The sequence below is a fragment of the Parasteatoda tepidariorum genome, chromosome X1 (genome assembly GCF_043381705.1).
Source record: "Parasteatoda tepidariorum isolate YZ-2023 chromosome X1, CAS_Ptep_4.0, whole genome shotgun sequence".
Taxonomy (NCBI): domain Eukaryota; kingdom Metazoa; phylum Arthropoda; class Arachnida; order Araneae; family Theridiidae; genus Parasteatoda; species Parasteatoda tepidariorum.
Genome location: NC_092214.1, coordinates 42748272 through 42809242, shown reverse-complemented (window position 1 = coordinate 42809242; position 60971 = coordinate 42748272). Strand labels below are relative to the sequence as shown.

The 60971-nt window shown below is 27.1% G+C and overlaps 1 protein-coding gene across 4 annotated transcripts; it reads right to left on the bottom strand.

The window, feature by feature from the left end:
• Nucleotides 1–5669: 5669 nt before the first annotated feature.
• On the bottom strand, nucleotides 5670–54028 carry LOC107445720 (MAGUK p55 subfamily member vari). Of its 4 annotated transcripts, none has more exons than XM_043051875.2 (15): nucleotides 53902–54028; nucleotides 49770–49837; nucleotides 22216–22337; nucleotides 20089–20241; nucleotides 18490–18648; nucleotides 18145–18220; nucleotides 17740–17888; nucleotides 16630–16761; nucleotides 16418–16526; nucleotides 14926–14991; nucleotides 12399–12560; nucleotides 10801–11003; nucleotides 10067–10195; nucleotides 6833–6904; nucleotides 5670–6389 (listed from the first exon to the last, which is right to left on the bottom strand). In XM_043051875.2, exons 2-15 carry the CDS (start codon nucleotides 49807–49809, stop codon nucleotides 6213–6215), a joined length of 1749 nt encoding a protein of 582 aa, XP_042907809.1. In that variant the 5' UTR covers nucleotides 49810–49837; nucleotides 53902–54028; the 3' UTR covers nucleotides 5670–6212. The 4 variants fall into 4 exon arrangements, with proteins under 4 accessions (XP_042907809.1, XP_042907805.1, XP_042907813.1 ...); XM_043051871.2 differs by having other exon boundaries at nucleotides 53776–53931; XM_043051879.2 differs by having other exon boundaries at nucleotides 53804–53921.
• Between the last annotated feature and the right edge of the window lie 6943 nt (nucleotides 54029–60971).

The window sequence follows — 60971 nt, the reverse complement described above, 5'->3', positions numbered from 1 at the left end:
TTCCTCTTAACACTTTATTAAATATTTTTTTTTACAAAACTATGCATTAAAAATATATGATTCACATGTTACATAACATGCATAGCTTTACAAAATTATATACAGTTTTACAACTTTTGAAAATCTGTTTAAGGATGTTTTTAATATTTGATCCAACTCCAAATATGTAATATGAAAATGTAAAATGTCAAAATAATAAAAACAAACTTATCAAATCCAGATCAAAGCGACCTTGAAAAAATACATTAAAATACATTTTGCAAAGAAATACTTATAAACACTTTTTTATACTATTAAGTACAATAAAACAATAATGAATTCTGATAAACACTTAATAGCTTTAAATAGTAAAATCTTACTTTGAATAACAATAAACTGTAATTCAAAGTATTAATATACATTCATATCAAAATAAAAGTATAAACAAGATCATAAAAAAGTCATACTCATTACCAGTCAAGTTTGGAATGTTTGAGTTTGTAAATTGGAATGCGACTGTTATAACAAGATTTAATAAATCTGATTTAACACCACAAAAGTTATAGAAAACAAGCTTTTCTGATATATACTAATTTACCTATTTTTATCATTTTTCAGGCAAATTATATTTTTTAAACATATATATCACTTCTTTAAATATAATGTTGCAACCTCATAGGAACAGTTCTGTGTGTCAAGTTCTTTTGCTAGTTAGTTGATGTTTAAAATAATAAAAAAATAATAAGTGGCGCTTTTATGTATACATATAAAGGGTGGTCATAATTAAATTAGAGGTGTTTAAAGCCTGATACAGCAAAAGGAAAGCTGAGGGTCTACAATAATAGATCGCAATAAAACAATTTAATTAGGAACACATATTCAAAATTTAAAACAATAAAAAATATTTTTCCACTTTTAATTGTAGTATGTGGCAACTCGTTAGCTGGAAAAAAAGGATGTCATTGTTTTTCAAGACAAATTGATCAGGAGAACTATAGGAGAATTTATTGTACAATTTAGAAATTAATAGCAGCAAAAATCAAAAAGATATCTTTCACTTACACAATATTATAAAAGATTGGGAGAAAGTTTTTAATTGGTTTCCATCTTCATATCTGGAGTAAAGGGGCTTCAGAGAGATTGTCAATTTCCTGACAGAAACAAGAAACAGACAGAAAACCAAGGAATGAGAAGAATAGAGATTATATCTGATTTAAATTTACACAAAATGTTCATTCCTCCTACTAAAAGCAATAATATTTTGCTTAGTTATTTTATGTAAGAGGTAGTAAATTTTAATTTGGTTTGTTTTAATTACACTTCAATTAGAAAAATATATAAAACGTAAAATTAGTTTTTTTTTTTTACTTTTGTGTTTGCACTGTCAGAAATCTTTCAAACTTAATACCACTTTTCCAGTTGTTAAAAACAGGTTTTAAGAGGATGAATTTGAAAAAATTCAATATTGGACAGGCAAGCAGTCAACCAAGAGCCTAAAAATATAGCAAGCAGTGCTAAAGACAAGAAAATTTGGGGACCTCTGAGTAGGACCATGGAAATTTTATTTTAAAAAATAAAGTATTTTGTTTGCCACCTGGCAACGAAATGGTAAAATACGACCCATTTTAGCGGTAAATTATAGCAAGTAAAAAAAATTAACCTAGGTACACAGTGGCAAAAATATTGAACTGATTTTTTCTTATAAAATTCAAATTGACTAAATAGCATCTACTGCAAAATAAGTTCAGTTTTGTTCAACAGTCTACTCTTTATTTAACTTCAAACATCTCTATTTTAATTATTGTCACCCTGAATAGATATATATTATACATACATATGTAAGTACACATATATAAATACACATATAGTGCTGAAATAGACAACATAGATATTTTACAAATAACCTTAAATGGAAATAAAAATTTTAATTCCATGCAAGTAGAACATTAGATTAATTTTTTGCATTTATTATTATTACTTAACTTAACACAGAGAGAACAATACAAAAACAATAAATAGCAACCAGCATGAAAATTATATATTTTAAGCTACACAAGTTTTTCTATGGAAAAATAAAGTATTAAAGCAATTTTTTTTATTTATAAAATACAAGTGTTTTTTTTTTTGAAGAAAGAATACCACATTCTCAAATTTTGAAACTTAATAAAGACTTAAAATGTTTCTAATATAAACAAAGAAAAATTAAGTTGCTTCGATAAAGAGGAAAAGAATAAACATAACTCTTTTCATAACATTTTTAATTGATTTAAACTTTGAATGTGTATAAATTACAAAATTTCTAATCTGTCAAAATGTTCTACTGGACTATACTCATTTACTTTTTAACTACAGTCAGAACAATTACAAGCACTAAACATAGAATTTTTTTTAACCATTTTAGCACCTTGTCTAATAGGAATTATAAATAATTTTCTTTTTCACTACAAAAATACAATAGAAAAAATCTGAGAGTAATGCTTGTACAACTGGAGGATATGTCCATGTCTTAAAAGTTTATCTTATTTTATTTTTAATGTTTTAATTTACGTAAAAAAAGATGCTCTTTTAAATCTTAAGCAAACTAGATCAATAAAGCTAAAAAATTTTAAAAAAAGGTAATATAGCCTTAAAAATGCAATCAAAATAGTATCAAAGATTTATTTGAATAAGAAAGTTAGCATTCAGAAACTCTTCATATGACTATTATATTAGATCAAAACAAAAATGTTCTTCACAACCAATAATTTATATAAATAAAATAAAACATACATTAAATAAATATTATTCTAAGCAAACATCAAATAAACTACATCAATGGAAAAGTAAAACTAGTAAACAAATAAAATAAGGTTCATTATATATTAAACTAAAAATATAATGAATACTCTGAAAACTTAAATTATTCCACTGGGATTAGCTCAGTTTTTATTTTGACATTATGACTAGTGCAGTTTAAAAAGAAATTCCTTTAAAATTTAAGAAGTTTAAATTATGCATAATATAATGCCACAAAAAGATAATGTATTTTTTACAGGTATATGTAAGCATATAATTAGCACTTAAGTTTTTATTTTATTAAAGCTTGAAAAATGAATACATCAATGCATGACTTATAAAAGAGGTAAACATGAACTATCACCAAATGCATAAAATAGTAAAAAAAAGTATTAATTACATAAAAAATTACATTCAAAAATAAACATTTAAATAAAATAACTTTACTAAAGCAGATTAAAACAGAGGCATCATTCAATTTGTCATAAAACATGTGTGCATATGATTTCTAAGATAAGTGGAAAATGTTTGATCAGAGGTTCGACGTTTAAGAAACATTGTTACAATAAAAATTCCCATTTTTTTTAAAAATTAAGATAAATATATAACAGGCTAAATCAAGTTTTGATGACTAATAATTAAATTTTTATGGGAGATTTAATGAGGAACATATGAACATATTTTACAAAAAGAGCTTGAATCAAGAATTAATCTTTCTATAAATGAAGTCCACACATTACACACTTTATTTTCTGAATAAAAAATTTAACCTATTTGATTAAAAACATTCCATGCATGGAAAATTTATTTTTACTGTAAGTCTGACATAAAATTATTCGTTCAACTAATTCAAAAACACCAACCTTAACATAAAAAATATATACTTTCAAACGAAGCACCAGAAAAACTATTATTTTAGGACAAGAGAAATTCTTTGTCTCAATCTCCCCTCTCCTAAATAAAAAACAGACTCACATTATTTTGGGCTAAATTAAAGCAGCATGAAATCTAGCCCATGAAAAACCAAATACAGAATTTATTGAAGTTAAATTGCAGACTAGGTAGGATGTAAAGTTTTATGTCTAATACTTAGCAGAAAAATAATTGCATGCTATAATTAATAGTTTTCTTTCCAAAATTAGCATTGCACTTCTTACGCAGTCAGCGTAATAACTTTTAAATATATATTATACATCAATAGTATATTTAAAAAAAAAAAAAAAAGACTTCTGCAATACAAAATTTTAGTCTTGTTCAAAATGCTATCAACTCTCATTATAAACACATTTCATACATAGCTGAAAAAACCTGAAATTCAATTATTTATACAAAATATTTGTTAGTGACACATGTGGCACAAGTTTTGAAACTATTTAATGATGGATACTAACTAATCTAAATGATACTTAGAAAGAAATACCATTTGATTGTCTTTAATTTTCCAACTGATTTGAAAATATGTATATATACTCTTTGAAAAAATTAGAGAATTTGTGTAGTTTCACAAAAGATACTAGGTTTAAAAGCTAGCCATATCATTAAAATATACAAGTGTGGTTTTATTAACTACACTAAATTCAAAAGAAAACTGATATTTAACTTCAACAGTTAAGCATTTAATGCTAAGCAATATTTTCTATGCATATTCAACCAATATCCCTGAGTATTCGAGATTGTTCTCAAACCAGAGGACATTCATTTTATCTGTCACTTGAAAATTGAGGATTCAGCTCTAACATGTCTCTGTGGGCAATTAAGGCAAAATTTAACTACGCATTCTAAATGTAAAAGTCGAACTGAATAAAAATAATTAGCAAAAATTATATTATGCTTCTTATATATTCAAATCTTAATATATCAATACTATTTAAAAAACACACTTACGGTTAAGTAAATGGTAAAAGTAATATAAAATATAATAGTTAAAATCTTATGCAAGGTTAGAAAAATAATAACTTAAATTTCAGTCATTGTGGAATGCGTAAAAGAAATAGATCTATATTATAGTAAAGAGGTTGCATGAGTATAAATATAAAAATTCTTAAAATTGAAGTTTAATAAACACTTTTTTGCATGCAACAAATTCTTGAAAGCAAATAAAAGTCAAATATTTATAGGGAGAGGGCACAACTTAGGAAAGTTACAAATTTATTTCTAAAACAAATTTCTTATGTTGTGTCCTGCCCTAGCTAGATTTTTGTGGATAAAATCTAAATTTCACATTTACATTTATAAGCATGTGAATTATATAAAATGGTGTCCTTTTTTAAATTAACCACAAATATAGTTTCATTGAAAAAGTGAAAATAAAGCTTTGCTATCATTTGTAAGCTAAAGCAATAATGAATAAACAACTTATAAATTAAATTATTTTTGCCTGATATATCTCTTTAAAAACTTACTGAAAGTTTCACACTTAATTCTTCCACTTTTCTTAAGTTAACTACGTAAGTAAGATACTTTATACAGGCCAAAACAATGTAGATAGCAAAACATGTTTAAACTTTATGGGAAAAATTCAATGTGAAATAAATAGGAGATTCAATAGTGAGAAATTTGGTTTTTCAAACTTTTATGTGGTTAATAAAAGTGAAGAAAACCACACTTTACTTTGAGAAAGAGATTCAAAAGTAAGGTATATAATATGAATTACCAGCATTTGCCATGGTTATTCTCAGTATTTCAACACTGTAATTTATGAAGCTTAATTTTTCACAGTAATATGTCAAATAAAATTATTATTTCTACTAATACTATTGACAAAATATATAAAAAAATTTCACATCGACCAAATGCCTATAATTTTTAAATATATATTAAAAAAACACAATAAACAAAAATAAATAACAAATACTGATTCAACTTAACAGAAGTAAATGCATATTCCCATAGCCCAAAGGAAAATAGTGAATAACAAAAAAATCCCAACAAAAAAAATATGCTAAGTCACATCAATTTAAAATAAGAATTAGAGCTACTGAAAGACATAATTTACTTTTAAGACAAATCAGTGAACCAAATGAGCAATCAGCTAACCCAAGAAAATGATCTTAATATTTTTTCATTTAACTCTAAAATTAAATTGTGAGTCACAGATGAACAATGTTTTAATGAATGAACATATTTTCTGTTTTAAAACATGCAAAAACGGCAGTTTGATTGATGACTAAGAATAAATGGTTTGTTTAACTAAGTGGAAGACAATATGAATGAATAAGCAAATCTTAATTTCCTTATTTAATCAATGAAAAAATTACTCAGAATGAAATGCAAATTATTTCCTTGTCGACTACTTGGAATGCTTATCACAGATTCCAAAGCCAGGTACAACACTTTTCAACATATATATTACACTTAAGTCTTAAAAATCAGATCTCTCAAGCTCAAATAAAAAATAAATGTATATATTAAAGCTTGTTTTAAAACAAATATAGCTTTAAAGCAATACAGTTCTTACATTAATAAACCCATGAAATTGGAACCCATTGTGGCTCACTTGATAATGCATCAATAGCATCTTTTAGCTGCTCATATGTTTTCTCAAAGTTTGTGTTCATTAGAACTAAATCAAAATATTTGTCAAAAGCCCTTTGCAATCTTGCACTTTCTTCAACTGTATTTCTTAAATCTTCCTCCTAGAAAAAATATATGCTGATAGAATGATACCAAATAAATATTTACATTTTAAGAACAAGATCAAGAATTTTAGCATATTTTTAAAGTAATTTTATTTTTTGATGAACAAAAAAACTAACAATATCTGTTATCTTGCTTTTAAAGGGAAAAAAAAATCAAAATATGGAGACTCAAAAAATTTTCAAGTATCTAAACCTGAGAATATTTTATTTTTCCCAGTTGAATAGCTATTTAACTATGGAAGATACTTTCTATAATCTTGGAATATCATTAAGAAAATTTCTTATTTAGCAAAGCAAGACTTAACTTTAAATAAGATATATATTACTTAGAAAAAAGAAAATTTCAGTGAACTAAATAAGCTGTACATTATTAACTTAAAATGGCAAAGCAAAGAAAAAATGTACTTAAAAATATTATTAAACAACTAAAAATATCTCACCTCATACAAAGATGCTAAACTTTCCATAGTTCGAGCACGCCTTGAACCATGCCTACCCATAGCCCGATCAAACTATAGGGGAAAAAAAAAAGAAAGTAAAAGACATGATAACTAGGTTCACAAATACATCTGTACATAAATTTGATATAGAGTTCGATTGCAAATGACCCTTGAAATGGAAACTTAATAATATGCATACAAAAGTGAGAAATACTTTAAAATATTTAATGAAGTATACTAATTGTTTGCTGACATATCGTAGAGATAAGTACTAATAAGAGCAGTAAGAAAATCAAAACTACATTAAAGTCTTACAAATGATAATATCCCAAGCAATTTAACACATTGATTCAACATTGCTTAAGAGTTTCTATTGAGGTATGTTCTTGAAATATAAATTAAAAAGAAACATTTAAAGATGTTGAAATTTGAATTAAAAAGAAACATGTTAATACCACATTTTAAAAAGGTTGAGAATGGTTATCAAAGAAAAGTGACTTATGCCTTTATTGTTGAATTTAGTCTAACTTAACTTTTGTTCTATTATAGTTTCTATTCTATTAGAAGACTTCCATAGGAATTACATTTGCTGAAGCTTTTGATTATAAATGCCTACTGTTTCAAAATTTTATAAATATCCAATTTATTTTAAGGAAAAATGCACAACATAATTTGAAGATAAAATAATTACAGAAAGACAATGTTTTTGTATACTTGAAACTAAAAAAAGCAAATTTTAAAACTGTAAGATTAATCTTACATAATTATTATTTCTCTGAAAGAAATTAGAGCAATTTCAAAAGAAGTTAGAAATGTGCTTAGTGCTTTCATCTAAAGATATCAACAGAAAGAAAATTCATAAATGACACGCTAATGAAGAGATGCCAACTTTCTCCGCTTTGTGAGAAAGTTTTTTTAGAGGTAAAAAAACTTAACGTTTAAGGAAATAATTTCTATTTTAAAGCTGTTTTTTTCACCACTACATGCAATTCAAGAGTTCAAATAAAACAATACTTAGTTTCAATTCTTTTGAGATGAGCCTTTTAAAATGAAACTAACCAAATTTGAGTTTTTAATTCTCTACAAGTTAAAATCTTGACACTTTGCAGTCCTTGGAATAACCCTTTTAACATTTATCTCTTTTAGCATTTATGTTGAGCAAAGATAAGGTTTAACATTTAGTTAAACATTTCTAACTTTAATGCTGTAAATGATTAGCTTAAGATAATTAGCAAAATATTAAAATATAGAAAAAAAAACTAGCAAACCTTTTGCATAGTTTCATATAGTTTCATGCGAGAAAAACAGCGAATTAAAATAAACAGATTTACTTGTAACTTTCTGTTGTCCTATCAGCTGTTATAAGTAGGAAAAAAACTTCTTGAAACACAGAGATAAGGCTTGTTTAGACAATCCAAGTTCATTGACATAGAGTGATTGAAATCGATGAAACGTTTCTTGCTTTGAGTTTGGATTGTGTAAACAATCATCAAAGTACTTGGTCCAAAACCTTGGATGACAGTAGAGCATGTTCTACTTTCCATCCACAAGTTTTTCCTCCCTTAACCAAACAGCGTTAGGTTCAACAGCGTAGGTTTTATGACGTCAACAAACAGGCATCAGATTATGTCAATTTGTAGTCTGTTTTCATATATTGATCTGTTACGGTCTATTTGTGTATTTTGATTTTATTTGCACAATGCACATGTGGTAGTTTTTCTTCCGACCAATCAGTGACATTCAAGAACTTGGATAGTGTCGACGAGTCATCCAATTTCTTGGAAAGAGAAATTCCCCCAATTTCTCAGATTCAAGAACTTGCACTGTGTAAACAAGCCTATACTCTCTATTAGCTTTTAATGTATGTTTTTTTTTACTAAACATGTCAAAAAGCGTTTTTATTCTTGGTTTCCCCTGCATTATTAAAAAAAAGAAAAACAGTATTCTAAAAAAAAAATTTAGTACAGATGTGCTTTAGCAACAAAATGCTCAAAGAGTTAGACAAGAGCTATATTGCAAGCAAAATCTGCAATATTTCAGTAAATTTCCTATTATTAATGTGGTTGAAAACTAAGCAGATCCCCCCTCCCAAATTATTTAGTTTTTAACAATATCTTTTCAGTTATAAACTTTATTAAAGTGCTACAATCAAAAGAAAATTTTTAAAATATTTCACATCTTTAATCAAATATATTATCTTAAATTATTATTTCCTTATTTGTCATATCTGCGAACATGATGGAAATTCATCATTTCACAGTTAATCACCAGTAGCCAAATGAAGAAAATTCATCATTTGTAGGGTGTTAATATGAAAATTTAAGAATATTTTGAATAACCAAATTCACACTGTACTTAATTATTGTTCTTTAAATAATTTTAAAGAACAAGGTACATTTGTTAATGCACTAGAAAATCTTGAAAAGCGAGGACATTTTATTACATTTTATAGAATTTTGGGTAATATAGGTCATTTTACATATTTTTAAACTAACTTACTAAACATGGCAGCCATATAAATCTGGAACAAATGCTTTAGAATAATTTTTAGATACAAATACTTAAAAACGCAAAAATATGCCATTGATTAATTATTTGCAGAAAAAAAAATCATTTTATTTTTTAGAGAATTAAAAATAATAACAAAAAAATTTATTTACGTTGGTTTTTGCTTCAGAAATTGTAACCTCTTAACAAATAATATAAAAAGTTAATTGTTTTTACTTCGTTACAAAAATTTCTATTATTTACATCTGTTAAATTTAATGCGGTTTACAGAGAATTGTGATTCTCAGAATTGCATTATATAGATCTTGTGCTACGATACAAAACAGATAAATGAAACAAACTTGAATAAAAACAGAAGCCTTGAAACAAAAATAAGACATTTCTGATAAATTAGTTTATTTTTTAATTTATGAAAGTATGAGCTTGTAAAACTAGTGAGAAGGAAATATTTGCTTTCGATTTTTTCCCTGACATTCCTATGTATTTAATATACATAAATGCTAAGCAATGAAACTTTTAAGCAAATCGAAAAATTAATTAAAAGATTATATATCATTTATTTACAACATGTAATACTTAAAGTTGACATGAAGTAAAAGTATACCCTAAGTTTTATATTTAAGGACAATTTATCAAAATATATAAAAGAACACTGAAATTAGAACTGTTGCAGAAATAAAATTAGAATTCAAGGTGTACATGATTTGTGTGCATTTTTGTACTCACAGTTAAATTTCTACTGCTGTAATTATGAGGTCTAGCGAATTCATGCATATTTTTTAATTGGTCCACAGCAGGAGCAGCAATAAAAACAACATATGGCATGAATTCTGATGTCTTGAGAATCTTCAGAGCCTGAAAGTAAACAAAATAATTTTTCCTTACCACATTCACAATATCATTAAAAAAATAGCACAACTATTAAAATTAATTGTATGACATTTACTTTCACATTACTTACAAAAAGTTAAGATTATGTAAAAGTTAAGATTTACTTACAAATAGAAATTTCAATCGTCCATTTTAAATATCAATACAAATTAACTAACAACAAAATCATTTGAGAATAGAATTATAAAGAAATATTTTAATAGATATTCATAAACATATTTTTTATTAAACAATAAGTATTATTTATATTTGAACAAACAAATGCTGAAAAGAGTTCATTTTCTTAACTAGTGATTACAAAAAAAAGCAAATAAATTTTACAACACAGCATAAAATAATGTAGAAATGAGGATACAGTATATTTGATCAAAATTAATCCTGAACATTACATGCAACATTGATTTTAATTAACCACTAGTATTATATTAGTGATAAATCTTTATGTAACAAATAAAAAAAATAATGTATTTAAAATGCTAAAAGAATTAGATAAAACAACCAGAAGTTAGTAAGAAAATAAGAATAAAATATATAATAAATTGTGTATTTTAAGCCATTATAATACTCACCTGTGGATTACAATCTAATATGCACATTTTTCCTGAACGAATAATAGCTCTCACTGATTCAAGCTTTGTTCCATATAAATGCCCATTGTGTTCGCCATACTCCAAATACTTATTTTCAGCTATATCAGCTTCCATAGCTTCACGTGTAACAAAGAAATAATTTTTACCATCTTGCTCTGTCTCTCTAATTGGTCGTGAAGTATCTGAAAACCAACAGTTAGCTGAAATATTTTTAGTGGTACTAGTATAATATATTTCTTTTAAATTGTGCTATTGGAAAGAAATATATGAATTTGAGATAATTAATAGTTTAAATTAAATTAATTAAAATAGTAAAGTGCCAGAGAGAGGAAAAACAGAGTAAATATTTTTTTCAGCAGTAAATCTGATTCTGAAATGTAAAATATTGTAGTTATACTTTTTTTTTCCTATTAAGATGCGTTCATTAAAGAAAAATGTTTTTTTTGCTCCATATAAGCAATTTCAAATATCATTAAAGAAACAATAACTGAATTCAACATTAAATTGTTCCATAATTGATATTCCAAGCTTTGTTTTAACTTTCAACTAAAAACCAACAAAGAGAAACTGACCACATTTAATAAGGAACATTTAGATTTTTAAAACTATGGTACAGACCTCAAAGCATTCAATTAACTTGAAAAAAAAGAAAAATAAAAGAACACTTTCCATGAATTATAATTAAAATAATGGAATGTAAAAAATTATTTCATATCTAACTCACAGAAAAACATTAACATGATACATAAAATTTCAGATTTCAGTTACAAATAAAAATATGACATTGGTCACAAAGTAGTTAAAGTGTGCTATGTTACATGATCAAATTTTAGATAATATTTGAAGTTTTAGATAGGTACAAAAAAAGTTTTGAAATTGTAGTAACATAATTTTGAAAGTATGATATGCAACATATTAAAATGTGAACAAAATTTCTTATAACGCTGTTGTTTATGTACCTAGAAAAACTGGTATAAAAAGCATTTAACTTTTAAACATCTAAATAGTTACGTGACATCTAAATAGCTTTTACTTTTTTCAACTAAAAACCGTCGACCACTTCTTACACTTTTGTAGACAAGAAACAGTTCTAAATATGTGCTATAAAAGTAAGGCCTTCTTGCAACAGCTCATTGAGAGCCAGGGGGATTATGGAGATTAAGGCTCCTTAATTTTGCGAACAATGCTATGACTGTGGCAATATGGTCAGCATTGCAGCCGTTATCGATCTATCTGAAGTTGGGTGGTCTTCAAGCTGCCATTGTGGATTGAACCCCAGTTCTTCACAGTGACAGTTCATTCTCTTACGCACTAAGCCATAGCGGCTCGAATATATGTGATAACTGTTACTAAATTTTGGTAGTTAGAGATATTTTACTCCTGAAAACAAAGTTGTTTTCTTCATATACACAACAGCCATTATGATTCAATTTTCAAAATTTCTAGAATCCTAATAACTTAAAATCATATTTTTTCCTGTTTTAATTTTAATAAATGCCTTCAAAACGAGGCAATTATTCACAAATCAAATTATTAATTTATAATTGTTTTTTTTTAAAAAAGCTATCATTACATACGGGCAACTGGAGAAGCAAATTTATCAGGATCTTCTTTTATTAATCTATTTTTCATTGTTCTTCGACCAACACTCTGAGCACCTAACAGAATTAGAGTCTTCCTTTCAAATGGTGGCATTCGAGCAACTTCTTCATACAGAAGTAATTCAGCCTTGTCAAATTCTAAGACAAAATAAATGTGTTAATGATTAATATTCAAATGACAGCACATTGATACTTAAAGAAATTTTTCATCTTAAATTTATTACTAACTGCAAAACATGAAATCCCAATATCATATATGCTATACTGCTAAAAATGCAGCTACATTTTTGACTTATTAAAAACATGCGAAACTCTATTTTTATTTTGCACTAAATTGGTTTTTAATTTGACATTTATAAGCAAAAATATAATGAAATTAATTTTTACTCTGTGAAACGCTGTAGAAAAAAAAAGGTAAGCGTTTTAAATAAAAAATACAGGTAAATTTATTTTTGGATATGGTTTTTCACCACAAATTATAACCAGGAAACTAATTAGCATTGTTAAGTAAGTAAGTCACTTAATTTGTAAACATATCATTATATTTAAGATGTGCATAAAATTTTTTGTAGCAAGTTGTTTAATATCAAACTTTATTGTTACGATTCAAGTGTTTATTAGTAAAGGATTACCATGGATACTTGAAGGGTTTTTGATTAAATGTCTATAGCTCCATTTTAAAGTTTGAAAATTTCAGAAATTGTCTTCTTCTCTATATTCATAAATAAAAGAACCTGGCATTTTTTTAAGAGAAATCAAAAAAAAAAATTTCCATCCATAACTTACTTTGATAGTGGCTATAAAAGAGCCCTGATTTTATTGAACCCATATGGGTAAATTAATGGGGAAATGAGATATATATAGTAAATAGTAATAGTGTTTGCAGTGAACAACTGAAACTATTTGAAATACGCAACTTCCAACATTAACACATTTTATTTCGAAATGCTAATAACTACCTTTGTTTCAAATATGCAAGATAAATTTTTATGCTTCACTATATGCATTAAGAATTTTACAGTATTATTATAAAAATACTTAATTTATCATTAAAAGAAGAGATTTTTTGACTTGCAACTTTTCAAACAATCATATAAAGTTTTAAAACTTTGCTACCTCACCATCATTAAAATTCAGAAAGGCTGAGTGGTTTTATTAAAAACCTTTAGAAGAGGCTAAATCTTTTCAAAGTATTTATCACAAAACTTTAGTCACATTTAATCAGAAAATAAAATTATGAATATAATTTGCAACTTACACATTTACAGACAATTTTATATATTTCAGTACAACTAATTAGATGTTTATGCCGAAAAACAGCTATTTCTGTGAAAAAAATGGTGACATGCAACTTTTTTAATTAAAAAAAATTGGACTACCAATAATTTTTTTTCTTCAAAAACGCAAAAAAAAAAAGAAAAAAATTCGAAACAGCTTTTGGCCATTTCAAAAAATAAATTTATTGCATATCTATTTATATAAAAACAATTCTTGATCTAGGATACAGTCATTGACATTTAAACGAAAACTGGTATTGTAAGGTGAGGTTTATACATGGAGAGTACAAGAAAGTAACATTAATTATTATTCACAACTATACAATACTGGAATAATTTTAACAAAACAATGCTACATTTAAAAAAGATATAAAGTAAAAGAATAAACTATAAAAATGCAACTTGTATTTTTGTGTTAATATAAACAAAAAAGTAAAATTCCAAATATTACATAACATATGAAGAAATACCCAGGTTCTGGGCAGTTATTTTCAATAAATAGCATAAGTGCAGGTGCAATCAAATAACTGCAAAGACTAAACAAAAACAAAATACAGCAAAATAGAAAGTGAATATCATGTTTTGACTCCAAATTATATCACTCAAGGAGACTAACATCTTGTAAAAGAAGGAAATAAAATTTCAAACACAGAAAGTATCATTAATAGACTTATTATACCCTTAATTTTGAATTTGTTTAATTGAAAAAGCATGCAAGCCCAATTTTCAGCATGACAATTGTATATATACTTTGATTTTTAATGTGGAGTTATCCATACCTTCTAAGCTTTTTTTTATCATAGATCTTGGCAACCTAAGAGTAGAATCGAGATTGCATCATTCTGCTTCCATTCAAAGAAAATTCAAGATGCTTTTAATATGATGTGTGATAACACCAAAAGTAAAAGAGGTTTAAATAATTTCTTTGAATCTTTTATTAAATCAAATGATTTACTGTTAATGGAAACATTTTGCTTTGAAAGCACAAAAATGCTTAATACTTATTTTTAAGTGATTTTCATGAGAATCAAAAAAAAAAATTAAACATTGGTCGCTATATTGTAGCGTAAGGTTCAATGTCAATGTTTTAACAGGACTTAGGGTACAGTGTAATATAATGAAAGAAAATGGGGGTCTTTCAAAATAGAGTGGCATGGCCATTTATTAGAGTGTATTTAAGTGAAATATGTTTTAAATTTTTAAAAAACAAACAAAATTATTTTTACCTGCATTTGCTCTACTTTGATATAAGACTTTTCTCTTTTTCTTCGTAATTTTAGTACCACACATAGCTGGAAATAAAAGAAATTTCAATGAATTTTAACATCAAATATTTAATTTTATTTTAAGAGTTAAGTATTCCCCACACTTAATGCTTTTGACAGAATATTAGGATGTATCAATATAATTAAGATGTATAAATTTGATGAAAAATAATCTGCTAAAAATTATTTTTTACATAATGTTATAATTAAAAGCAGTCCCTAACTTTGTATTTTCACACATTACTAAAATCCCTTAACTTCATATTACTATGACAGAGTTGCCACAGAAAAAAAATGAACAAAATAGTTGCTTTTAGAAGCCTAGAGCATGAAAATCGTTGCCAAAAACTATGAGAATAGTTGCCTAAATAAGAACCAAAATAAGACTAAAATTTTATTAAATGACATAATTGTCATACACCATGATCCATTTTGTCAAGTTGGTGGTAAATAAGATCAGTTTTTTATTAAACGTTAGNATGTTCTAGTACTAAATTTTTATATAAAAAAATTAGTATATTTGCAGAAAATTAAATATTTTTAATTACTAAAATTCATTCAAAAAATACTTTTTCATTAAAAAAGAACACATTTATTCGAAGAAATTTTCCCTTTTATCAATAATTAACTTAGCAAATATATATAGATAATATAAATTATTAATTAATTAAATTAATTAATTATAATTAATTATTTAATTATTAATTAAATATAAATTAATGCATTGTAATATCGTATTAAAAATTTTGTGTTTTAAAATCGTGCAGAATTTCGTTGCAAAAACTGTTGAAAAGGAGATCGAAAAACAAAATAGATTTACAAGAATCTGTGCAAATTGAAAGCATTAGAAAGTGATAACTCAAATTTGCAATCTAAAATATTTCATTTTTTGATGTTTAAATTATTTAATTTTTTTAAATTTTATTATTTTTATTTCACATTTTTTATTTTTTAAGAAAAGAAATTTAGGGCTGCAGGTTTTCAACCAAATTTATGCTAAAAAACATTGCTAAAGTACAGAAAAGTCTCCTAATAGTCTCCTTTTTCTGAAAATAGTTGCTTTTTTAGCCTTTTCAGGCAAAAAAAGTTGCCATAGTCGCCTCATGCTGAAAATAGTTGCATTTTAGTCGTCTGTGGCAACCCTGCTATGAGATTTTACTTCCCAGCTGCAGGGCAAGACTTCTTTCTCTTGAGACCTGGCTAAATAGTGAGAACCACTGCATCAATTAAATTTCCAGATAAAAAGAAGCTTAAAATATTTTTTAAATATATCAGTAAATGAATGAATGATAAAAAAGTTAATATTTGTAAAAAAATATTTAAGAATATTAACCTTTTTTTTAATTATCCCATTCTAGCAAAATTTTACCTTATCTAAATTCCTATATGGAACTATGTAAATTTACAATAGAATATAAGAGAAATATACTAAAAATCTAAACAAATTACTTACTGCTTTTAGTTGCATGATCATATTCTGGTCGGACAAAAGCATGCCGGCGTTCCTCAAGCTCTTGTGAAGGAATTAAGCCAGCAGGACCCATAGCATCTAATCTTCTAGCCTACATATAAAACAATTATTTTTAAAATTAAGGTTAAAATAATAAAAGTAGATTCAAAAGTGCACTCCAAAGTATGAATGGAATTTTTCAAATTAAAATTTACCTGCCACCAGTTAGGATCGTCTTGGCTTAAAACTTGCAAAACATCGCCTTGCTTGAATGATAATCCAATTTCTTTGCAAGGCAGAAGAGAATCTTTGGACGGATCATATGCATACAAAGCTTTCACAAATGTCTAAAAATAAATTAAACAATAAAGTCAAAACTGTTTATTGTTGTAATTTACGTGTTTCAAATCAGATTCAAAAAATAACATATAATCAAAACATTTACTTTGTTTTAATCTTATTTCAAAATAGACCACTAAATATTTCAATTGAATACTATATACTTTGATATAAATTCTATACAAAGCTACTGTCAGTACACTTCAACAATTTATAAAAACTAAAACTATCAGCAACTATTTTCTTTTGAATTATATGTTTGAAAAGATACCGTACAAAAAAAAAGCAATAATTTTCATAAAATCTGAAATTTTCTGGAACAAAGTCACTTATCCAGATTCCTGTTTACTGGAAAGGTCTTTTTTTGATCGATTTTAATTCAATTTCAGCAACAATATGAAAAAAAAATTGGGTATCACGAAAACAAAATTCGCCATTTAATTACAGTACCAAAAAAATTTTTACCCCTCAAGTCTCACAAGCAAGGATTATTACCGCCAAAAATCACAAAATTTCAGAGTGGTCAAAAATTTTCCATTCTAAATGATTATTCATAAGTGTGATTCCGAATTGTATTAATATTATATTAAAAATGCAACCGAGAAAATCGTGTGGACAATAAAATTTACAAAAATCATGTATGTGCATCGAAAAGTAATTCTACAATACTCTATTTGAAGTTAGCTGAACGAATGTATTAAAACATTGAGATTTTAAAGTAAAAAGATTTTAAACTAAGTAAAAATCCGTTTTAATAAATACCAAAAAATAATCCTCTCCTTAAAACCATGTGGATTAAGCATAAAAAAAGCATGTCTAACAATTGTAAATAAAATATTTTAAAGCACTAAACTTGTCTCTAAAGTGCAAGATTTAAATAAATTCAAGCTTAATCTTTTATCAACAGAGGGAACAAAAAACTTTATTTAAGTAAATTAGTTCATAATAAAATATAATGCAGATAATGGTTTTATTGTGAACGTTACCTGAGCTGGAGCAATGAGATCGGTATTGGATGGACGAATTTTAAATGTTACACTTCCAAGAGATTTTTGAAGTTGTTGTTGTAAATCCATAGGGGTGTGTACTTCAACAGAATTTACTTCTAGAATGGTATCTCCAACATTTAGCAAACCTGCTCATAAAAAATAATTAAGAAACTACCATTAGTTAATAATATTAGTTCATTATTTGTTAGAAATACTTAGTAAATCTATATGCTAAGATGAAGAAAAAAAAAGTTTAATTGAAGTTACAAAATCAAAGAAACTTTATTTGTAGCCCTTTATTCCCAACAATATTTACATCAATAAGTTCAAAAGTAAAAGCTACTGATTTTTAAAAAAATATATATTGTTATCCTATCGAAAACGTAAATAAATTTTTCTTACCTTGTCGATCAATTATTCCACCAGCAAGAATTCTAGCTATGACAAGATTATCTTCTTCCTTTCGAACAGTAATGCCCTAAAACAGTAAATAAAAGTTTAGTGAACAAAATTTATTGTTTAATCAATTACAACAACAATAAAAAAAATATTTTCTTTTTATGCATGTAAGACAAATTTTAAAAAACGCAAATTGAAATATGGGTAGAAAAAATTTTAAATCAATTTTTAAAAATCAAATATGGGTCTAATTAGTCAAACACTTTAATAAGGCATACAAGTTACAACTATGTTATTTTTTTTTAATCAGAAATTAAATTATACACTTTTAGAAGCATTAACACTTGCCAGTGGTTCTTCATCGGTTTTTCTTATTCCAACCATTCGAACAGCTTCAGTAGCCGGACCATTGTTCACTCGGAGAAGAGGTGAAGTGGATATAACAGGTGAAGATTCGGGAGAATCATACCTTTTACTTGCAACAATATCATGAGCTTCAATCATGGCCTAAAAGTAGGAAAACTCTAACCTTAAAAACTAAATATTTCTTAAGAGGTACAACTACAGAATCATAAGAAATTTAGAAAACATAGTATAAAATTTTTACCATTAAAATCAAGAAATTTTTTTTTTTTATTTTTCTTTAAAAAAATATAAATTTTGGATACATTAAATTTAAATGTTATTAAACAGTATAAAGTTTTAAGAAAAATAAATGTTTAATAAAATTAAGTATAATTAAACTTTGTAGAGCCATTTGTAAATTCAGATATGTTACAATTGTGATTTTTCACACTATGCATTTGCAATCTATTTGTAGAGGCTCAGAGAGCCAGTGAAAAACTTGATACAAAAAATATCTTGGAACAAAAAATAATAAACAGCAACTTCGCAAGTGCAACATGAATAGTGCTTAAAAAAAAAAAAAAAAAAAAAAAAAAAAAAAGAAAGCTATGATGGCTAACTTTTGTTTTATCAATGAAATTTTCATGTACTAAGTGCTTTATCTTAATAATTTCAAATGTTGAGCTTAAATATGGTAATTAGTTTATGTTGACAATTAATAAAGTTAAGGAATGAGTCACAAAAGCTAAGTTTTTCTGGATAAACATACTTTTGTTCTGACGATTAATCATGGGGGTAGCCACAATCTGAAAAATTTGACAATAGTTTCAGGAGGAGAGCAATTGAAAGTTTGAGACCCCTAATAATAATAATTTCCTATTTTGCATGTTACCAAATCTCGGAAACTTTCAAAGTGAATAGAAAAACTCTGTCACATTATAATTAAACTTCTTTACCCAAATATAGTTTCATGCTTATTGATAATACTGCTCTATTGTTAATAAATTACGGTTTAGCAATGGTGCAGCACATTCAAAATTGCATACTTCAAAAATGACCAATACGACATAACCTTTATAGTAATAATCAAAATTAAAAAATATTATTTGTTTCATATTTCTTATTATAGCTCAGAATTTCAAAAATTTGGTTACTCAAGTTATTTTATAAAAAAATTATGAATTATTTCCCAATTACTTGAAAATAAGAATGTCAAATTAAAAATGTTGGAATTAAAAATTTGGCTAGAAAACTTTTGAAATAAAAATAGAGTGCAAAATTTTTATCTTTATTCTCCATTATTTTTTAAATAACTGTACTAAACAATTTTTAAAAAAGGTTTGATTAAATTTTGTCAAGAAGTTAGCAATCTATAAAGTATTTGTTTAAAATTTTTAAAGATTTTTTAAATTATTTGAAATTTATATTAATTATACTAGACCTTATAACTGTAGTATAAATAACCAGACAAGAGCAATTTTGGAATAAGATCAAATATAATTAACAATATCATCTAAATTTAAAATACATATATATAACTATTTTTTCCACTTAAATTAGAAATCCATGAAAACAAATACAAATATGAGAGGATGAACTTACTTCAAAATGAGGATTATCTAATAATTTGATTAATTCTTGTGAATCTTTGCCTGTTAGATTACAACAAACTTTCTTAACGTCTTTTAACAATTTATAGTTTCCAACACTAACAGGTTGAACTGATTCACAGCTATCTTCTAACTGATCCTGAACCTTAAAAAAAGGTGAGAATTGAATAAAATGATTACAATAAATAAATTATAGCCTGCCAAGTTTTTTTTAAACATTTCTAATAACCATTTAACATAATTAAAAATCTGTATATGCCAGAAAATTTTTAGAAGTTAGGATCTCTGTTAACCTGAGCCAGACATGGATAAAAATAAATGATCTTTCCCACGCTTTCCGCAGATTTTAAATATGCTTATACATTACAACTTCATTAACATACAAACAAAAATTTAATGTCTAAATGTGGTAGTAATAAAATATATAAAACAAAAGCCACTCTCACTTGTTAGCACATACGAAAATTTAACTTCAACAATATACAATTAATAGTATCAGTATCAATATATTTCAATAAAAAAAAAACAAAAAAAAAAGTTTCTTTTTTGATTTATTGAATTAATGCAAATTTAAAAATAAAGGAACATGAAATGCACAATCTATAGTAAAGGTAAAACACTTCTTCAACTTAAATATTTTAAAATGCTGAGGATGATGAATAAATAACGAAAAGGAGTTAGTAAATCACAAACTGTCTGTTTAAATCTATACTTAAATAACAGTATGTTTTATCACAAAAGTATGTTTCAGCACTAATTATTTAAAAATAGGGAATTAAAATATATATTTGGCATTTACTTTAACATTATCTAGTATTTAATGAAATAAACATTGAAGATATTTCCAATGAATTTTAAATACTTTTGTGATAATATATTGTTATAAAATAAAAAATGCAATTAAAAATATTGCTGATAATATTAAAAAATAATGAATAAAAATGTACTATAGGTAATATACATAACAATATAAATCTGTTAACATTAGTGACTTTAAAGGTGTGAAAATTAAAATGAAAAATTTTCAAGCATTTATTTTTGCAAGAAATGAAACGATGTAAAATAGTTATTACTTAAATAAAATTTTAATATTTTTAATTCAAATATTTTTTAGAATCAGGGTGGGAAAAGCTGAAATTTACAATTAAAACATTTACTGTATCAAGGATAATGTATAATTAACAAAAATGAGAAGACTTCTGATTCTAAGAACTAAAGAATTTCACTAGTACAATATTTACAAAACTATTTGACTTAACCATAAATTTACTCATATTAATTTATTTCATCTATTTATTTTGGCGCATAATGTTTAAATGCATTAATGTTACTGTTAAGAATTATATTATTTATGTTGCATATATTATGTTTTCATGCATGTCAGGTATAGTAGTGGACCTAAGAAAAAAATCAGGACAATAATTTCCAAAAAAAAAAAAAAATCAGGAAATTTTTTAAAGCTTTATATATATATCAGACAAAAAAAGCGAACAGAAAAATAAAAAATGCGAATGAATAATTGCTACAAAAGTTTATCCTACAAGATGTTACTTCATGCTTAAAATAATAAATTATTGAATGACCCCTTAATTTATCCCCATAAAAGTTTGATTATATAAAACTATTGAGTGCCAATTTCATAGAATAACTGAATCGCCAAAAATGTTTGAAAAATCAATCCTGTGGGTAAGACGATATGCCTAGGCCTTGTATATAATTTGTAGACGGTCCCTTAATTAGAACTATCGAATTCTGCGACTTGTACTACTAGTATTATTAATTAGAATGAAAAGATTTTGGATCGAAAATCTAAGTTTTTCAAACCTACTTTTTACAAATAAGATGATCTGAACTCGTACTAAAATCAGGACAAAAAGCTAAAAATCAGAACAAATATGGATAAAATTTTTTTTTAAAGGAAAGTAACGAATACCAGGACAACTCTGAACCCTGTACTGTATTTCTTAATGAAAAACAAATTATGATTGCTCATGTAAATTGATATCAATATGTTACTTATTAACAATTTTATTTACTAACTCTCTCTTCATTTGAGTATTAATAACATAAATATAATAGATGGCTCCGGAACAAAAATAATTTAAATACGGTTATTTACCTTTACTAATGAACTGACAACAGGAGATTCCATTAATCCTTTCAAAAATATAATATCAGTATCCCTGGCCCCAACCCTTCCATTGAGATCTTCAATATTTTCTCTGACATGCTGGAAAGCAGCTAAAATAATAAAAGTAAAACAATTTGAATAAATCTAAAAAGAATTATATGCATTTTTAACGAGAAGGAAAAAAAAACAAATATTGCAATAACAAATCGAACAGTGCTAGGAAAACCATCCTGTAATAATGCTTTTCTGTAACAATGCTATTACTTTGTGATACTGAATTTGAAAATGAAATCACTTAATTGGCATTTCATATGTTTTTCTTCAAACATTCAAATACGCTTCTTTCAATATTATTGCATTAAAAAAAAATTTTAAAAAACTGAAGACTTAACACATGATTCTTATCTATATCAATTTCATTTTAGTTCACCACAAATGTAAACGTCATATTTTAAAACCTAAAAGTAACATTCTGGTCATCTATTAATATTGTGTAACCAAAGGTGTAGTGAGACATGTATGTGCCAGTATGACATTTTTGATAGCTGGGAACTTTAATTTTAGTATTATTCCAAGGAACAATATTAAGATAATTAGAATAATTAAGTATATATAAATATAATATTTTTCTTATTCAATTATAATTATAAAAAAAATTAAAATACATGTTTATAAAATAAAATAAAAAAATTTATGCTATTAATATCATATATTTTTATTTCAAACTGCAGTCATTTGCAGTAACAGATGTAGTTTATGTATGCATGTAGTTTATGATGATACCACTCAAGGTAACTAAACATTTGTCAAATATAGTTTGTATAAGCTAAGAATTTATCCCGCCGCAAAGTCTGAGGCTGTCTGGTGGTATGGAAACAAGAATGGCGCATTTTAGGGAGAGTAGCTTCTAGGATTTAACACAATAGACCGGAAAAAAGAGATTCCCTTTCTCTCGCCGAAACTACTCCAAAACAGCGACCTTGCACCCATGCTCATTATAGACTTCAGTCTTTTGATAGTTAGGATGTTACCATAACAACTTTAACATCTCATAGATGTTAAAGTTAAATTTTATCTCTTTTCTATATTTCAATGTAAATTAAAGAGTTTTTTTCCCTTAAACTATGCTAATTAGTTAAAGTATAAATGAGGTAAATTAAAAAAATAATAATAAACATAGTTTAAATTCCTACTAAACGAATCTGTAAGGCTACAGAGTAACACGGATGTTTGATTATTATTCAGATTTAGGGTTTGTTAAACAGCAATAATCTGAGCATTAATGAGAAGAACTTAATGAAAGAACATGTAAAAAAATATTTTAGTTTACTATTTGCAAAAATCAGCTTTAAAATGTTTAGAAACTTCATAAAACTATCAACTAATCATATTTTTCTGAAGAAAAATAATTTACAAGTTTAGTTGTGAGTGTGTTAAAATAGCAAGAATCTAATAACATGTAAATTTAGAGAATAGGAGAAAAAACAATGATTAGGGCTAATTTTCATAAATTCCCGATTCTAATTCCCTAATTTTATAAATTATCATGTTTCTCTTAAAGTCACAGGAGTTAGATCTTTCTAATCAATTATCTGCAACTGCCTAAGGGCAAAAAATTAATGATGGTCAGGGATTAGTAAAATCCAACTCGGACCACCGGGTATTAGCAATAAGTGGTCCTCCAGTTCAGCAACTGATAATCTTCAATTGAGTATAAAAGAATGAAAATGCTTGTTTGATTTTTGTTTTATATTTCTATTACAAAATAGCAGTCCTAACAATAACTGAGAACATAACACATTCTCTGTAATTATTCATCTAATTGTCACTTTTCTTTATTTTTAACAATTAATATTTGTTGTAGTTCATTTACGTTGCACTAGAGCTGCACAGTGGGCTATTGGCAATGGTCTTTAAAACATCCCTTAGGAAGATCTGAAGACACGCCATCACAATTTTGATCCTCTGCAGAGGGGATGGCACCAGTGCCGTTCCTGGGGTGGCGAACGCCTGCGTGCAAGAATAATTTTGTGCGCCCCTATATACTATGCTTAAATTTTGATGATAAGGCCAATTTTCATAATCATTTTTAGTTTGAGGTTTAAACTGAATAGTTTCCTTATAGACTAAAGTCACTTTAGTGTAAGTGTTTGATTATGAAAATGGGCGTAATAAAATAAAACAACGAAAAAATATGACAAAAAATTTATTTTCGACATCAAATAAAATAGACTATTAACGTACAATATAGGTCATAAATAAAACACGTCCATTCGGAAATTAACAAAAAATCTAATATAACTCAATTCACTCAACTGAGTGAATTGAGTTAAAACTCTCAAACGGCGCTCAACGGATTTTTGAAAGAATATTTTTAAACTGAGCATCACAGTTTTCCAATTACTTTAATGCGAAGAAAAAGAATAGTTAAATCCAAAACCTCTTAATTGCTGCGCCATAATTAAAACGTCTTCTTAAGCAAAAGATTTCAAAAGAAATTGTTCTTAGTTCTTAAAATATAACTTTTACGTTGAAAAGCAGTTTTATGATACCAATATTAATAACATACGTTTTCTTTCATCTTCTCTTACCTTAAGATTTAAAATCAGCAACACAACGGCAACACGTAATATTATATTCAAATGAAATTATTATTAATCGTCAAAATTCACCGACGAATACTCGATGACTGAACTGACTGACTGAAACAAGCCACATTTTCCTGTTTTATATCACCGCTAAAATCTGGTGGAAAAATCTGGATCCGAAAAAAAGTTTTTTTTGGAGAACTTTTCAGAAAATAATATTTTTTGCACCTTCGACTTCTCTGAGGCACACGCCGCGACCGATAAATGCATAAAAAACAATAACATGTATATTATTTGTCGAGCGAGTCGCCAAAGACGAGCGGCATCCTTTAAAGATACGCCGCCCGTAAGCCAAGTGCCGACAACAGATTTTTTGCATGTAAATTCCAGTGTAGAAGTTACTTCTTATATTAGTTTACTGTTTCTTCCTGTAATCAAAGTTTACAGCTTTGCTATTATTTGATTTTTAATAATTTGCTATAATTTGATTTTTTTCGAACAGTTGAATTTGGCGCCCCTTAAATTGGGCGCCTGCGTGCGGAGCATTCGCTGCATACCCGCCAGGAACGGCACTGGATGGCACCCCCGCTTTAGTAGCCTGACGACCTGCTCGCGAAGTCGAGCACTTTACGGTAGAACAGTTTAACAAGGTCCAATACCGCACACCCTGACCCTCGGTCCCGACATAGACTGACCCAAGCAGTCACCCACGCGCACACTCAATATATATGTTAATTTATTAATAAAAATTAGTAATTAATATGATTGCTTTGCTACTTTTAGTAAAGTAAAGAAAAAAATTCTTTTACAAATTGACAATGTTTTTTAATAGAACGTGTAAAGCCCATAGAAAGAAATTATTGCCTTTTTAGAATAATAATGCCCTTTTTTTTAAACTTTTGCACCCTGCCCTTTTTTCTGCCTAGAATGAGCTCTGATAATGATCTACTTATGGTAATTATATAAATTTGAATAATATAAAAAAATTTATTAAAAAAAAATTCTTAAAATACAATGATAAAATTTTGATATGTATGAAGCCTCAACAGTAATTTTTATTAGTTTACAACAATTTAAATATGATTAGTTAATTTCATATCATATATTTTTAGGTATTATTTATTTTTTAAAAAATTTAAGAAAAATATGCCAATGAACCTGTTAAAATATATATGGTTAGTGTAATCTTTTATTTACTGGTCCTTTAGACCAGTGACTGAATTTTCAAATTGACCAAAGCCCTTTTTCTAGAAGAAACCTTTTCTTTTAATGAACCAGAACCATTTTTAGAAACCAGAATTAAATTTTACCAGAATATAAAAAAAAATTTTACATTAACTCTTTTTTAAAAAAAAAAAAACTATTTTACCATAATTTATTTTAGTTTTATGTAGAATTTTATAATCTACAAATCATATTTAAGAGGCGTTTGAGTATTCATACTTTTCAGTATGCAAATAGAATATGTGTGATTTGTTAATTAAATAGTATTAATGAAATTTGATTATAATACTATAACGATTTTTATAATTATATATTAAGTTTTTACTGATCTCATTTACATAAAATATTTAAGAAGTGCAAATATTTTAATTCCTTAGGAAATTAATTATTCTTTCCAATTGTTAGATTTTAGTTTTCGTACATATTTATATTAAATAGTTTGAAAATTAAATACTATTATTTAAACTAGTCTGCAATTATGAATTATTTAAAAATCATATCTGATATTTCTTATTGAAAAAATATCTGCCACTTGGGCTAAAAGGTTATTTCCCTCAGGCTAGTTCTTTCTATGGGCACAATATATGTGCCCATCATGTGAACATAATTCTAGGGAAATGTTAGGTCTAATTAAGAAAAAAAAGGCAAGAATTTTTCATTGTAAAGAAATTTGTCCTCTTATAAAATTATCGTCTGAAACAAAAATGCAATGAAAAATTATCCCTGAAGAAAAAAAATCTTACAGATGAAAAAAGGCCATTTAAATATTAAAATCTAAATTTTCAAAGTTTATTTTAACACCAAAAACCCAGCCCTGTAGAAGCCAACTTTTTAACAGTAGAACATACTTCTAAGCGCTTTTTCAATACATAACAATTTATAACTTAAATTTTAAAAGTGATAAAAAATTACCTTAATAAAGAAAAATCTACAAACAAAGAATATTTGCATAATGTTCTTCAGAAAATTATACAGTAAGTAACCAGCTGAACAATTTTTTTATTAACTTAGCTTTAAAAAAAATCAATGACTTCTTTTTCAAACAATATTTTAATTAGTTTTTACATATTAAATAATTGAATTTTTTCCCTTTATTTATTTTATGGCATTTTAGGTTTTAAAAATACCAAGTACACAAAATAGCACACTTTCAATTAAGAATTAAAAAAAAACTATCATTAATATTGAAAAGCTTTAAAAAAACAGACATAAAGTTATGTATTTAAAAAACATAAAATATTGAGTCAAGTAAAAATAAAAGTTCATAAGAAATCAAAATGAATGATTATTAATAAATTCAATTTCTGAAATGAATATAAAAATGAAAAAAAAAAATTACGTACAATTTAAAAATTTAAGTCAAAAAGTGCTAGATATTACAAAATAATTTATTTAAAAAAAAAATACAGTTTAAAAAGTAGCATGAATAGAAAAAAAAAGCAAATAAAGACAAAATAAAACAAGCAATATCGCACTATGGAGAATACCCCTATGAGGTAGTAAATATCACGAAGGGTGTGGCGCGAAATGCAAAAAAAGGAAGTATTTCTCCGACGAAATAGTTAACTTTAAACACGACTTTTTCAAAAACATAAACACAGACATCAAGTAAAATACATTACTTTACACGACAATAAATTAGGAGTATTTTCATAAAGTGAAATTTCATTTAACTAATTTTTAAGTGTTGTCATTGTGAATTGAAAATTTTAAAATTCCTTAAAGTCAAACTTACTCCCTTGTTTTTGTTCATTAATTTTTTCCATGCTTCTCAACAATTGACGGCTATCATCATCTTGTTTACTTCCACATATTACCATGACGACGAATAACTAATAGTTAACGCCAACGTACTTCAAACAAACATAGCTGGATCACACATAAACAAAGGAGAGGCGAAATCGCATAGCAGTAAGAAATACGATCAATTGGTCGAAAGGAAATAGAAATAGCTATTTTTTGGCATCGATCAAACTTCCTATACAATAAAACACGATTGTCACTTAAAAATATTTACTATCAAACGATTAAACTCAAGGTATTCTTCGTGTGATGATGGAATCGGCGCTGTGGTAGGGTTGTTTTGAAAAACCACAGGAACGTATAAATCACCATAAAATCGCCAAACCTTGGATTGTTAGCGCGCGCCAAGCCAGGAGAAATGGTTGCAAACTTGTTCGCAGTCATTGCACTAAATGCGAAGTAACCACCGTGTTAGAGAAACATTTATTGAGTCAGTAGGGCGTAGGCGATAAATAATGCGTGAAGAATAAAACGAAATGATGTATTTTAGCTTCATTATATTTAAGGTTCATCTAAGCGAAACAAATAATTAATCAATTAGAAAAACAGCTAGAATAATTAAGATAATCTAATCACCGATGTGTTTATTAAAGAGAATCAAATTTGAAATTTTTACTTGTTTACTTTTATTATCTTAAAACGCGTCTTAACTATTTAAAATGAAACTTATGTAATTTTGATAGATCACGACCTTTGTTCACTAATTGTTTTTACATAGAAAGTAGCTTTTTTATAAATAAATATGTTGCAGCGACTTTCAAAAACATTCCTTTTTTTTTGTTCCTCCTGTATTATTCAAAATCTTAGTACACATTTTAACAAGCTTAGTTTCTTATTTATTTAAATTTCAGTTATGTATTTTTAACATTTTATTTATTTTTTTTAAACATTTACGGCCACTTTTTAAAAATAAGCATCTTAAATTACAAATTTCTAAGTAAAGTTAAATTTTTCCATTTCAAAACACCCACGTGTTGAGTGGCTGCTTTGAAATTCGAACCATTCAATAAATGTAAGGATTGTAACAAAAAAAAAAGTTATTAATTATAATTTTATAATTTTTTTTGGAAAAACGTTTTAAAACGTAAACGAGTTAGTAATTTAACATGGTTTGGAAAGGAGCAGTAAAACATCGAAAAAAAATTTCCCATTAAATTTTTAACTAAAATACCAGTAAAACACAATTACTGAATAGTTCAGGGTCAAAACCTCTGAAAACTAGTTTTACTTTTGCATAAGTAACTTTCCTCAGCAGAATCAATCAGCGATTAAAAATAAAAGAATGTTGTTGTAAACATTTTAACATTAATTAGTTTCTCCTTGTTCCTTTCTTTTTATTTTTTTTTTTTTAATTTTAAAACGTTAAATATTTTTATTTATTTATAGTTAATTTTTTGTCCAAATATTTCCTGAAATTCGAAGTCAAATTTTAAGATTTCTCGGGAAAAAAAAAAAAAAAAAATGCTATATTCTCTGTAGAAGTTAGTAAATCGCAGAAATTCGTTTTTATTTTTTTTTTGAAAAACAATTAAGAAGTTTCTCGCTAAAACGGATTTATAGATGATCATTTAATATGGGTTAGTTAGAGAGAAACAAGGCAACCATTAATAATTGTGTACTACTTATTTCTTAAATTAAGATATAGATGAAACTTGACAGTACGATTTAAAGCTAAATATAAAATTTACACACATTGTTTCAAGAATTTCAACTTTCACTCAAGCAATTTAAAAATATAATCTTCGATCAAATAATTCATATTGCAACTTGTGTTTGAACGAATTGAAGACAAATATAGGATTTTTTAAAAGCAATTACTTAAATAAATTGTGAAACATAATTACAAAGAAAGGGAGTCAAGGACATAACAAAACAAAAAAAAAACTATTTTTGAAGCAATTAAAAGGCATGAACATTAGAAATTATGTTCTAAAGTCTTATGAAGAAATTTGCTGATCATTCAAATTCATATTGATACAAATTAAAAAAGTAAAAATACAAGGAAAAATACAAGAAAAAAAAGATAAAGAAAATTAAGGTAAGAAGAAAGTAAAGAATTGCGATTTTTTTCAACATACTGAAACTATAACAGCCTATAAGCATTCTTTAATTTAAACGTTAATTGATAAAACTACCTATCATTTTTATACTTGTATCAATCATTTAATGAACAACTTAATACTTAATAGTAATCATAAAAGCATTTAATGTTAATTAAAAAAACACAATAGCTACTCTTAAATAAAATTTAAATTCTTTATTGAAGTTAAATATTTTTTCTAATGCTAATTAATTTGAAATAAGACTTAAATTTCAATAAAAAGTTGAATTTCTCTATAAATTCTGCAGCAGTTATTTCTCTAAAATGTGAGGGAATGCATGAATGAGAATACAAACTATAGCTTTTAAACTTTAATTTTAAACTACAAGAATTATTAAATGCAATTTATTAACTAAATTGCATTCAGATAATTTATTGCATTATTAATTGCATTCTATTAAATCTAAACTCGATTAATCTATCTTTTTCCAATCCCTTTCATTGGGAAATTTGCTCAAGAGTAATATTTCTCTCAGACAAAATTCTCGCATGAGTTCTTTCTTACACTTTTTACTTCACGAAACAAAAATTAAAGTTGCAAAATAATAAAATAAATTTGCAATAATAAAAATCATCGTTAAACAAATGCAACTCCAAAAAACGTAATAAAATAAACCAAACAGGAATTTTTATTCATGCTTACACTAATTCAATTTATACAATTTGCTGAATTTATATATTCTTCATTAATAATAATAAATTACCATATTCCAACTAAGCAAATTATTCAATTTAACTTAGAAATAATTATTATAGAATAAATATTACTATTATAATGCAACAAATAATTAAAAAGTGCAAAAAAAAATTACAGCTACGAGGCACGGGTAAACAAAAAAAAAAAAAAAACTTTGAAACACTTGATTTAAATGTTATTTTAAATCGGATTTACAGTATACTTTTTGCTCAGACATTTTTATGTAAAAATTTTAGGCATGCCATAAAAAAGATTTCTGAATATAACGATCATATCCAAAATGCGAGGGGCTGTTAAAATAAATAGTTCGAATCACTTCGGGTAAAAGGTGAATTTTACTTAAGTTCGTGTTGTTAGCTAGCTTTTTTTTTTAGACGTTTTAACAGTTCTTTTTATTTTTGATGCGTAATTATTACAATCTAGTACAGCTTAACTCAAGATTCTACGTGAGTTATAAGCTTGAGTCATTTTTAGAAAGTTTAAGTAAAGAAGAAAATGCGTAAGGTAAATTTCTAGACAACCTAATTCAGAATAAGTTTATAAGCTACATGCTTCAATTTTTTACGATTGAAAGACCGTTGAATAAATATATATCGGCATTTAAAACTTCTAGTACGCCATAACAAACAAAGAATTTCATTCCAAACTAATCGGCAATAAACCTAGTGTTATGGTTCAATATTTATGTCCTGTATCAACAATTATTTATTGTCTAAAATACAAATAAAGAATTGCCTTTCTCGGATTTCTAAACAACATTTTTATCTGCATGCGAGACATTCTAATCTCATGTTTTAGTGATACTAGTGATAAAAAAGAGTTAGTAGAGATAAAACATAATAGTGACAAAACATAATAGTGATTAAAAAGTGTTACTAGTGATAAAACATAAGTCATTATAGAATACATGTCATCGGTGAGCTTTTTATTCTGGACACAGCTCAAAATTCGTGTTTAAGAAAACGTACATTTGATTCCGATTTTCAAACTTCTGCTTATGAAAATAGTACTTTTTTTAAAGAAATAAACTGATGGATCCAAATAAAGTTCGTGATATGATGTCACTCATTTACCTAAAACATTTATTATATTTTTTTTAAAATTAAGGTTTCTTGAAAAGATATTAAAACTCAATAATTTTTTTACCAGGTTATTACGAATCGTATAAATTTATATAAGTATTAATATGGCGTTGTACGAATTTATATTTTTTAAAACGACTTAATCGTTTAGTATTCTGAATGAGAAGAGATGCCTGATAAGTTACATCAGTAATATACTCTACCAGACCTTGAAATACGGGATTTAGAACCGCAATGATTATGCTTAGTGTTTAAAAAAGTAGAGAAAAGGTAGTATGAAATTCCTAATTTAGTTGCTAAATTTAAGTTAAACATTTCTGCGAGGTATTTTTTCTTAAATACGCATTTCGATATGTACGAAATGAGTAGTTAAGAAAATGGACTCTGACAAAGTATGAAACTGAACTAAAACAAAAATGTTACATATTTTATTTTATTTAAAATAGCCAGGATCAGAATTACAAATGTTCTGCGTTTATAGTAAAATATAAACAAACAACTTCACCCCTTAATTATTATTATTTTTTTTAAATATATCGAAATATTCAATTTCGGAATTAAAAATGAAAAAAAAAAACTTAAAATAAAATTTAAATAAATATCAAATTCGCTATAAATGCCTAATACTGAAGCAAAAATTATAATAGCACATTAAGTTGTCATAGCAACTCGGACAGAAATCTTTATACGAGGATTTTGACTGTTTTGCAACGTAAGTCGCTAATTTGAGTACTTCCTGAAATATTTTGTAAAATTTTACATTAATAAGTAATTTCTTTAGCTAACGTCTTGAGAAAATTTGTTAAAAACAGTTTGAAATTGATTTATTTTATTTATTTCATTCTTTACAAAGGACACTTACGTTAAACAAGATTATTTTTAAAAAAAATATCAAATCTTACAAAACATCAAAGTACGTGCGAACTTAATTGAACCAGTAATACAGAAATTTTTGAATTACTGAACTATCTTATATCTTCAGATTATTTTTTAAAAAAATTAACAATCATTACGTAGAAATAAATCACAAGTAAATACCAAAAATTAAAATTAAGAATTTAAAAATTCACGAATCATTTAAGCTTATTTGAAATCGTTAATTAATCAAACTAATGCAAATTAATAAGACGTACTTCCAATTTTATGCTTCAAAAAAAAAAATTATTTCTATTCGATTCATATTCATTCATGTTCGAAATTTCTATTAGACCTTTAATGTTTAACTCCTACCTAAAACACTATTCTAATGTCCTATTTTATATCAGACCATTAAAGTAGAATTTACGGCAAAAAAAAAAAAGCTGGAAATAGTAATTTCTGTGTCAACCTACATAATCTAGGAAGCTGATTACGAGGTGCACTAAACTATATCTGAAAAAAAAAAAGGTTAGAGATCTTCGTTTACCTAAACAAGGTGTAAACAAAAGTACGAAGTGTAAAAACCGTAAAAGAAAGTACTAGCAACTTAAATCTTTCATACTTCTAAACCTCACAAGGAAGAATTTTATAACCGCAAGAAATGTTATACTTAAATTTCCTTCTTTATTGAAACAGTTCAAATTATTTAATCTGCAAAGCAAAATTTAATTTTGAGATATAAACAATTTAATTTTCAAATTATTTACACCCATGGATCTTCTTTAAAAAATTATTCATACAGTATAATGATTTATTAAGTATAAATATATTCTAATATACTCAATATTCTAATATACTCAATAAGTATGAAATTCATTTTTATTGAATAAACCTTAAAACTACTGTTACCAAGAGTGAAAACTTATAACTAATTTTTACATTATACCTAAATATTAATATAAACTAATACCTAATGATTTAATTACCTAATTGGAAAAAGTCCTTTTAGAGTGTTAAACTCACTCAACTATTCATTATACTCAAAAGTAAAGGATAACAACGTTAAATAACAAAAATTTCTATTTCTCTATAAAAAATAAATATGATAATTAACTAAAAAAATTTAAAATTGATACTGATATTAAGAACCCAACTTCCCTTCTCTTCATTGATCTGAAATAGATAACTGTAAATAAATAACGATGTGTGGACAATTCGTAACAATAACTTTAGATAATACTAAATTTATTCCGCATAAAAATGTAAATAAAATGAATTTATGATTTAACATGCAAAGATATTGAAAATATACAATAGCATATTTTACTAGAAAGGGATTTCAGAAAATAACTCAGAAATGTTTGCAGTCATTTAGTAATATAAATCCGGGATATTCTCTGGCACGCACGTAACAGACTAAGCATGAATTTACAATAACTTTTAAACTGAATATCATCACGACATCTTAACAATAAAACGCTAAAGCTTATTGTAGAAATTTTTTGCTGCGAAATAAAACGCCAGAGACTAAGGCTAAAATATCTTCAAATAAAAATTTAATTTTAATTTTCAAAAGTGCAAGATACATTTTTCTACCTTTCTAATCATAATATATATACTATAATTAAACTTGAGCCGTGGTGGCTTAGATTAAATATAGTAATATTATCTCAGTAAATATAGTAATATAATATTGATCAGATTAGCTATATAGCGCATGCCTTCCAATCAGGTGGCTTAAGGTTCGAATCCCAGGTTGATACGAACTTTGCTCCTATCTCACACTGATCACAGAGCTAACGTAAAATATCCTCAGTGGTAGACGGATTATGGGTTAGATTCCCCTTGCCGTCTTGCTAACCGTGAGAGGTTTTCATTTTTTTTTCTTAATGAAAAGCAAATGCGGGTTAGTTTCATCAAAAAGAGTTTGTCCCAATGCTAGATCCAAGAGCTCTCGTTTTCTGAATTAGGTTCAAAATTACAAGGCTACGGAGTTCAACATAGATAGTCGTAAACTCAAAATTGTGTTGGTTGTTCACTGTCGGTTATAAAATAAAATATATTTAATTTTGATTTGTATTCGTTATCTGTGATAAAAATACTGTAAAAATGCGACTTAAAACTTTAATGTTATCAAAAAAGAATATTAATTCAAAACGCTCCTTTGACCGCAATGATACAAGACATTGCAAATTTGAATCCCCTAATAAACAATCTGAAGTTGCTAGATTTGAAAACGGAATTTAACTGACCTAATCCTTTATTAGGATTTACACAGTACCAATTTCGTGCTGAACTTTATAATTTCCGTTATTATTTTTAAAGAAAAATCACGGAATTGCTTGAGGCGAAAGTTGTAATTGCGTGATTGTCGGAAACGGATGAACTTCGTAAAAAGCTGGGAGGATATTGCCAAATGAAAACCAAACAAACTACTGAGAAAATCGTGCTTTCTCGGTCTTCGACTCCGAATGATTCTTTAAAATAGCGTCAACTTGAAAGTTCGATAAAAAAAAGGAAGAGAAAGAAAGAAAAATACAATTTTAAAGTTTAGAGATAGCTTTGTATCCCAGTTTACAATTGAAGGCGAACTTTTAAATAATACCAATATTAGTGATATATGAAGAAGAGAGCAACTTTCTAATTTTTGTTGCGTCTGATTGAACGACTGAAAATCAGAATATATGAATATATATATCCAGAAGTTTTTATTTACTTTTAACAGCCAGCAAACTTTGATTTTCAGTCTTTAAAACAAAATAACCGCTATATTAGAGCCGATACCCTGTGTTGGGCTATATTTAGATAAACGGAATTACAAAATAAAATTAGTTAAATTAAAAATATTTCATGTTATTTCAGATACCCCAAAAAAATGTAAGATATGTATGTAGATATTAGGACGGAACGAAATTAGCACTTTGGCAAATTTTGGAAGTTCACTTTGCATAAGCTGTGCTTTCATATCACATGGAAGGCAAACAAACAATTTTGAATAATTCGATATTTTAAACTCCTTGCTGCGGAAAATGGTATGATTTTAAAGCACTAATATTTTTTTCTTCTTTTGTTTGCTTTCCAAACATGAAAACACAACTTTTGCACATGCAGGCTAAGTAAAATTCCAAAATTTGCACAAAAAAGGCTAATTTTGCTCTATTAAAAATTATTTTATTTAAAAAATAAATAAATACACTCTGGCTCATAATTCGATATTTTAAAGTCCTTGTGGCGGAAAATAGTCTCATTTTAAGGAACTAATATATTTTTTTTTCTTTTGTTTGCTTTCCAAACATGAAAACACAACTTTTGCACACGCAGGCTAAGTAAAATTCCAAAATTTGCACGCAAAAAAGGCCATTTTTGCTCTATCAAAAAAATTTCTTATTTAAAAAATAAATAAATACACTCAGGTTGAAAAGGTTAATAAGGTAAACTCAAGTAAACGCGTATTTACTTAATTAAATTTTAAAACAAATTCCAATGTCGGCCAGATTCCAACATTTTACGATTTACACTCATTGTAAATTCAACTTTAAAAGGAGCGACTCAAAGAAAATGTTGACGCAAACTGCATTTTTTTATAAAATTTACTCCGCGTCCTTCCTCGCATCAATTGACCTACATTGACACTACAATTGTAGCCAACAAGGCGATAAGTAAACGAATATAAATAAAACGCGCCAAAAACGATAGGAATTTCCCTCTTGGCCACAACTTGCTGTGTCACAACAAAAGGTAAAAAACTGAAAAAGGATCCACTGCCTAAGTGCTTTTTGATATAACCGGACAAAAATGAAAAAAAAAAAATCGAATACGGTTTATCATTTTCTCACGTTGCATGAAAAAGAGAAGAGGAAACATGAAATTAGGTTTTAAAAATTTTAAATAAACAAACGCAACATTGGTTCCCCGGAAGGGAAATAGCACTCTCAATTCAAATTCAACGTAGAAAAATAATCATTTAATTATTGAAAGGTTTAACTCAAAAAGGAGGTAGCTCCACTGTTCATGTATTTGCAGTGTAATTTAATGCACGAAAATAAATCTGCTTCATTTAACATCAGAAAGTTGTAACTAAGAGTGTTAATTGAAAAAAAAAATAATAATAAATAAATAAAATAAAAGTATTTTTTATTATAATAATATATAACTAAATATATAAATATAATAGTAATTTAAATAATGAAAACACAAAAGTAATATAGTAAATATTATACTAATTAACTATAATAAAATAAAAAAATCTTATGTTTCAATGGAATTTTTTTTTATTAATGAATTACTTATAATGCTCACGAATTGTAGGTTTCAGAGATTTTTTTTTCTCTTTAAAAAAAACATAATACATATTTTTGGGTAACAATTCAAGAAAGAGGTAGCTCAAACAATCACTATAAGATAATTTTGAGCAAAAAAATATGCAACTTTATGAGAAAAAAAATAATAATTTTACGTAATTTAAAATCTTCAATTACTTTTTTTTAAAATATTTTTCTGAAAATGGAAATTTGGGAATTACCTCGTTTTATCAGCAAACTCTGTTGAAATTCATAAGAGAAAATTCTATGTTTAAGAGGCTATTTTGTAAAAAAGAATGAGAAATTAAATTTAAAAAAATGTACAGATAAATTTTCCAGATAGAGTGTTACTCTTTAGTGTCAGAATAAAAATTGGAGCATCCAAAGGGTTGATTCACAAACTAGAGAAAGCAACCAAAAGGGTAAATTCACAAAATATAACGAAAACAATTCTCGCACAAGATAATGTAAATTAGTGCATAAATTCACAAACTAGAAAATACGTGAAATTTGTTTTAGGTGCTTAGCTTTAGTTATAAGCATTTTTTATACAAACTTCTTCTTAAAAAGAAAAAAAAAATTACATTTTTCATAAATTAAAAGTTTGAAATTATATTAAACCTTTTTCAATAACATGTCTCCATTTCTATGCATTTAAAAAGCGAATTTGAAATATTTAAATAATTAGTCAATTTTTCGATTATTTTTCTCTAAGAGTGAAAATTTCTCAGAATATTGTGGTTTAGACTAGATTGATTGCAGTTATATATATTTTTTTTAATTGGTATTTCACTTTAGATAAATTGTTTAATTGCTTTAACATAATAATCAAATAAACTAAAAAAAATTGTCCTGTAAGAGAAGGAACCACAATCTATCCTTTTTTAATTAACAAATTTTTCTTTAATCTTATATATTGTATGCTTACATTAAAATTACCAAAATTAAACAACATCATATTAAATAGAACTGTAATCGATTAAGACAGAAAATTTAACTTTCTTAGATTTTCTACTTATATTATCCCTGCGCCTTTTAATTCAAGCTTCAGGTGACCTACTTCTAAAACAGCTGTGAAAACTAACTTTGTTAGATGAAACCGTAAGTAAACAGACAATATTAATTTTCGCAATGTAACAAATGAAAGCTGTTAACAATTATAGAATCTGGAGAAAGTTAACAATTGTTGAGTCTCGATACGGAAATTCTACAAATTATTTCGTTCATCTTTTTATCAATTGAAAAATCTAAATTTTTCCTTTGTTTTTATACCAAACTGTTAAATATTTTTATATCTGAACAAGCCTACCCGGAATATTACTTAGGTATTTCTCTCTCAACTTTCTTCTGGCACCTGTGAACTTTTAGGACGGTTCCTAACTGTTTTAGACATCTGAAGACAAATGGGGAAGAATGATTTATGTTCATTTCTTACTAAGATGACGATTGGATCGCCATCTGTTGTTGCATATGGAGGATTACTAAGTTTTGATAAATCAATTAAGTGAAAAATCGGTTCATACTTCGAGTTATTACTCAGTGAAAATGGGCTTTACAATGGAAAACCCCTTCCTTTCCGCGTGCACGTTTTTTTCTCCCCCCTCCCCCGAATGAGCTTTTACAGGCTTAAACCTTTCTTGCCCCGTGGTCTTCATATTTGTACTTTTTCCTAATATAGTATAGCAATTTCTTCGTAATTTTTTTCTTGTGTCAACAGTCTAAAAAAATTATCAAAAGAATCATTTTTCTTTTCTGATGAATAATTGTAATAAAGCATATATTAACCTAAATTGCTTAAAAGGAAATTAATTAAATTTATACATTAAGACCAATTTAAAGAAAAGAAGATTTATCCAATTATTTTATTATATCTGAAGAAGACTAACTTATTTTATTTCGATTATAAATTCTATAATCAGTAAAAAAAATCCTATAATCAGTTAAGTTTTTTTATAATCAATTTTTAAAAAAAATGATTTGTGTTACTTATGCCAAGATAAGACTGTACCATAGAAACAAGAGAGTTCAAAATTGGGCGTTATTTGGAAATATTGGCAGGAGATTTTTTTTTTTTTTTTTGTATACCTGTCACTGGGTGCTGAACACAAATCTGCATTTTGCGACCAAAAAAAAAATTTTTTTTCTTTCCATTTTTTGGTTCAAGATAAATTTCTGTTGGCAGGTTTGAAAACCAAAAAAAAAAATTCCAAGAAAATCAATACATACGTTTTGATCGTAAGGAAATTTATCTTATATTTTGAACGCAAGGTTTTAAATTTTTTCTCAATCAAATAATTACGAGCATGAGAAAAAAGTCTGTAGCACAGGAATGATGTCTCTATACCTCAACAGTAAAATTAGGGAGGATAATTAATAGAAGTTTGAAGAAAGATTTATAAAAAAATTCTCTGGTCAGGTCATTTTACGTTAGAATAAAAATATTTCTACTCACTCGAGTAACTATAATTTTTCTTAAATCTTTCCAAAATCATAATTTTTAGGATCTTCTTTTTTCATTTCTGATTCATTCTGCTTCTTAAATTGTTTCTCAATTTAACTTAAGAATAAACTATGCCAGTTTACCTATACCCCTCATCATTGTACTCCCAGCCCCCTCAGGGAAGTTTATCTCTTTATTCCCTTTCGGAATAACCATTATTTTCTTAAAATTTATCTTAAAACCACGATTTCTAATCCTTACGAGCACTCTTTCTCTTTCAATTTTTATGCAAATAAAGCTTGGAAAGTGAGTTTTTTTTTTCCGCCTTTATAATTTTATATACTAAAGATCAAAAATAGTCCCCTCCCCGCGTGTGATCCCTTCTTTTCAGGATCTTTACTGTCTTAATTTTAATTTTTTTTTTTTTTAATTTCTAAGCTATCAAACTTTAGAATATTTCCCTTGGTATATCGAGACATATAAAAAGATAACACAAAACAAAAATTATTTTACAAGGGGAAAAAATAGAAGAGAAAACAAAGTTTAAACAATACACATACATAAATTACTTAAATACTGCAGAATGCATGTCAAAGTTTATATAAATTATTATCTATTACTTTTATCATTAGCCTTTCTTACTGTTTTCATACTATTTTTCTATTTCCTGTAAAAAGCTCATAACGAAGACGAGACACACATAAAGGGATACAATTAACATCACACATTTCAATTGACCGTTAATTTCTCATATAATGAATGTTAGATTAGAACCAGAAATTATAGTTGCTTCAGAAAATGACAGCTCTAATTCCGAATTCAAGAAACATGTAAGAATTCTAGAAAGACTAGGTGGGTTTCTTATATTTTTAGAATTTTTCTGAGTAATGATATAAACGTGAATTACAGTAAATGCTCAGTAGTAGAGTGCAATATAATAATATACTTATTTTCATTTAAAAAAAAAAAAAAAAGGACATCATGAAATTGAGGCCAAACATGGAGCCTCCTTAAAAATTATAATTTGAAGAAAGGAAGCACTCGAGAGGGACTATTATTGTTCTTCAGTAGAAGTATAAATTTATAGAAAAATGAAAATTTAAATTTTCAGTTAGTTGCCAGTTGCCGGTAGGGGTAGACTCTAATAACTTAATTGCCACTTTTTTCCAAACTTTTTTTTTTTTTTTGCATAGATTAATTTACATTTTAAAAAAAAATAATTATATTCGAAACAATCTACGACTATAAAAGAATAATTGAACAGCAAAAATGTGACAAAAAGTAGTTAAACGTACTGACTTTAAAGAATTTTATTTAAAAATATTTGGGGAAGCGAAATACATTTAATATACACATTACAACTTTGAAATATGTGAATTGTCAATCAATTTGTCTTTCCATCACAAATTGATTGATTCTAAAGGATCAAAATTTTGAATGGAGACAATTAACATTTTAATGAAAATTACTATGATGTAACTTTGTCATCAAACTATTTTCAAAATATAAATAAATGATGGGAAAAAGTGACTGGTTGTAAATTGAATTTAAGTTGCCACTTTTTATTGTTGACTCGCGACGTGGTAAGTGGATTTTCAGGTCTAGTTTTAGGGAAGGTTTTAAGAAAATAATAGTTATTCCAAAGGACAAAGGGATAAAATCACCTCAGGTGACTGGGAGTAAATTAACCGGAATACTCACAAAAGTGCGATTCCAACTTTAAGAAGTGGAATGAAAAATCTAAAATGAAAAAATACCTAAAATTGTGATTTTGGGGAAGGTTTAAAAAAATTATGGTTATTTGAGGGGGGATGGAAATATTTTTTTCACAAATAACAAGACCTGGCAAGAGAATTTTTACAAAATTTTAAACCGCTATTTAATTATCTTCCCAATAATCCATTTTCTTACGTTCGTAATTCTTTGATTTAATACCCTACGGTAAATATGTAGATATAAACCTAGTAGGAAGTTTTCTCTAGTTTTTAAATATACCATCAGAAATTCTCTATCTAAAAATAAATAAAAAAAATATCCATATTCGAAAAACGAGGTTCCAGAAAAAATTTTAGTCGCAAAATACGGATTCATGTTCAGCACCCTAAAAAATACATCAAAAAAAAAAAATTCCAGTCAATTTCTCCAGGTTAGTTTCTCTACTGCCAGGACTATTATTCCTAATTTATTGGCCATGAAATTCATTTAAATTATTTCCCTCATTAAATACAAGAGAAAAAATTGTTAGCTAAAAAAGTACACAGAGACTTTTATAGTAATGTACACCAAACAAAAGACTAAATTTTTTTTCTTGAGAATCTTACTATAGTATATAGGTCACTGCGTATTTTATCCTTAGCATAAGATAATTATAATCTGTGCTTCTTTTTCTTAAATCAGAAACTTGTAAAAAGTGATAATATTTTTAAGAGGCATGCAAAAACATTAAATTTTTATTCTAATAATTTAATTAAAGGATGTATCAAATAATGAATTTAGTCAAATACCAAACAATTAATAAATGGGTAATTATAATTCTACAACCTAATAATTCCATAGCAATAATCTAATTTTAGTGATAATTCAAAAACTTAGTCCAGATTAGTAAAATCCAAATAGACCAAGTATTTTACATAGTAAATTAATTGGTCTATTTGGATTTAGCTACTGATAAACTTCTTTGACAGAAACTTAGCAACTCTTTTTCTTAGACATATTTCTTCCTCAAGATAGAGTGTCTTATATTTTTCTAGAATAGCATAAAAACAAACTCAGTACAGGAGCAAGCCTTTTTGACAAGGCTTCAAAACAGTGCACATCCTTACGAGCCCTCTTCCCTTGCTCTTTTAAATTATACTAAAGAAAATTTATTTCTGTTCTTAAACTATTAATGATAGAGTATTATTCGACAACACTATACCTTTAAAAAAAGGACTTTACTTTATTAAATTGGGAGAGCACTTACATTCTTTTAAAACAGTTGTAGATATCTTTTCGGAAATTTAATGCAATAAAATTATAAGATTTGTAATAATATGGAGTAGGTAATTTAATTTTGCAAGTTTGCCTGTCTTTAGATGTTTTAAAATTTACTATTATTTTTTTAATTCAGGGTTGGGTATTTGACATGCACGTGACACGTCTAAAACCTGTTGAAAAGTGTCAAAAACCTGGGACAAGTTTCTTTTTTGTCTTGGGGATATTTTATTAGATATTAAATCATGACTAATTAGAAATTAAATATGTTACTATAATTATGATACATATTATACATAATTTATAAAAAAAATATAGCTAAAATTATTAAAACTACTAATTGTTTTTTTTTTGTTTTTTTTTACAAAAACATGTTACTTTTAATAACTTTAAGATCAATATTATTTGCTTTATAACTATTCAGTTTATATTACAGATACTAACTGTGAGTTGCTAATTATTATCAGCTATATATTATCAATCTAAATATTGATTTTATTTCTTTTATGACACAATCTAAGCAGTTTTTTTGATTAAATAAGACTAAAGTGGTCGGCAATAATTGTCTGATTGCAACATATAATTTTTTTTTTAATTCTTAATATTTATTACTACTTATATGCGGGGAAGCAGAATATGTCTCAAGATGCAGACAAAGTTTTGAAGGAAATTCAGGCAGTCACAGGGAAATTTTTGGTTAAAAAAATTCTTTCAAAAAAATGTGTCGCTTCACAAAATTTTTCAATGTTAAAAAAAAAACATTAAATGTCATGACGTGAATTCCTTAAATTTATGAGTGGGACCTTTAATGTAATAAACTACATTACTATTTCAATATATATTTTGATTAGTATTATTTTTAAAACATATACTCGTTCACACAAGAATTGTACAAAATCAAGTGAACTTTTTTGCTTATGTAAACTTTAGTTTCCAAAAATATTTCTAAAAAAAAATTATATTACTAAAAAAAGAAAGAAAAAGACTAAAATTTTTGGGAAAATTTCGATCCAAAAAAAAAAAAAAAAAAAAAAAAAAACTTTTTNAAAAAAAAAAAAAAAAAAAAAAAAAAAAATGTTCTGAGTAAATATCAGGGTCTGAGAATTTTCTGCATTCTTGCTTATATGTACATGAATATTTTCAATAAATCATGACTATAATATATTCTCTGATAAATAAACTAATTATAATTTTTAAAAAATATAAATATTTGTTTATTTGAATTTTATTATGTTATAACAGTTGCAGTATGACTATATTCTAGTCTATACAGCTGAGTATCAATTCAAAGAATAGTTTCTAATTTTGATCTTATTTAAACAAAACTGAAAGATGAGCTTGGAGTACAGAAAGCTTCGAAACTATTTATCATTATTTTTTTAATCATATGCTTTGGGGAGAAGAGGAGTTAAAATAGGATTAAATGAAAATTGATTTTACATTTAATGTTGTTGTAGTTCATTTACGTCGCAATAGAGCTGCACAATGGGCTATTGGCGACGGTCCAGGAAACATCCCTGAGGATGATCCGAAGACATGCCATCANCAATTAATCAAAGGGCTTAATTAAATCATTTTATTATGTTATAATAGTTGCAGTATGATCAATTCAAAGAATAGTTTTTAATTTTAATCTTATTCAAACAAAACTGAAAGATGAGCTTGGAGTACAGAAAGCTTCAAAACTATTTATCATTATTTTTTTAATCATATGCTTTGGGGAGAAGAGGAGTTAAAATAAGATTAAATGAAAATTGATTTTACATTTAATGTTGTTGTAGTTCATTTACGTCGCAATAGAGCTGCACAATGGGCTATTAGCGACGGTCTAGGAAACATCCCTGAGGATGATCCGAAGACATGCCATCACAATTTTGATCCACTGCAGAGGGGATGGCACCCCCTCCCCCATCGTTAGTCCGACGACCTGTACGCGAAGTTGAGCACGTTACGGTAGAACAGTTTAACAAAGACCAATACCGCACACCCTTGGTCCCTACGCAGACTAATCCAAGTGGTCACCCATCTGCACACTGACAACATATAATTAAAAAGATGCTTATTAAGCATTTTTTTACAAGATGATTGCTTTTGTATTTTTATTTTTAATTTAACAAATTATAGGATTGGATGAATTGCAATTTGGCACACTTTTATTTACATTTATTTAACATTTTCTACAACAAAATTTGGGTTTTTGACAGTAATTTTTTAAAATTTAAGTAACTTGTTTAAAATCAAAACTAATAGGTCAAAACTGAAGCAATTTGGCTAAAACCAAAATATTTAGGTTAAAAACGGTCAACTCCTTTATCAACTGATTTTAATCAGATCAACTAAGTTAAAATTAGAACTTAATGGAATTATAAAATCTTATGTCTCTAAGGTAGGGTATTAAATTTAAATGAGGTGTGTCTCCAAGTAAAATTTATTAATCTAGAATTCACAGTTAAAGTACTGTCGTCTTTTAAATTTAAAAGAATGAATCAAAAAATGCTTTACTGTAAGAGACTACCAACAAAAATTGCATTGTGAGGATACTTCTTTTAGAATTAATTTGTGTGCCTAGCGAGTATGTCCATCACATAGTGTCTGATGACAACCTATGTCAGTGTTAATGTACTTGCAATTAATACTTGGCAGGCTTTGCAATACTTTGCTTTAAGATAGCTGCCATTGATGTAGTTTTACCCATATCTCAAAGTCAAAGTGTGAAACTGTCATCACTATGTCAATAGACATAATTACTGTGTTTTTAGAACACCTAGATAATGACACTAAGATAGTTCAATATTTATTCTAAAAAAATTCCCAAAGGTCCTTAAAAATTATTTAAATTCAAAATTTATTACATATTTTTATAATAATGAATTTTGTTAGACACATAATAAATACACAAACGATAATTTTGGATCAAGAAACAGAAAAAAGGAAATAGTTTTTATTCAATTAAACAAACGAAGACAATCTCCCTGTACTAACAGATGGTTTTATTATTAGCTTGATAATTATGACAGGGAAGCTGTAAAAAAATCTTACGCACATTGATAGTAACAGTTGCACCTTGAGAAAAATTTTAACTTTGAAGAACCAATAGAATCCAAAAATAAATAATATGTAAAGAAACGAAAAAAGAAATAAATCTAGATAATGGTTGCCTTCATTGCAAAGTTTATCATTTTCTTACATAAAAGGCTCAAACAAATAAAGTTTGGGATCTGAGGACTCAAAATTTACCATTACGTCCAATTTAGGACATAAAATCTATCTAACAATAAATTATATGCTTCAAATAATATATTTAACAAAATATGGTAAGCTTTTATTATTTAGAAAAAGAAAAGTATCATAAAAATGATTTTCAAGCAAATGTTTATAGACAAAATACTGAAAGCCAGCAAAGGAACTAAATTTCAAAGAAAGGGGAAAACGTGAAAAACTAATAATTGTTTACATTAGGAAGTCTTTATTTTATGATTGTATAACACTGTCACATTGAACATTTTTTAAGACCTCAGCTGGATGAGATGTTGTTTTACATTTCTTATTACAAATACGTGTTGCATATCATTGTGAATGAAAAACCATTCACAGTTCAATCAATTTAAGACATTTCAAGCAGTAGGATAAAGTTTGAGCGATCAAGAATTGAGATATGAAGTACTGAATATTTAAATATAATTTAATTGAAAAGAAAAAAAGTGTTTATTATTTGTTACCTCAAGTGAAGGAGGTGATAGTAAGAGTTATTTAGATGTTAAAATTCTTATAAGATAAGCTTTAATCATATATGTTTTTAGAATTATCTATATTTAGACAGTTGGACATCATTAATTACAAAGCAAAATCTAGAGTATCAAATGTAAGTTGGGAACAAAAAAATTAGGAAGAGTCTAAAGCTGCAGATATCATTAGAAAAGGAAAAAATAAATGGGAGAGCAGAAATAGTAAAACCTTTAGTATTAAATGCTCAATTAAAAAAAAGTTAAGTATTTCAGATAAAATGCATATTTGAAACATTTAACTAAATTCAGAAAAATGAAATTACACTTAGATATTTATCGTGCAAAGCTTAAATATTTAGTTTAAATTTTATCTCACACAGTTTTTTGTGATGGGGAGGGGGAAACACACACACAAGAAAAAGCAAAATGTCATAGTTTTATAATCATTAAAATTGTTTTATCCTAAAATACCAAATACAGAGTATCATGTTCTCAATTTCCTCTAACAAAAGTTACAAAGTAGTTACAGTGACCGCCATAAATAAAATCACTAGATTATAAAATAAGCCACTTTTTAAAATTAAATCTGCAAGAACAGAATCATAACAATATCAAAACATGCAAAAATTATCTTTTAAAAAAATGCATTTCACTGGTTTGCACAATAAAATTTTTTATTAGGCATTTGTTTAAAATTTGGAAAACTCCGCTTTTTCTAGTTTAAATAATTAGAATTTTCTATTTTCTCAAGTAATTTTAAGAGATGAGTTATATAAATAACAAATTTCATCTTGCATTTTACAAATAAAAAGAACAAAGTTACAGATGTAAATTGAAATTTTTGTGGAAATTGAAGGGTGAGAGTTAAAAAATTTATGGAGGTGGAGTGCAAAGGAATCCAAATGAAAACTATTTATGAATAAATAAAAGTTATGGAATGGCTATCATCATTAAATGTTAATGATCATCACTCATTAAATAAGGTAAAATCTTGATATTTTATACTGAACTTTAAAGCAAAGAAAAAGAAATATTGAAAATTAGGACCTTTCTATAAAGTAAAAATTGCAGCTCATATTTAATTAAAGTACTAAATGTTGATTCAGTAAAAATAAAATAATTTAACTCATTGTGCATCTTTAAAGTTTAAATTTGAAATTTTTTTTCTCTAAATGTTAATACTCTGGTTTATTAAATCAAATAAGATCTAGTTTATAAAATCATGATTATAATATGTAGCGGGCACAGTATTACATTTTAAACGTAAGTGAAAAACTCATTTTAAAATATATTTTTCCTCTAACTCTATGAAACAAATTTATGTTTAAAAATAAATATATATAATTTCAGCTTTAGTGTGACCAATATGACAATGATAGAAATATTTTCTGTCTAAAGGGTGTCTTGCAATATCTTTACTTATTTACTTCAAAACATTATGCTAATGAACTTTCAGTGCAACTGACTCGAATGTTCTTCGCAAACATTTAGTTTTGAAAATTTTGATTTTGTGAAAAACACAGTTTTTTGATCTAAATATACATATATATATATATATTCTGCACTGAATAACTAGAATAAAAAAAAAGAACCTTCAAGGACTGATATTTCTATATTAAAATACTCTCCAATACTTTTTTATAGTAACATCTTACACTGTTAACAAACAGTATAAAAAAGCTCTTAAAAATGGAAATAAGTAATTATTTTTCGGTTATTCATAACAAGTTTCCTTTTCATTATACCTGAAATATAACTTTATATAGATTTTAATAAAATATACTATTTATCTTTCTTTCTTACGGAAAAAAAAGTCATTCAGTAGAAAAAACTGACATTTATTGGTGTAAAGGGGAAAAGAGAGATGTAAAACAGAAAAAAAAACAATGGAAAAGAGAACTTAGGGGGAAAAAATAAAGTCTATAAATAAAAATTGTTAGAGGGTAAAGTTTTTTTTTTTTTTTTTTTGCAGTCCTGAAGAGAATTATGATCTTGTATTCAAAAATGCTGCAATAATAAATAGTTTAGAACAAAATTCGTCACAAGACATAAAAAACATTATGGAAAATTTCAAAAACACAAAATGTATTAAGATAATAGAGAAGCAGTCGCCTAAAAATTGACTAGTAATTAATTTGAGCAAGAACTTAAATGCAGCATTCAAAATCAGAAGTAATCTCACAGATGACAAAAACATGGCATAAAGTACAAAGAAAGTCTTCTATAGCCCATGGAAATACCAACTACATGCAAACACATATTATGTATCAGAAACATTTAAAAACATAAAAATTTTAAAAGCAGTAAATAAAATCATAGGTAGTTCAATGATCTGAGGTGACTAAAACATGATTTGGATCAGAAAAAATAATTTTCAGTGGTCCATAGGATTATCAAACAGCCAATATTAATCACATCACCAGTGCATTATCCTCTACAAGTCACTCTCTTCCCCCATAGTCACACATGCATCAGATTTATCATTCAAAAAGTTTAACTGATTGTTAGTACTGCTGCCATCTATACTCAAAGATATGTTATTTTTATACAGTATATAAGGCGGAGAAGTGATAGTAGAGGGGTCAAGCAGTGGCACTTAACCATAAAAGAATACTAGTAATAAAGTATATCAGTCAGTGTCACTTAACCTTAAACAAGTTAATAAAAAAACATCGGTGCAATATGAACTTTAAATTACATAACTGATAAACCTCTGATTCTATTTTTCAATAAAAACTTTTTTCCTTCACATTTTTACCTTTGACTTAAATTTTGTTCTCATTTTGACAGAAATTGATCACTTATCAAGGGCTTTTATTCTTCTTGCTATATTGACCAGTGTCCTACAGAGCATGCACTAACATAAAAGTGGTGCCGCACTAACATAAAAGTGGTGCCAGTAGCCAAAAGAGGCTAACCAAACAGGCATTGCGATATGAACTTTAAATTATATAATTGATGAACTTCCGATTCTATTTTTCAATAAAAACTTTTTTTCCAATTTATACTATTAACTTTAATTTAATTTTGCTATCATTTTGACAGCCACTTGATCACAAATTGAGGGCTTTTTTTCTTCTTGTTATATTGGCCAGTGCCCAACAGCGCATGGACTAACATAAAAGTGGTGCGAGTAGCCTGAAGAGGCTAACCAATCAGACGTTTAACCATTGCATCATCAAACTTTATTAGTGGTCTGCATGATCAACAAAATTGGTTATTTTATCCTTCATAAAAAGCTAAAATATGCCACTTTTAAATAATGAAAACAGTCATAAATAGTCTATTAAAAACTAAACATATTAGCTACATGAAATAATAATCTGAATAGATTAATAAAAAATGTCAGATAAAGCAGTTCTTATGGCGTTATTAGTTACAGAAAGGCTATACTCAACTATATATATTTTTAAAATACAGTTTATTAGTTAGCTTAACTATCTTTTAATAAATACATAAATGTGAGTAAAGGAGCATTTAAGTTGATAAAAATATTTTTAAATTTTTTAGTGCACCAGTAGTATTGCCTATGGAGCAGTACATCTTCATGTTTACAAATTCTTCAAACCCCTCAGTAGTTATTTTTAAAGATATCTTTCAAATGGCAATCCTAATGTATACAAACATCACAGTTTTTATCAACTTAAGTTCGTGACTTACTTGAAGTTATTTAAATAACAGAAAATTAACTACTTATGATATCAATAACTATAGAGGATGTAACAAATTTCTTAAGAAGAAAAAACATACCAAGACCACTATTTTCATCTGCAATAGGCATTTTTCGCATTCAAACTTTAAAGTATGTACAAGATTATCTGGAAGAAAAAAAAAGTGTTCTATGAGATTACAACAAACAATACCTGAAAATAATTAATTTTTAAAAATTTTAACTAATATGTAAATAAAATTCCTGGTTACTTCAAGCAATCTAAGAAAAAAATTTTAAAGTGCTAAAACCAGAGATTAATTTCTCTATCTTATCATTTTATTGCAATTATCACCTTGCTACCCGGGTATTCAATATATCTAAATATTTTTTTTTTAATTATAAAAAACCTTAAAAAATAAACTTAATTAGCAAAATAAAAACACTTAAGATTTTAAAATGCAGGTTTCGACAGATTTCTTAAATAAATTAAAAGTTTATTGTTAAAATTAAGATTTGGATATATAAGTTCAGTTAAAAGAACATTAAATTCTCATCTTCAGAATGTACTATAATGAGAATATGTACTGTACTGTAATGAAATAGATATTAATAAATGGTTCTGATATCTTTCACGATAACAAACTATATATAAGATGTTTTTCAATAGAAGAATTGATTAGTATTAATTAGCTAAAGGTAATATTTGATGTTAATTATAGACAAGAATAACTCATTGTTTTCCTAGCTCTATTGAAAGTTTTTAAAGCTAAGTGATATACAGCCCTGTGGTAGAATTTTTTCAGGATTTCTGAGACTCTCTAGCACTAATATCATCTCTCTTCAAGATACTTCTAATAATAATAAATATATATGATATTATTTTAAAGTAAAAGAAGTACTGTGTTTCAAAAGTGAAAAAAAACAACAACTTTTTAATTTTTAATTGAACATGCAATTTTTTATTTGGGAGATATTAATACATGAGTGATATTCTCGCATTTTGTTTGGAGAAAAAAGCACTGATTATTTTCTTTTTCGCATATAGTGAATAATCACATTGAAAAAAACTTGAAATCCGCAGCATTAACTACCGAAATAAAAATCAACAACGGGGTTACTCAAGTGTGTGTTTCGTTTTGAGATTCGGTTGCTGTAATAAATAGCGTCGTATCAAAAGTATTTCAAAAACTATGTCAAAATCTATAAATATAACTGCAGAAAAAAAAATCGATAATCATTGCATTAAAAAGTAAATACTCAAGTGCGCAATTCGAATTTCTCATATTGTCTGAAATATATAGAGGCATTGAAAAACCATATGAAAATCAATACCAGTAACTGCCGAAAGTACAATCAAAATGCTATGCGGATTTACGATACTATCTGCATAAAATGAGCGCATCAAAAAGTGATTACTTAAATGGGCTATTCAAATTTTACGTGTAGATATATTAACTGAGAAATAACCAGAATTTTAAAAGCCCCAGGGCATTACTAGCAATAACTGCCGAAAAGAAAAGAAAAAAAATATGAAGAAATCACACTAAAGGTAAATAAGTGCAATAAAATTTTATAAAAAGACATCGAAATTTTTTTAAAAAAAATATTTGAAAATTCGTAGCAATAACTATTGAAAAAACAATGGAAACACTGCATGGATTAACGATGATATCGCCGCAAACCAAGTGTTTTATAGTGATTTCTAGAATCCGCAATTCGAACTTCACGTGCCGTAAAAATATCAATATTTTTAAAAAAAGAAAGAAAATCAATAAATGACCTGAAAAAAACATCAAAATTCCAAAATAAATAAATAAAAATTCCTAGTAATAATTGTTGAAAAAAATGTTCAAAACACTACATATATTTATGATGTAATCGGTGCGAATTGTGAGTGATGATAAAGTAAAGTTTCAAATGCATGATTTAGAATTTTCATATATATTTAGAATTTTCAACATAATATAAATATTGAATCGATTTTATTTCATCCAAATTAAAAAATGATAATAATAATGTGTTGCACTGATTAATTATTTTGCTACAAATATGAATTTTTAACTAAATCTACACTCACAGTCATATTTTATTAATATGATGTTTTCAAAAAAAAATGAAAGAAAGAACATGATTTCTAGAGTGAACTATCCTTTAAATTTTGGATTTTTCGTCTTATATTATTTATTTGAAATTCTAGCTGAAGCCAGTTATTATCAACTTTTTTTTAATTCTCAAACGAGAGTAGAAAAATCATGGGAGTTTCTTATCCCCTCTGATGTGTGGGGAGAAAAGCATCTTTTGAATATAATTCCGCAACAAAAGAAAATGCTTCAAAAATTTATAAAGAAAAGAAAACCATAATTTTTTATTTCATAAAACAAACATTTTTCTGCGAGAACCTTGAAATGTTCTGCGACAATATCGCCATGATTCTGACAAGGGGATATACACTTAGTGATATACTCTTAATATAAAATATTCTAAAAAAAAAATTTACTTTGTGGATGGTTGGCCATAAAAGGGTAAGCACAGATGGCGCTGGGGGGTTAACACAACGTAAAACTTCCAGGTTACTAATTCTGATGGATTTTTACGTTTAAGCTAGAAAAAGTGAGCCATCTAATACTATTATACTTGCAGTATTTACAATATCTGCAAGCATGCTATGACCCTATCAAAAAATAACAAACTGCGATAATTTACACAAATATTGCCAAACGAGGGAAAAAACTCTCATGGCAAACTTTACACTTCATTTATGCCATGATATTAATTTTCCAAAAATGCGTTTTAGCCTCACAAACTGTTAGAAATAATAAATTACAGAAAGCTCTTATAAATAATAAAATTACGTATAAATTTAAACACAAATCACAATAATAAAACTTCCTAGAATATGAAGCCTGTTCACACATCGCTTCATAAGCATAACACATGCAGAGGGATACACGGAAAGTTTTCTTAATTTTTTCTGGTCTTAGGAAACTTGTTATTGTTTACATTCATGATTATAAACATCTATATTATCATTCACAGTATGTTGTGACACAAAAATAAAACTGTTCTGGAAATGTTTCCATTCAAGTATTATTTTTATTTATCCTTACTAGAAATTAAAATCATTTTGCAATAAATGTGAATCAGATTACTTAATAAAACTTGTTCATGCTTACGCATACGGGGATGTTTCCGTATCCTGATCTGTTCCGCCAACTACAATCACCAAGGTGCCAAATATATTTTAAACTTTCAATTTTTTTTTTAAAAAAACATGTGGCTGTTTGCCCAGGGAGGCTACGAGTTATACACTTCAAGTTGGTCCCGTTCTGTGATGTTTTTTTAGTTTCTCGTGGGCCGCTGCTCAGAAGTTTCCAAGACTTGGTGATTATTCTGCCACAGATCTGGTTACGGAAATCTCTCCATATGATGATTACATACTAATATAACAGAACATATTTATGATATAATTTATACCCAGGGATATCTTTATTCAATTAAAGAAATATATTGTTATAGAATGATAGCCATTACCAATGTAGCAGAATATATTAACAAAACTCTTAATAGGTATCTCAAACATAAAATAATTTCTCAAATTTTCTAATATATTAAAGAACATATGATTTTAAAAAATATTTTGAACTACTGCAACTAGTAAAATAGGAGATGAAAGTTTAAAAAAAACAGTAGGAAACATAAATGATAATAATATTTGGGAGCTTGCTGTTTACGCAACAGTAATGTTTACAATCGCGATGGCTGAAACTATAATTCACGATACCTTACCAAAATATAGAAAAAATAAATTTGAACATTCAAAAACTTTTAATATTTGAAACATGGTAGTATATTAGATCATATTTGGATTGATATTTTGAAGTGAAGTTTTACTCAAAATTTTTGGTTCGTTAACAAATCACGCAAGAATCAAACAAATATTTCAATATTTTAAATACCATATGACATACATTAAGAAATTTTGACACTTAATATTATTGAATTTAAAATGTTCATTATTAATTTTGTTTATACTACAAATCGTTTCCTGAATCAAATGTTCGTTATTAATTTAACTTAGAAATTTGTAATAATTACGAATCTCACTTGTTTCGGGAAATTGTGATGAACCTACCATTACTTAATAACAGCACAATTTTCAATATGTTGTACAATTTTCAACAGAGAGAAAAAAATAAAAACAATAATAATGAGAGGAAACGGTTTATTTACTTTCAGACTTCAATGGCCATTCAGATACCTGTCACTGTCACCACAAATAACGGAGAGTGATTTTGTAATGGATATTAAATAACAGCTATTTTATAGCTGTTACTCATTTTAAGGAGTTTTTGAAATAACCTGTTACTAAATATCAGTAACGCAGTATAATAAAGTAGCTGTTTCAGAAACTTAATTATCTGTTCCTGAAACTTAATTACCAGTTACTTTAAGTGATCTGTTTGCAACGCAATTGTCAATCAAAAAAGGCTACAGAGGGCGCTTATCGATTTCAACCTAGTAATAGGCAGCGGTTTTTACGATTTGGAAACCGATTAAAACATTTTATGCTTGGAATTTGTATGAAACTCAAAACTACATGGAGAATTCTACTTTAGAGTAAGGTCCCGCAGTGGACTGATCGTTAAGACAAGGTTCCCAGCAGATCACCGAAGTCAAGCAACACTGACTACGGTCAGTGTGCAGGTGGATGACCACTTGGATCAGTCTGCGTAGGGACTGAGGGTGGGGGGCATTGGTCCTCGCTAAACTGTTCTACCGTAAAGTGCTCGACTTCACGTGCAGGTCGTCGGGCTATCGAAGTGGGGGTGCCATCACCTCTGCAGAGGATCAAAATTGTGATGGCATGTCTTCGGATCATCCTCAGGGATGCTTCCCAGACCGTCGCCAATAGCCCATTGTGCAGCTCTAGTGAGACGTAGATGAACTACAACAGCTTAGAGTAAGCATTAGAAGAATTTTAAGCTAAAATTTCTGTTGAGATTGGGCCTAATTCTAGCGTTTTCGATTATGAGTCATGCTATGTGTCCATGAATTGTAATTTTAAAAATGTCTCACGTGATATTGAATCTTCTAATATTTATCGTTGAACACTGTATTAATTGTATTAAAATATCTAAATCGTTCGAGAATCGTACATATACGAAAATATATTAGAAAATATACTTAGAAAATATATAAGAAGCTTCAATTTTCAAAAACATCCTCAGAGTTTTATCGACTTGCTACAAGAAAAAGTGAAATTTTTTATTGTAAATGTTATCGTCAAAATTTGAAATCCGGCATTCTACAGAATGCAAGTAATGTATATAGTGCATAAACCGATGTATGAACCAATGACAATGTATGAACCGATTAATATATCACAGAAAAAGTATGAAAAACAAGTCTGCCATGTCACAACAAGTAAATTAATTTTAATTTCTTATTTTTTATATGAAAATTTTGCTTTTCTTAATATAAAAAAAGCACAAATTTTGGTTTGTATAACTTTCAGCTTTCTTAATGTATTTTGAATAAATATTTTTAATGCCACTCTCGTTATTTCTTCAGAATAACATTTGTATTTTCGTTAATGCACGTCATTTATATAAGTACCTGATCAGGACCTGTTTTCATAATTTGCCTAGTCATTCCGTAGAATGCTTAGGTGGTACTAATACAATGCTGAAGCATTATATACAATGCCATGGAATTCTGTAAAATACCGGCGTTTCATACTTTGGCAGTAAAATATGCATGTATTAACCGTTTTAATAATACAGAATAAGTATATCTTTTCAAGAAGTCAAATATAACTTGTCTTCTAATTTTTGAGATTTATACGCATTTTCCTTTTAAAATAAATATGCTACATTATAAATAAACTATTTGAATATAAACTGAGTATCTTGATTTTTCTCTAAAGCTAAGTTATGCATCGAAAGAACATTTAAAGATAAAATCGAAAAGCTCTTAGATTAAACCCTAGTTTAAATACATTTACAATGTATATTATGTATGTATATATGTAAATTTTTTCTCATAAATTACAATTATTTCTATTAATCATTTTTTTCAAATTGTTAAACAAAAAATGACCTTATGCGTTAAGGTAATCTATTACCATATGATTATATCTAAAAAGGATAGGGTATACTTTGTAGCGTTACTACAAGAAGTAACTACAATTATTAAATTCCCATTCACTTCATGAGGTTCCTCTAGATAAATGCTGGTTGACATTGTCGGTAATCAGCTAAACATATGGATGACTCGCGGACGTGATCTGAACACGACAGTCTCGACCAACACGCCTATCTCGACTGAAGAGCCAACTTCGATTTGAAACGACCTAGTTCGATGAATGGTTCACAGTGTACAATTGACTTGCTATTTGTGACTGTGACAATGTCCTCCTCTCCCTGTTGATACTCAGTCTCGATCACACACAACGGGAGCCTGTGCACACTCAACTACTAATTGCAACACAGGAATGACCGCGCCCACAATTGTGATCTTAAAATAGCTCTCACAACCAGCACTAAAAACCTAGTGATCTTAATACAGCTCTCCCGGTCTCTCGCAAAACAGCAATGAATCAACTAATGGTATCTGTTCATCGAATTATATCACATATAAAATTCTTGTGGGGGAATAATGTAACTAAAACTACAATTATTCTATTCCCATTCATTAGTATATAAGACCATTTATTTGTACATTTCAGCAGCTGAAGCAGAATCATTTTGCGAGATGCATTGTGGTTAATAGGTTGATTAACTTTTAGTACATTTTAATTTGGAGCTTAATCTTTGATTGTATATTTTATGCCTTATGTCATATATTTTAGTATCCTAGTAGACCATCAAACTTTCATTTCCATAATAGTTGATTTTTCACATGATAAAGGGTTGGTAAAGGATACGTGACTCTCTCCTCGTGAAAGTATTAACCAGGAACGATCGACCTGTCCTCCAATGATAGAGAAATGCTTAAACCTTCCCCCATCTCTTTGAAAAAGGCACTGTTACTGATAAGAATATAGAAGTGTTTTCGAAGCCTTGTATTCCCTTTTCTAGGGTTTCAGTTGGTATTGATTCCAGTGGCGTACGCAAGGGAGGGGTTTAGGGGTTTAAACACCCCCCTTGAGCCCAGATAAAATGGCAAAAATAAAAATTTTACAAGAAATTATGCGTGCTATTATATTTTAAGACTATATATTTTTATTTGCCTTATGCCTACTTTTTTTTCTCACGGTATTCCTCAGAATACTGAAAAAACATTTACTATAATAGGGTTGTACTTTTGAAACCAAATTCATGTGATACTGTTACGGACTGGTTCCTTTCTGTCCTGCCAGTATAGTTTTCGAGACTAGCTGTCATTCGCGAGGTCTTTACGCGATGATTCTGGAATCCTAGACGTTCTGTCGTCTTAGAGACAATTCGAGAAATTTGGAGATGCGGTGAAAAATTATATAAAAGGGGGAACGGAGTACAGTGGAGTTAGTTAGTCAGACTAAGAATATCTCTGCCGCTTGTCTTTCGGAGCTTGTCGCTAAATCTGTTTTGTTTTGTCTTAACAAAAAGTTCATTCAATCGCCGAACCCGTCGTCGACACTATTTCGACTAGTGAAGAAATCAGTAACAATACCATTGGAGATACTGTGCTCGTTGAAGTTATTCATTCCAGCTCGAAACTTTGAGATCGTAGCATAGCGGATATTTCTGTGCCAATATATATATATATTTGCTGTTCTTGGATCTTTAGGATTTAACAATTTTTAACACAAGAATTTAGCAATTTTTAATTATTTTGAGAAAAAATCACGATCTGAAATTAGTGAGGTGACAGCATCTAGTACCAATGTAAGTTTTTCTGTTGTACAGAAATGTGATACTTCCGTTGAAGAAAACGTTTCTAGCATAACAAAATCTGATGAATGTGAAAGTGGCCCTCAAAGTGTTACTTCCCACCCATATGACATTGGACTTTTTTCAGAAGATATTACATGCGAGAAGATATTACATTATGTTCTTAAACTTAAAAAATCAAATCAAAATTTAACTAAACAATGTTGTCTAAATAAAAAGTCAAAATTGTCTAGCTGTCTAAATTAGGGAAATAATAGTGCTTTATTACAGACTCGAATTTCTTTTAGTAGTTTCAGAAAATTATGAACACCCCCCTTGAAAAAATTCTGCGTACGCCACTGATTGATTCTAATATCATTTCACGGCGACATAGAGCACGTCATGTCGAAGATTTTCTGGAATGTGAATATATTCGCCGTATGAATCGGCCTCCCAGATCTCCAGACTTGTTTGGGATTACCTTGGCTTTATTGCTTCAATCATCCTATGCAATCTTCTTGAAGGATCATTGAATGAGATGGAACAAGGATTACTTAGTGATTCTGTTAGAGACTCCAAGGATTACTAATGACTATTTAACTGATAGCATGGAAAATTATTATGAATGCATTGTTTGGGGAAAGGGGCACACTGTTTTTTTTAGTAATATCTTTAAGAATTACTTCCTGAATTTAGCGAAAATGTTAATAATCAGTATATCGTCAATATGTAAAAACAAAGCTTTCTCAAAACATAAGAGATACTTCAAACTTATTCAGAGTGTTTTGTGAAATCATGGAAAGTCTCAATTTTAAGATTTTATATTCATAAAATTATAAAAGCTACGGAAAAACTTCTAATTTATAATGACTTTTCGTTAAAACATGAGATTAATGCGCATTCTAAGTTTGAAGAAATTTTTCTACAAAAATGCTTTTTTAAACTAGATATAACTACTAACTAGATATAACTACTAACTACAATTATAAACTCCCATTTGTATTTAAATTTTGTTTCATCCATATTCTAGAGTTAAAACTGCAACAATATTCCTTTTTTTTTTTTAAATTATTAAATATTTTTAAAATATCACTTACACAAAATTAGTAATTGTAGAATCGTTTTGGTAAATAATATATAGACTTACTACACTCATTGATTTTTATTAAAACACTTACAAATTTAATTATTGATTTTTAATTCAAAATAGTCTTTTCAAGGTTTAAAAAAGTAAATAACTTTAAGAAAATTATGAAATTATGGGAGGGAGTTGGCCAATTGTGTCCCCTCTAAACCTACGTTTTTCTTATTCATTTTTAAATTCTACACAGATTGCTGATTGTACCATAACTTTTGACTTATGGAGGTCAGAGTATACTGAAAATTTTAATTAAGGAATCATTACTTTAGAATGCAGTTGAATGTGTAGAAAATACTAATACAGCGCGACTAAAAAATTAGCATTTAAGATTGAAATCAATTAAAATATAATTACGTTCAATTTTTTTTTTCTCGAAATAAAATGAATGCTAATATCATAAATATATATCTTTATTTTATTTGATGAGAAATGCTTTATTCCTAATCATTTTTGTTTGAAGTTTGGGAATAGGGCTTGAATTCGTATTCGCATTGTATGACCCTGATAGTTTCTGCCATTTATATTAAATATTTTATTGAACGATTAATTAATATTTTCTGTAATCTATTTATTTATTTATTTCGTCTGCATGCAAGAGTCTTGCTTATTCCTTAATGTATCCAATTTCTTATCTCTCTAATGTATTCAATTACATTTTAATAATTTGTTTGCAAAAATAAAACTAGATGGCAGCATCATATTATTTTGATTTCAAAGTTGCATCATTTCTTTTGTGTTTTCTGAACAATCTAAAAATTAAGTTTAAAAAAAAAAACTTTTTGCATTACTTCTGTTTTGTGTTACATTTATTGTTTTTGTGTTTTTCTGCGCAACACTTATCACACTTTAAAAGGAACTACGAAGAATTCCTTTTTTGATGGAGAAACAAAATATATGCACCACTACTGAAGCAAGGTTATTAATTTGAGATAAGCAAACACTTTAAGTGTTCATAAGTATGTAAAAATAATTATCGTACTCTTTTTGCAGAATGAACTTTTTTATCAAATTTATTCATTTGTTAATTTGAGAAGGTCTGAACTTAGAACACACATGAATTAAAATTAGTGCTGTTACCTGTGTCATATTTTTTTCAACAAAAATGCAGAAAACAAAGTTCTAAATGAAACTAATAATAATTTTTTTAAAAAGAGACAATAATTAATTGATAATTTTTAAATTGAACTTAGAGAATTTTGCTTTATCTGAAACAAGACAAAATTAATTAAAAAAATAAGATATTGAGAACGAAAATTAAGGTGCTATAAAATAAAATAAATAAGAAAAAGGAAGAAAAAAAATAAATATACAGCAAAAGCTCGATAAACAAATACGACATACTACGAGAAGTCCGCAATAACGATGTTTCAAGTCAAGTTGCTCACATGAAAAATAAAAATAGAAAAGTATTTTTATAACGAATTAAAAATTACTAACTTTTCGCTATAGTGACAAAAGTTTTCGAAGCAAATACATTTTTCTGCTTTTTAAGAAGAACAAAATTGTACGAAAAAGTTTAAAATGAAGACGTATTTATTAATGATTGATATGAATACGGAAAATTGAGAAACGAGCATTATTTCACGTCATTTTCTTCTGTCAATCTTAATCCTACACTATAAAAACAATTGTACGATACCTACCCGAATTTGGAGTTGAAAAACTTTAAAAATTGTGTGCGGGAATACTTTATTTCAAGTTTATACCAAAATCGATTGTTCATACCCAGTTCAAAGTGTGTAGTTAAATCATAACACCAATAATTGATAAGCTACACCAATCTGCACCTCGTTGGTGAAGAAGGTTATGTTTTTCGGAGCTCCGTAAATTTGGCAAATAATTACTGTGTATTTAAAATATTTTACTAAATTCCTGTGTAAAATGATGGTAGGACGTGTTTTAAATGTATAAAAAATGCTTTTGGACCTTTAATAAAAGTTTAAAGGTGAACAATTGAGAAGTTTCAAGATAGAGGTTAGTTATATAGCCAGGCGGTTAGTTATATGAAGTGTACTGGAGATATATGAGTTCTTCTTATCGGTTTCAATAGACAAATTATCAATTTAATCAATTAAGTAAGTTTCAATCCTCTTAACTGAATGATAAAGAATATTGATTGTGGTCTATTATTTGCCAAGTAATTTCAATCTTGTTGTTGGCTTTATTTGACAAACTACTCATATAAATTGTTATGCATATATTTATGTTCTCATAAGATATACATAATCTGTCAATTGGATAAAATAATTTTATACTATTTAACTTCTGTTTACTTCGGTTTTATTCGAATTCATATTGATATTCGG

Coding starts and splice junctions, on each gene's coding strand:
- LOC107445720 (XM_016060187.3), bottom strand. CDS start 27,859: ATGGTAATATGTGGAAGTAAACAAGATGATGATAGCCGTCAATTGTTG. Junction 18,221..18,489: donor AAACCGATGAAGAACCACTG/GCAAGTGTTAAT, acceptor TTACTGTTTTAG/GGCATTACTGTTCGAAAGGA. Junction 10,196..10,800: donor TATTAGATTGTAATCCACAG/GTGAGTATTATA, acceptor GTTTACTTTCAG/GCTCTGAAGATTCTCAAGAC.